Source organism: Castor canadensis, chromosome 15 (genome assembly GCF_047511655.1).
Source record: "Castor canadensis chromosome 15, mCasCan1.hap1v2, whole genome shotgun sequence".
Classification (NCBI taxonomy): Eukaryota; Metazoa; Chordata; class Mammalia; order Rodentia; family Castoridae; genus Castor; species Castor canadensis.
Window position 1 is genome coordinate 55,330,448 of NC_133400.1, and position 72,089 is coordinate 55,402,536.

A 72,089-nucleotide genomic window follows, 5' to 3' on the forward strand; every position below is an offset into this window, starting at 1 on the left:
ACTGCCCAGCTTTTGCTAAAGACATGTTGCCTTTCAACAAATTTAGGAATTTCACTTTATCATCTAAATTAAGCAATTTACTTTTACTTTGTTTTGGGGGCATGTTTTGAAATGGTAAAGGGCAGGGACACACTGAGCAGGTCACGCAGTAATTTACACTCAGCTGACATTAAAAGAGGGCTGAAAGAGCTTCTGTGCATCCACTGAGTTACATAATGTACCTGCAGGAATTTGAAGGGTTTTTTGAGAGTTTATTTTGGTTTTTATTTATTGTTTTGGATGGTCCTTGGTCTACACCTTATGTAATAAATCTATGGAAGTGGGGGCTTACCATATTTTTTGTACATGATTTTATTTCCTTGCTGTGAGAATTTATTCTTTGGGTTAATTTGTCTGATTTCTCCATCTCTCCATCTTTACTTGTGCTGTCCTTTCTGTCTTTTTACCTTTACTCTGTTGACCTCATTTATTCATAACTGGCTTACAATTTAGTTTTCATGAAGAATTCTCTGACTTCTGTGATTCTCATTGGCTTTACTCTTGTCAGTGCTTGTCTATGCAGAACATTTTCTCCCTTAATTTTACATTGCTCTACTGTTTTTTATCCCTTCTATGAGAAATAGTCTCACCTATGTATAAGTTTACTTAGGGAGGAACAATATTTGATGTGTATATTGCCTGTCCTAAAATAAATTGAAAACATTTGTGTTAGATAATACCAATAACTTCTCCTGTGAGGTATTGACATAATAAAACTGTTAATCAATATATTTGTTACATAATTAAATATAAATTCAATGCACTTAATCTAATAGGAGAGAATTATTCTATAAAATGTTCACATTTTTCTCACTTTGGAAAAAGTGAGAGCACATTATGTATGTAGTCTGAACTTACATTTATGGATTTGTACTATTTTACCAGTGGAAAACCTGGCTGCAGATTTTCTAGTGTTTCATTCCACATAACTTTCATCTCACCAGAGTTCTGTATAAAATAACACAGCATTAATATTTGGTAGTCATGAATTGATTAGGGAGCCTTGATTTCACAATAGAGTCAGTATTTTCAGGTAAGTGGCCTTAGTGTCCCTCTGATAGTCATGGCCATTATTTACTAGGTAATTCTGGAGGTACTTTTTTCACTACACCACATGTTCATTGTCTCCTGAATAATACTGAAAGAAAGTGAACTGTAAATTATTGTAAGTGGAAGAAGTAGTGGTGCTAGTGCAAGCATAAAAGTTTCATGAAATACTGAGGATGTGCACTGGGTCTCCTTTTCCCTATTGACTGCTGCTTTCAATGGTGTGAAAACTGATTTCTTGCACATTGTATAGAAGACCACTTCCACTGACCTGCCACCTGCCTAAAATATCATATTTTACTAGAACACAAAAATGGAATCAAAATACAAATGCTGATAGCAAATTTGATGTAGAGACTCCTATATGCTACATACATTTCTAAATAATTTAAATATACTCTCCAATGTAATCTTCCCAGTAGTATCTCCATTTTACAGGTGAAGAACCTCAGGCACAGAAAATTAGCTTGATGAAGATAACACAGCTATGAACAGGTGGACATGAGATTCAGATCCAGGCACTGGGTATCCTTGTTGATGTTGCCATTCAAACTATTTTGTGAAACATCTAGTTGCAATTTAACAAATCATGCTAAACTTTTTCATCATTGGTATATTGATGATAAATAGTGATGATGAAAGTTAATCCTTCATATGTAGGAGTTTTTCAAACTGTCATTGTTCATGTGGTATTTGGAATAGAAATCTATGAATTCTAACCCTGAGGGAATTTCCAGTTTTCCCCATTTTATCCGTTCAAGTATCTGATAAAATATGATTTGAAAACAAAAATAAAGTGCTTCCTCCTTGAGCAGAGGTCAGTCTATGCTTCTATAATTGGCCAAGTACTGTTATTTTAGGACCCATGGTGGTGAGATCCCTGTTGCAACAACTGTTGATGCTGAAGGACAAACACAAGAGTCCCCATAAGCAATATACAAACAAGGGACTATCACTGTGTTCCACTGAAACTTTAGCATAAAAACCGGCATTTGACAGCTTTGTACTAGATTGTTAATAAAGGTTTCTTTTCCTTTGTGTCAGTTGCAAGAAGAGAAGTACCAACCCACAGAGTACAGCTGTATAGAGTTTTGTGGAGATGGAAGGTTACTCCCAAAGGTATCATTTAAAGCAGCATAAAAGTAACCTTACTATTAATGGAGTAATTAAGCAGTATAGTGTGAAAATTATGTCAGTTATTACAGTAAGTACTTGTGTGTGAGGCCAGGGAAATACTTCATGCTATGTGCAGTGCATAATTTAAGATTGGTTATGTGGCTCTGTGATAGAATGCACGGTTTGCCTGTTCAAGGCCTTGGGTTCAATCCCCAGCACTCTAATTAGAAACACATAATTTTTACACATTATCCCTAAGTTTTACACATTGTTCACAAAGCACAGTTAAGAAATGTTAAATAATCTAAATAATCTATTTTCCAAATTTTTAAGAGTTTATTGTATTACTTTTCCAGATATTTGTTCTGAAGTTATACATTTTAAGATTTGTCTTGGTAACAGGGGTTTTCCAAAATACATTTTGGACTTAAAGATGAGTGTTCCATTTTAAAAGTTAGAATGAAAAAGCAAGCATAAGAATGAATAACTGCAGAAAAATCAGGTACCTATAAATTTGGTAATTCAGTGTCCAATTAATTTCTTGAACTTTTTCTTTCTCTCATAGTGGTATAATAGGAATATTTTAGGCAGCATGGAAAGTCTCAGTGATCAAAATATTTGTTGTACTCATTTTGAGAGTCCTTGCTAGTACTCAGGAAAATACCATTGACTTTATAGATGAACTTGCCTGAATTTATAAAATTAGTGCTTTGGGTAATAAGATTTTATCAGAGAAGTTTTTCTTGCCTAAAATGAATGTTTTATGCATATAACATTTTGATCATCTATTCACCATTGATGGACATGAAGTTGATTTCACCCCTTGGCTGTTGTGAATGATGCTGCTCTGGACAGTGCTATGCAGCTGTCTGTTTGCACTTCTGCTAATATTTTAACCAACAATTTCCAAAGATATTTAAGTGGTACTTGATTTAGTATTCTGAATCTCTCTTGTAATCTGAGCTTTTCAGTGAGTTTTGAGAATTCATTGCTCATAGTTTGTAGTCCTGCTCAAGCATGGGAACTTGTTCATAACATAAATGTTTGTTGCAAATGAATGATTTTCTCTTTGGAGTTCAGAACCAAATGGAGCCATCATTGAGTAAATAGAAATGGCTGCTTGCTTGAATGGGACCTGATAAAGGAATCTAGTGCTCTTAGCATGGCAGATTTGGAAACTGCTTTTTCCATTCACCTCTGTTCATTATCATTTGAAAGATAAAACACTCCAATCTCAGAAAAGATTGATACATGGTTAAGGATGTCATTTTATTGATGTAAGATAAAAACTATATTTGTTTTTGTCAACTGAAACAATTCCTCTTACTTATATTTGCCTTTATAGAAATCGATATGACAACATTGCACTGTGAACCCTAAATTGGAGCAATGACGTACTAATGTGTTTTTTATGTAGTATCTATATTTTCACAGTTCCATCATGCAGACACACATAACAGAGGAACGAGAACATTTGTGTTAACTGGTCTTCCTCATGGCTGAAGAACATTGGAAAAATACAATCTCAACATATAGATCAGTCCCATTTTATTATCAGATTTTTTATACACATAATATAAAAATATGTTGATAAGGGATCTTCTGTGAATGAGTAGTGCTAGGAGACATCTTTGTATACAGGTGTCATACAGAAATATATAAAGGTATAAGAATTTGAAATTTTTATTGGTACACAAAATGTATTTATAGCTCATATGAAATAATGAAGAATTTTCTGTAGATTTTCAAAGGAATCAATTAGAAATATGACAAAATCATACACCACTATGATTTCTACTCTATTGTCCAAAAATTTAATAAGAGACAGATTTCTTTTGTGGCACTGGGGTTTGAACTGAGGGCTAACACCTTGAACCACTCCACCAGCCCATTTTTGTAAAGGGTTTTTTCAAGATAGGGTCTCACAAGCTGTTTTTCTGGGCTGGCTTCTAACTGAGATCTTCCTGATCTCTGCTTTCTGAATAAAGAGACAGATTTCTTTCAGTCAATTCAGTCAGTAACCCCTCATGCAGTTAGAAGTTTCCCTATTATGGGTCACTACAGTGCAGATTATCTGGTTTTAACATACTTATGGATCAGTGACAGCTCTTGCTGACTGTACCTCTGAACTACAGCACTGACTGCAAATCAGAAAGAGACTTCAGGACAAGAGATGCAGAAGGACTTACCTTCTTTGATAAGGAAATTATTCAAAAGAAAAAAAAAGCAACCAATGGCGCACCTGTTGCTCATAGGAAAGTCTAGCGTTATAAAATAAAAATGAGACCAAGTATGCTGCTTAACATGCTAAGGGTGAGCATGCCTTCCGCCAGGTTTGGAAAAATATTATTCTCCAAGTGAAATCAACCAGAATTAATATGAAAAGTATTTTATGTTTTATTTTGGTGTATAATTTCTTGAGTTCTTTACATATTCTTGATGTGAGTCCCTTGTTGCTTCAAAATATGTCAAAGATTTTTTTTCATTCTTCTGACCATATCTTTACTCTGTTGATTGTTTTTCTGCTCTACAAAAGTTTTTTAATTTGATGCAATCACATTTTTCAAATTCTCTTATTTTGTGTGCTGTTGGAGTCCTATGAAAGGAGTTCTTGTCTATGCCTGTATCTTGCAAGAGTCCCCTGTTTTCTTCTGGTAGTTTCCATATATTAAGTTCTTTTAACCACTTGGGCTGCTTTTCTACAGGATGAGAGACAGGATTCTAGTTTCTGTCTTCTACATGTGGATATCTAGTTTTCCCAGCACCACTTGTTAATGAGGCTGTCTTTTTGCCAGTGTAAGTTTTCAGCACCTTTGTTAAGAACAAGATGTAAATATATGATCAAAGTCCAATCCCCTTGTTGTGTTTGCCCTTGGTCTAATGTCTGCATATGAGGGAGAACATATGATTTTTGGTCTTTTGGGCCAGGCTAACCTCACTCAGAGTTATGTTCTCCAGTTCCATCCATTTACTTGTGAATGATACCATTTCATTCTTCTTCATGGCTGCATAAAATTCCATTGTGTTTAAATCCCACATTTTCTTAATCCATTCATCAGTAGTGGGGCATCTTGGCTGTTTCCACAACTTGGCTATTGTGAATAGTGCTGCAATAAGCATGGGTGTACAAGTGCCTCTGGAGTGACCTGTGTCATATTCTTTTGGGCATATTCCCAAATAAAGCGAGAGCACACTTGGGAGGTATGAGGATAGGTAAGGCACCCAAAAAACTAGGTAGCATTTGTTGCCCTCAATGCAGAGAAACTAATGCAGATACTTTAAAGTGACAGAGACCAATAGGAGAAGGGAACCAAGAACTAGAGAAAAGGTTAGTTCAAGAAAAATTAATTTAGAAGGTAACACACATGCACAGGAAAGCAATGCAAGTCAACTCCCTGTATAGCTATCCTTATCTCAAGTAGCAAAAACCCTTGGTCCTTCCTATTATTGCTTATACTCTCTCTTCAACAAAATTAGGGATAAGGGAAAAATAGTTTCTGCCTGGTAGTGAGGGGTTAGGGGGAAGAGGGATGGGTTGGGGGGAGAGGGAGGTGATGGGAAGAAGGGGGGAGAAATGACCCAAACATTGTATGCACATATGAATAAAAGAGATGGAAATATATGGTGTGGCTTATTTCTAGAACTTCTATTCTACTACATTGGTCTTTGTGTCTGGTTTTATCACTATGGCTCTGTAATATAATTTAAATTCAAGATTGTGTTCCCTCTAGCATTGCTCTATTTTTGATGGCACTGGTGTTTGATCTTAGGGCCTCAGTCTTGCTAGGTAGAAACTCTACCACTTGAACCATTCATCCAGTTCTCTTTTAGATATAATTACTTTTCAGGCAGGGTCTCACAGGTTTACATGAGGCTAGACTTAGACCGCAATCCTCCTACCTATACCTTCCATGTATTTGAGATCACTGATATCAGCCATCATACCCAATTTATTGATTGAGATGGACTTTCAGTAACTTCTTTTGCAAGCTGGCTTGAACCATTATCTTCTCTATCTTTGTCTCCTTAGTAGCTGGGATTATAAGCATAGGCAACCATGCCTAGCACCAACATTGCTCTTTTTACTCTAGACTTCTTTGGATAGTTAGAGTCTTTTGTGCTTCCATATGAATTTTAACATTATTTTTCCTAATTCTGTGCAGATGTTAATTGAATTGTGATGGGGCTTTAATAGGATTTGCCTATCATTTTTGGCACCATGACTATTTTGTCAACATTTATTTGGATGACCATGCACCTGGCTCCTCTTTCCATTTTCTAGTGTCTCCTTTAGTGCTGATATTTTTTACTGTAGAAGTCTTTAACATCCTTGGTTGATTTTATGTCTATGAAGTTGTTGAGACCCTTGCAAATATGATTGCTTTCCAGACTTCTTTTTTAGTGACTTTATTGTTGACATATAAAAACTTTTCTTGAATATTGATTTTTTTTAATCTTTGAGTTTGCTAAAAGTACATATCAGATACAAGGGTTGTCCAATGGCATATTTAGGATTTTCATTATACCTGCCATCAAGAATGGTTTTACTTCTTTTATGTTTGTATCCTTTTTATTTTTTTCTTGACTTACTGGTCTGACTAGGAAAGCAAACACTGACTTGAAAAAGAATGAAGATACTACACACCCTTGATGTTCCTGATTTTATAGGTAGTGTTTCAGTTTTTCCACATTCATTATACTGTTGGCTATGAGTCTGTTCATATATAGCTTTTATCTTTTTGTTAAGATACAAATGATGTATTACTAGTTTCTTCATGGTTAATTCTTAATTGCTTTACTGGCAGGGGTATATTGTAGCATTGACAAAGGTTCTTATATTATTATATCAAATACATCATACTTGAACTCACCCCCTCCACAATTCTCCTTTATCTCCCCATTCTGCCATTGGTGAAATAGTTTCAACAAATATTTTTTTTCCACTTGTACTCATGTGTACACAGTATTTGCACCATAATCATCCCCTTACTCCAATTCTGCACTTTCTTCTGCTCTCACTGGCAACAATCACCTCCCCCCAGGCAGGACCTGCTCCTCCCTTCTGTCCTCCAAATTCACAAAAGAATATTGTCATTTGACAATATTGTTTGTTTAATTTAGCTACATAGGGAATTTCCTTGTGACACTTCCATGCATATATGTATTACCATCCAGTTTGGTTCATTTCCTCTCTTTTACTTCTTTCTACTATAGTTCCTTTCTTATTACTGTTTTCAACCAGTTTAAAATTTCTGTATTCATTCTTGCATAGAGAGTGCATTAACCATATTCACCTTAACTTCCTTCTTTTACACTCCCCTTGGTATTTCTTGTTTTTCATAATACTGCTACATTTGTGTTAGTTATAAGTTCCACATGTAAGAGAAAATATGCAGCTTTTGGCCTTCTGAATCTGGCTAATTTCACTTGAGATGTTCTCCTGTTTCATCCATTTACTTAAAACACAAAATTTCATTCTTCCTTGTGGGCTGAATGGAATCCCATTATATGTAAGTACCACATTTTCTTAATCCTTTCATTAGTATTGGGGCATCTTGGCTGTTTCCATAGCATAGATATTGTCAATAATGCTGCAATAAACATGGGTGAGCAGGTGCATTTGTTATCATGAAGTGATGCTGGATATTTTCAAGGATTTTTTCTGCACCTATTTAGATGATCGTGTCATTCTTGCTTTTGGTTCTATTCATATGCTGGTTTACATTTATTTGTTTGTATGTATTCAGAAATCTTTGACTCCCTGGCATGAACTTAACTTGAATGTGTATTTTTTTAATGTGCTGTTGAATTCTATTTGCAAGTATTTTCTTATGAGCATTTGGAACTATGTTCATTAAAGATCTTAGCCTGTAGTTTTGTTGTTGTTGTTGTTGTTGTATCCTCATCCAGTTTTGTTAACCCTGTTTTCATCAAATGAGTTTGTATTTGTTGCTTCCTTTGGTATTTTATGACATAGTTTAAGCGTTACTGTTAGTTCTTCTTTACAAGGTCTGATATAATTCAGTGGTGAATGTTTCTGGTCATGCGTTTTCCTTGAGAAGAACATAATTACCATTTCAATCTCATTGCTTGCTGTTAATCTGTTTGTGTTATTTGTATCTTCTTTGTTCAATTTTGATAGGTCATATATTTTAAGAAAGTTACCCATTTATTCCAGATTTTGAAACTTATTTGACAATACATTTTCAAAGTATTCCCTAATAATCTCCTCAATTTTAATGGTATCAGATCTAATGTTACCTTCTCGTGTCTAATTTTAATAATTCTAAGTTTTATAAACACTTAGAAAGTATACAAAGTTATAAGCATGAGACAGCACAAAGACCAAGCTATAATTCTGAGGAAGAATTACCACAATCATTCTATTGTCACAGATTAATTTATGTGTAATATGCTTCAATTCATCTCACTGCAAATTATGTTTGGATTTACATATTGTGTTTGTTTCCTCTACTTCTAGCATTTGTTTTGTAGATTTCTAAGGGATAGATGGCATCTGTTTCTCACTCAAATATTTCATTTTCCATCATCATTATAACTTAATTGATGTTTCAGAATGATGATTTTCATTAGAGAATTATTAGATATTTTAAGGACAGGTTGAAGGAAAAGTAAAATTTGGATATAGAAATGATACCATCATCTTGAATTATTCTTATGTTACATTGTTCTGAATTGAAATTTTGAATTATCTGTTATTCTGTGAATTATGCAATCACATAGGCACCAGGAAAAGGATAATTCAGAGTGGGGTAGAAGTCATTGGCAAAGCATTTATATACTGCATGTGATGGTCTGGGTTCAGACTTTACCTCCACACAAGAACAAAAAGGAAAGATTCAAAATTTTCATGATTCAGACTGAATAAGTTGGTATTGGTGATAAATATTCCAGACTGAAATATCTTATTTCATATAGTTACCATTTCTCTAGAATCAACAACTCAAACCTAAAGAAAATAAATACATATTTATTATTTCATGTATAATTATTTTTGAATATTTGTCCTTTCAACTTGCTTTAGAATCAAGTAGCGGTTAATGGACAATATTTCTTTAAGAATGCATCAGATGGAATTTATATCTAAAAAACTGGAATATATATGCTCTTACATAAAAGCTCAAGAATATTCTATTAAAATACAAATGGAAAAATATAAACAATAGTACATAGAACCAGGAGAGACTATAAAATCATTATCAAATAAGCTAAGCAAATAATTCAAAACAGAGTCATAGCAGATTATTAATCTTGTTTCTTTGTTTCTAAAGCATAATTTTTATTAAAATAGAGTAATGAGATAAGTAGTATATGAAAACTATATAATATAATTTTGGAAAATAATGTTAGGAAATTAACTTATACTTAGAATGGTAGTCCACAGAGTTTATATTTCTTCTTTTGATTTTATATAGTTAACCTAATCTAAGTTGTTTGTAAAACCTTCTAATTAAGACAGTTGTATTGTTATAAAATTGGATATCAGCATTTTTTCAAATAGAAAGTTTAACAAACATAGCTATGGTTTGGAAGCCAATCCTAGCTGAATTGTTTTCTGTGGTGGTCTGTGATAATAGCATTTGTAAATAACTGTATTTGCTAATATGTTGTACAAAACATTAAAGTTTTTCTGTTTTATTATTTTACATACAAACTGTTAGGAATTTAATTGTTAGAAAGCATGTTACATAGCCTCAAATCTTCAAATTACATAGCCCTACATTCAACATAGCTACAAGTGAGAAAGATAAGTGTTACAAATGTGCCTTTATGAATTAGGTTGCCTGGTATCTACTGAACCCTCAGCATTGCTCTATAATGCAATTGCATCTTCCTAGTTTTTGTACCTCCCACTCCAGTCCCACCTCCTTTTCTGTCCTAATTTCCTCTGTCAGAAAGAACTGTCTGACTCCCGGTTCTGCTTTAGAGGAGAGAGCTGCTGCCCTGGGTGCATGGAATACATTCCATGTGGTCCGTGTGTGCCATCCCTCTTTGCTCCAGGGAGGCTTTGCATGGTCAGTTGTCTCCTTTTTTTCTCTGTGTATATAACTCTTCAAATCTGCCGTTTTCATAGTTTCATTTACCATCTAATAATGACATCTGTTGTGTCTCTATCTCTAACCCTGACTTATCTTCTGAGATCCAGACCAAGGTGTCTTCATCTCCCAGTGGGTGACTTCCCTAGAATTCATGAAGGCATTTCACTTCCACATTTCTAATACAAAATGCATCACTTCCTCCAATAGCTGCATTTCCTTTCCTATGATTTTTTGTGGTGCTGGGGATTGAACCCTGGGGCCTTATGTACATTAGGCAAGAATGCTGCCATTGAACTACTTTCCTATGCCCCAATCCTTTACTTAAATATGGTTGTTATTCTAGGTTCCTTTCCTTCTCTCACCGTTTCTCATACAAGCACATATCAGAGGGCAGGTAGCTCCCTCTGTCATCACTTACTTGTTTGTCATTTTGTGCGTTGCATAAATTCTGACATGTTCCTTTTTTCTTTTTTGAGATAGAACCACCCTATGTAGCCCAGGTTGTCCTCAAAGTCATGCTTCTTATGGTTTTTCTCTCCAAGTGCTGGAATTACAGGAGTGCACCAACATACATGGCTGTATGTCTCCTCTTGCATGAACTTTTTCAGTAAATTGTTTCCCCATCTTCTAAGCTCCTATCTTTCCACCCATCTTGTACCTCACTATTTTTCTGCCACATATACTTAGTCATCTTTTTATCCTATCCCAGTTTCTTAACTTTTCCTAGAGTTTATAGGATAGTCTCTAATTCCTTCAGCACAGAATGCGCATAAAGCTTTGTATAACTTGGCTTCTCCAGACTGCCTGCTCTTGGTTCCTGCTGTTTCCAACACATTATTTAAGTCTTAGGAAAACTTAAGTAGTTCAAGATTATTTTTAATACTTTAAAATAACATAATTTATACTTAGGATAGAAATTTATAAAGATAAAGTAACTTAGTTCACCAATAAGTTATAACTACAAAACCTAGAAATACATCTTATCAAAGACTTTTTTCTGCAGGGAGAGAAACTATTAGACCAAGAATTCCAACTTGAGGGTGGATGAAGCACCCAGACATATGTATTAGACATAAGATTAGAATGTAGTCACAGTTACTCCTCTCAAGGAGACCTTGGCCTGGAACAGCTTCTCTTATCTTCCAGTCCATCTCCTACATGTCTTCAATTCTTGCTGAAAACCTGCCATCTCCCTGAAGCCTCTGAGTTTTCACAGAAAGATTACTGTGTCCTCATTGCACTGTGTCCAGCCTTCATTATAGAATCCATTACATCAGATTGCAATTGTGTTTTTTTACCTTTGTACTAAACTTAAAGTTCCTTGAGGCAGAAATGGTTATATTTCCTAAAATGGCACAAAAGCTGGCATATCTGCCTGAAGAAGACCCCCAGAGACATGGAGAGGAAACCATTTGGGTCCAAGGGAGTGGTCGTGTTAAGAAAGAAGGGTGGATTTTGTTGAATACAGTTTGTGTAAAATCCTTGGTGGCAAACTAAGGAATTTCCTCAAGTGCCTATTGTAGCCAAATGAATGAATGAATGCAGATAGTAATATAAGGCCCAGAAAGAGTTCTTTTGCAGGATCAGTTCACATGCAGCTAGTGACTGTCCATTAACTACAGTAGGTTGAGGAGAAAAGAGGTGGTTAGCAAATGCAGACCAGCGTAGACAACTTTTTCTAGAACTCTGGCTATGAAAATGAAACACAGATAGGATTAGGGTAGTATCTGAATAGCATCCCTCCTGTTCTTTCCTCCTAATAACTTATGTGAAATGCCATGAATAGGCAACTTCTTAGACCATTTTCTAATCATAGGAACCATCTGAGAATGGGAGCTTCTGTGTCAAGGTTGTGATTGTCAAGCTGAGGAGAATATCCAGGCAAACTCAAGGATACACTGAGAAGTGCTGCCTGAGGAGGTTGTGAGGTGCTGGACTTTGGGCATCTTTCCTTACTCCATCCCTCCCCCTACATACATGAGTAGGGTTCTGGTATCTTCCAGAGACTGTCAGGAGTGACGGGGGCAGCCAGGAGACTCTCTTACCACTTCTTCACCATCTGCTGCTTGCTGCTTTCATGACCATTCGCATCTGTGTCTCCCCATCCCCATAGTTCCTTTATTCTTAATTACTGTAAGTTCCATTTTTCCAATAGGTCTTCTTTCTGATTTGTGGTCACCTTCTGTTGCTTCCTCATTTCCCTGAAACCTGGCCCTTAATAAACACCACAAGCCAGTGACAGCCTTTCTATTTCTTGTGGGAGAGCTGACATCTGTCCTTAAGCTGTTTTTAGCACTATCCTTATTCTCTCAGCTGTTCTTTAACCCTGGAGCCTTGTTTTGCTTGCTTCTGGGCTTGGCACTCTTCCAGTGTTTCAGAAGGTTTCAGAGGGTTGTTTGGCTTGTCAAGATCTAAAGGAGAAAGATGTCACACTACTCTTAATGGTCTATAATCATGCAGCCTCAGAATATTGGAAATGTTTTGTTCCTAGTAGCTTTTACTTAGTTTGATTCTCTGAATTGTCTGATGTTTTGAAAGACTTTTCAAGGAAGTCCAGTGTTCATTACAGTACCCTGGATAGACACGTATCAGTCCTTTTATGGGACAAATAATTGTACAGTTCACTTTGTGTGGAAACCTCTCAGATGCTCCATTTATCACAGTGATGTATTGATTTCCTCAGGAGTTTCATGTGCCACCCCCTGTACTTCACAGCTTCAGAATTAAGTGCATTATTTGAATTGCTTGTAATAACAGACCATAAATTTATTACTTTAAGCCTTTTACTCAGGCTTTGAAAAGTGAATTGTTACCATTTCACACTTCTGTGATTCTCAGCTTTTGTCGTTCACTGGGTTGAAGTCACAAGTAATGTATAAGCAAAGCCATAAGCTCAAGACAGGATAATTTTTTGTATAAGTCCAATTGTGAAGTACATGACTGTGCAAGTTATTCTTAGCTTTTGTCTCTGGGAAGCCAACATTGAGCAGATGAAGCACAAGAATCCCAGAGTTTGAGACTTTAAAGCACTCTCCAGATGCAGGAGCAGCTTCTTTTGATGTAAGCCCTTGATGACGGAGGTCTTTAAAAATAAATATTCAGTTAATGTGGAATTTAATCAGCTTTTTTCTTACCAAAATAAATTTACCAAGGGAAAAATAAACTGATATAATAGTTTTCATCAAGAAAGCAAAATAGAATGCCTATAATTCTAGCTACTTGGGAGACTACAATCAGGAGGACAGTGGTTTGAGGCCAGCACAAGACCCCATTTCCAAAATAACCAAGGCAAAATGAACTGGATGTATGATTCAAGTGTTGAGTGACTGTTTACAAAGTGCAAAGCCCTGAGCTCAAACCTCAGTTCCACTCCCCTCCTAAAAAAAGCAAAAATAAGAGAGGAAAACACTGTAAGAGTTAAAAAAAAAACTCCATTGTCTTTATATTGCACATATAAGTGTCTTTCATCTGCAGGTCTATTTGATTGCTTTATATGTTTGTATATTATTATCTTACATTCCTCTTCTATTAATGTATACTTGCATGTAGAATTATTCTATGTAACTTTTAATATTGCTGCATATTATTTATTTATTGGCAGTACTGGAGATTGAACCTCAGGGTCTCGCATCTGTGAAGCAAGCACTCTACCACTTGAGTGACTCCCCAGTCCTTTTGCTTTTGGTTTGAATTTTAGGTAGGGTCTTGTGCTTTTAGTTCAGAAGGCCTCAGACATGATCCTTTTTACCCCGCCTCCCAAGTAGCTGTGATTATATGCATATGTTACCACACTTGACTCGTTTTTAAGATAGGATCTGAGTGCCGGCTTTGAGGGCCATCCTTAAGTGCCGTGCTCTTATCTTTTCTCTCCAATGAGTTGGGATTATAGGCATGGGTCGGCTGCATTTTATTTTTAGTTATTTTCTGGGAGACGGTACTGATGTTTGAACTCAGGGCCTCACACTTGTTAGGTAGGCACTCTACCTCTTGAGCCCTCTACTCTACCAGCCCTTTTTTTGTGTTAGGTTTTTGCAAGATACGGTCTCATGAACTATTTGCATAAGCTGGCTTTGACCAATGATCCTCCTGATCTATATGTCCTGAGTAGCTAGGATTACAGGTGTGAGCCTCTGGCACCTTTGCCCATTTTATTATTTTTATGACTGGCTAATGGTCCATAAAGTTGATGCAGTTTGAGTTGCCTATTTGCTATTACAGAGGATGGTTGCCTTTTTCCAACTGTAAATGTACTAGAGTATTGAACTTAATGTGTGTCTGTGTACTACCTTTTATATTTTTAATTATTTCTTTTTATATGTTGAAACTTTCCTTTACCCTAGGGTAAATATCTACCACATTAAGTTAGAGAGCAGAAACATTTTTAATGGTAGTTTTACCCAGGCTGCCACACTATTTAGAACAATTACACCAGTGCACAGAGCTATGAGTTGGTTTTGCTCAGCCATCTGCTGTGGGGTTTTTTAAGTTGGAAAGCTTTATTTTTTTCTCTCTCACTAGTTCACATTATATTGTTTGAATTTATATACTTTTACATATATAATATATAAATAAATATATAATATATGTTTTATATATAATTATACGTATATAATTTTTTGACAACTACTTAAGCTAAACCTCTTTGGTATTCTTTCTTTCTTGAGATTAGCTCAAGCTCCCTCTAAACTTGTGATGCTCCTGCCTTCAGAGTGCTGGGATTACAGGTTCAGGATTCCATATCCTGGCCTTTTCATTTTCTATTTTTGTAGAAGGGGCAGGTACTTCTGCATAATTGTTAGGTTGGGTGCTGCCTCAAGACAGCAAATAGTTAAGTGGGAGGTTTAGCAACATGTGGTCATAGGCATTTTTGAACACATTTGGTAAGGTATGAATTGAATTTTGAAACTCTGTGAAAACTGATTCAGAGAAAACAGTTAATACACCTAATAATTAGATGTTAGAGTGGTCTATTTAATATACAGAGTATTTATTACCTAATGTTTCCTGTAGAGATTCTGAAACACATACCAAATATTCATAGGCATTATTATTATTATTGGTGGTGGTGGTAATCCTGGAGATTGAACTCAGGGCCTCTGCTACTTACGGGAGACATGCCCCTCTAATCCTTTTCCTTTTATTTAATTTGTTTTTCAGATAGTGTCTCATGCTTTCGCCCAGTCTGTCTCCATCTGCTACCTTTTACCTCCACCTCCTGGGCTCACATGGCCAGCTTATTATTTTTTTTTTTGAGATAGGGTCTCTCTAATTTTTGCTCAGACTGGCCTCATAGCTGGGGCTGTGGATATGCTTCACCACAGCTATCCTTTTTATGATCTGGAAAATCAAGAAACTCATGGTACTTCTTTTGAAAGCCCTATACTGGTGCTGTCTCCCATGACACCTGGTCAATTCATGGTGTTTTTTGTATTTGTTTACCTGTCTCATAGTTACCAATTTGTTAGTGTTTCCAGTACTGTAACGACTACTGGAGATTACCACTTTATAAAGAGAAAAGATGTACTCTGTCTCACAGTTTTGGATGTTTCAGTCCATGATTACGTGGTTCCTATTGCCTTCGGTTTGTGACAGGTGGCACACGACAGTGGTAGCACTCAGTGGAACACACTATTCACCTCATTCAGGAGATGGGTAGGGAGGAGGCTCTCTCTATCTCTCTCGTCCTCCTCCACCCCACAGACCTTTCAAGTGACATAAATTCTCCCTCTAGGCACCACCTCTTAAAAAGTTCCTATCAATAGTGCCAACCTGGGGGCCAAGAATTTAATATGGAAAGTCCTGGTATTACAAGTTTTGGTTGAATGAAATTGAATATAGACCTACAGAATTACTTATAGAATTCTCAGGTTTTGTAAAAAATGTACACTTAGTTCATTTCATTTTATAGTGTTTACTGTGTAAATCATGTCCATTTGGTTTTTCTCATCTGCTATTGATTGCTAGCAAACTAATTTCATTTTCTAATCTGTTTTGTTAGGGGAGCCACATATATTTACATTAAAATTCAATAGAGCTGAAGATTAACACATTGATCTTCACTACCTTATGGACCCCTCATATTCAATGAAAGATGACCTGGAGAATGTAAAAAGTCTTGGAATTGATCTGATGAATGAAATAGGAGGATTACTTCAGACTTCTGAATTGGTATGAGCATTTGAAAAATTAATAATTTTCTTATGTATAACACTTCTCAAAGTCCTTTTGTGATTTTTTTCTTTTCTCTTTACTACATATGTATGAGATAAATAAGCCATTTTTGTGTTTTTCTGAGAGGAAACTGATATTACTATAACAGAATATACTATATATATAATATATATAATATATACTGATATATATACTATATATATACTGATATATCAGTATATATTAATATATATACTATATATACTGATATATCAGTATATATATAATAGTATATATACTAATATATCAGTATATATTTATTACTGATATATATGTACTATATATTACATATATACTAATATTATCAGTATATATATATTATATATATGTATATACGTACTAATATATATATTTTGTGACTCCTTTTTGTCTGTCAATGTGTACTGTATGTAATGTGACACAAATTTTGCCTCTAGGTAATGAAATACCTGATTGTTTTCCATTCATCCCTTAATTTATTTTATAAACTTGTCAAGTACCCCAGATTGTATTTAATTACTAATTATTATTTCATTAGTAATCACTAATTAGTATTAGACTTTCAGTTCATAGAAACTTACATGTGATAACATACTTTTTAAAAAAATGCAAGTTTGTGGGTACATTCATCTGACCATGTACATTTTTTCTTGTCAGGTTTTGGCTCATTTGTGGAAAAAACTGTGGTGTATTGTGGTGTTGTATTAATACAATACCAGCACAGCTCAGGAACCCTTGCACAAGTGAAGAGAACTCCTCCAACCCATTCAACTTCAAAAATGTGCTCAGTCTTACTGATAAAGGAGAAATATATAATGAACTTGTTAAATAGCACATGTCTGGGAACCTGGATTCTCCAGAAGGTGGATTTGATGTGATCAGGCAGGTTGCCATTTGCAGAGTAAGTGCATTTATTTCCTACAAGGGTCCAGTTTGGTTATTTTTGTGGATTTTAAGTGCAGTTTTACCAAAAGTTACTAAAAACATGACCTTAATTAAGACATCATTAGGCTGTCTCTGAGAAGTGCAGGGACTAACTGGAAGTGCTTTTTTAGGAAGAAGTTGCTGAGCAGTGATGTGGAGGAGTTTCTTTTAACAGGATCTCTGTTGATCAGCAAGATTATAAGAAGAAAAGAGAGAGATTTGGGGAAGAAAAGAGAGAGAACTGAATTAGGTAAAAGTACAATGGTCGCTTACATGAAAAGTAAAGGATTTCTGTTGAGTTATTGTGAGCAGCATTTTAAAATTGAAATCTTTTCCTTATGAAGTCATGAATTGCTGGAGGAATGTCACAGTTGCTGGTGTTTTCTACAGATGCCGGGATTCACTTTGCTGGAGATGGGAAACTTGGAGACATTGTTTTACCAAATGATGGACAGTGTCACCTGTAATACAATGTATACACAATGTACCATTATTATGTACGTCCTTACCTAGCAGATGAGTTAATGTTGAATTTCAGTGTGTAATGTTAACAGTATTGAGGGTAACTGCTTTGTGGGTTGTTCAAGGTCAAGGATTTGTTATTTGGTAAGCCTAGACCATGATCTAATGTCCAAGCAATTATTGCTGTTGGCAAAGATGTGTATTGTGTTTGCTCCTTGCACTCAGACAAGGGTGACAGGTGGATGGAGTGGTTGAGACACCATGTTACTTCTGTCTTCAACTGGCTTTCTCCTCTCTTGCATACACATTTGGTAACAAACTTGCTATTATTTCTAAACAAAGTATCTAAGGTTATACTTTTGTACTGCATTTCTGTTACTTATGCCTCCTACATAGCTGGAATTACAGATGTGCACCACCATGCATGGCTTCTTTGTTGAGGTGGGGTCTCCAACTTTTTGCCTGGGTTGGCCTCCAATTACAATCCTCCCAAAGTGGGATTACAGGCTCAAGTCAATGTAACCAGCCCTAATCTTGTTGTTTTTCTAAGGTGACAGGTAATAGACCCTTTAAAAATGAATGGTTCTTTAATTTTGTTGTCTTAACATTAATGTACAAAGACTATCTTACTATTTAAGACCATTTCAATATGGATGTTCTTATACATGCATGAAAGTAGAAGATTAGAAAACCAGATACACTCTACCCACCACAGCAATTATTTGCATTTGTTATTATTTGAAAGGAGTCTTGTCTAAGGAATCCAGTTATATATGCAAATCATTATTGTTTTCATAAGGTACTGTAAAATTCACATACTGTAATCCTAGCATTCAGAATGTGGAGGCAGGAGAATCACAAGTTCAAGACCAGCCTGGGTTATGTAGTAAGCCCCTGTCTCAATAACATAAAACCAAACAAAAGATCAGAATACATTAGAAGGATGTTTTACATATCGAATTGTATTACTTCATTTCTTAGGATTATCCTTTTATTATTCACCTTGATCAGAAGCTCAGTGATAATAATATTCAGAGGATTTTTGCAGTTAGTGAAAAATTTCAGTTCATTTGCAAGGTAAATATATGTGAGATAATTCAGATGTTTAATGATACACATTAAACATTGGATAATGATGTTTTTAAATAATCTGCAGGCAATTATAATATGGGAACTATTGTGCTTTATACACCACTATTACAGACCCTCTCTTAATTCTTTGGTTGAATTTTAGACATCTTTTACCTTATGCCATGGGATTTGAAAATGACCAAATGTTTTGGAAAGTCCCATGACAGAGAGGGATTTTGCAAAGGTTTTCATGATTCCAGTTGTTCAGCGTCTTTCCATAATTGCTCTCTGTCCTTGATAGCGGTTGCTTGTCACTGCAACCCCCTCTATTTGTCCTTAGATAGCTGATATTTTAAATAGGGGCCATTTTTGTTTTTTTGGGGGGGAAGGTATGGAAGCAGTATTGACAGACTTGAGATCTCCTGCATTCTAGGCAAGTGCCACTGTGCACCACTCCAGTCCCTTAGAATTTATCAGGTTTTTTTTCTTTCCAATACTTCAGTAGTTCTAAGCAAATTTGTTCTTCAACCTTAGAGTAGATCATTTTCTCTGCTCTCTAGAGAGCTGAAATGGGCAGGGCCAGAGGACAGCCATTGCCAGTTGGGAAGGAAACCATCTGTTCTGCAGGAAGACTTGTACTTAATGTCAGGCCTCTGCACTGCTTTAATTGAAAAATTTACAAGGAAATGTTCCTGACCATGTATATGTTATTTTGCAGATTGGACTCTTATGAATTAACCTGTTACTTTGGGTTTTCACATCACTAAGGTGTATTGGACTTCAAAATATTTTCTTGTAATATTTTATGCATTCGGGTGATGTTTTGACTTCCTTATCATGATTAGTGTCCTGTCTCTTGTATTAGCATATATTAATTGTACAAAGGGGTTTCATTGTGATAATTCCATACCTGCATTCAGTGTACCTTGATCAAATTCACCCCTCTATTACTCTTTTCTAAACAATTTTTAATAGATTGCATTATTCTATTGTCCCACATGTGTTCCCACCCCAAAACAGTTCCCATTTTACAGTTGTGTTGTGAGTCAGTCTTTCTTTTAGTCCCTTTCCTTAGAAGTCATTTTGGAAACAGAAAATTGCCAGAAGGAGTAACAGTAAATACCAATGGTACTGTAAGAATGGGGTAAATGGGACAGGACAAAAATGGATGAAAGTGTTCCAGTATCTCCATTGGAGATGAGGTATGTTGAATAAGCATTTCTGTAGAAAACAAAAAACTGTTGCTTACTTATGAGCAAATTTTAGTTTTGACAAGTTTTAGCTTTAAGAAATATTTTTTCAATAGTATGTTAAGTTCATCGAGCTTTTTTTTCTTCAGGGTTCAATTTGAAATTAGCAAACTTCAAATAATTGTTCAAATAGCAATTCTGAAACCATTAAAATTAAGCCTCTGGGCTTCATCAAAGTAGAGATTATTCTTCAGTTCATCTATGAATGTGAATGCCAAACCACAGGCATTCCTGAAAGTCCAAAGTGTCACAAAGGAAATGGAACTTTTGAGTATGGAACTTGCAGGTAAGCTGGGAGATGTAGAAGAACAACAGAGAACTGTGCTGCTTTTGAAATTTATAATCACACTGTCTGTTGAGACACCTGTAGAAAATCTCAATATGGGACAAATAAATTATGTGTTCCAACCAGTATTGCTCACCATGCAATCAATTTGAAGACCATTTCTGACTTTTTTTTAAAGAATAACAGCTTTCTAAAATGAAAGCTTTTATAGCTATGTAAGAAGTATATTCAACACTGTTAAGACACTATTTGGAGGGCTGGTGAAGTAGCTCAAGTGGTGGAGCCCCTAACTATCAAGCCTAACAAGTGTGAGGCCCTGAGTTCAAGTACTGCCAAAAAAAGAGAGTATTTGGCCTTTTCTCTCATGACAGCATTCTCAGTTTTTTAGGGCAAAATAAGCTTTTATGAAATATGTTTAGAAAAATGTTTTGGAAAAGTACATCAAGCTGGTAATGGTGATTTTTTTCTGAGAAGTAGCATTAGGATGTAAGAAAGCATGTTCATATTGCACTGCATTAATTTTATATCAATGGAAATGCTGTAGATTAATTAACTGCAAAATTAAAAAGAAGATGTTATTCTCTGAATGTAGAGTCTACTAACATTTAAGTGCTTTCACACTGTGGTTACTTTTTAAATTAAAAATTAAAATTTTTGCTGTTTTTTTGTTGTTGTTTTGTTTTTGTTTAACACTCTCCCACCTATTCTAAATAGAGCTTTCTTTTAAATGGTAGTACAGGACATTTTTAATCTAAATGTCAGCCCCAAATGACAATGCTTAGAAGGATTATTTGCCATAAGGAAAATACAAGGTGGACACTGCCTTTTTAAAGCAGCAATGTAAATATTACAGTTATTTCCATATTATAAAAACATTCTTGAAAATCTACTTTGAGAAATGTGTCATTTAACCAAAAAGATTACCTTCAAAATTCTTTTCCTTTCATCCCTTTATTTATAATATACAGAATCAGTGTATCCATAAGCATTAGGTGTTCTAAAAATATAAGGGTTTTCAGAAAGATCTGGCAGGTAGGATAAATTTATGTTAAATAATGTGTTATTAATATTTTCAGTGGATTTTTCTATGTTTTTTTCAGTTATTTGGGGTTGTTTGTACCTTTTGTATTAATGGTTGGGCTATTGCTTGAAACTTAGACGTAGTGCACTTATAACAGCAAGCTGATAGCATTTCATTTGAAAGTATATCTTAACAGTCTCCTTAAAAATAAGCTTATTTTGTTTTTACAAATTTTTGTTCACTTCGTTTTGTCAAAATGATTACTTTCTGAAGACATTTTTCCTCTAGACCTTGCATGTTCCATAAGAACTTGAATGACTCTCAGGCTTGCGTTGTTTGTCGGTGCACAGGAATACTTTTACACACATCTCTATGGCATGAGCATTCCCTGATATATTGTTAGTTGAAGAGATCGTTCAATTTTGTTTCCCTTTCATGGCTTGGTATTAAGTTATTTTAATTTTATGTGATTACAATTTGGAATCTTTTTCAGGTGCAATGAAGGACGAGTTGGGAGACATTGTCAATGTAACACAGATGAAGTTGACAGTGAAGAAATGGATGCTTACTGCAGGAAAGAAAACAGTTCAGAAATCTATAGTAATGACAGATTGTGTATCTGTGTGCAGTGTGTTTGTGGGAAGAGGGATAATACAACTGAAATTTCTTCTGGCAAATTCTGAGAGTGAGATAATTTCAACTGTGATAAATCCAATGGCTTAATTTGTGGAGGTGAGGAAAACATTGGAAGTGGTCATAGAATATGATTTCTGCTAGTTTGGTACAACATCTTAAGAGTAGTCATTGATCCAGTAGTAAAGGAACAGCATTTCAGGTCACTCCATCCTTTGTTAAACGTTTTTCTTTGTTGTTGCTTATTTTTACTTTTAAATCTATACTGTGACTTTATATTTTTTCCTAATTTTGAGAAATGATATTTTTATTTGCAGGAAATGGTGTTTGCATGTGTCATGTCTGTGATTGCTACCCCAACTACACTTGCAGTGCATGTGATTACTCCATGCATGGAGCAAACGGACAGATCTGCAATGACCAGGGCGTCTATGAGTGTGGCATCTGTAAGTGTACAGACCAGAAGTTTCAAGGGCACCCTTTGGGAAGTGTCAGACCTTCTTTGGTATCTGTGTTGAACATAAGTAAGTTTCTCCTAATTGGTTGAAATAGTATTTAGTGTCTGCTGACCTAAGTATGTATTACAGTCATCACTAGAACCAGAACACACACTAATGTATTATGCTACAAATAAAAACAAAAGCCCACTTTTTAGTTCTTAAAAATTCTTACTCATTAAGTAATGTATGTCATCTGAGACCTGTACTTTTAGTTTGATATGAAAGTGGGGATTGCTATATAATTAAATTTATGTAGTTACCTTCATTAAATTGACATTGCTATCTTTTTTGGTGTGGGATGAGGGATCTGGGAATAAACCCCAGAGCCTTGTGGACTACCACTGAGAAGTAACCCCAGCCCAATTACTGTCATTTGACTCAACAAAATTAAAGTTCTTCCTCTTATTTTTTTATTCATTTATTCACATGTGCATATAATGTTTGGGACATTTCCCCACCCCTCTTGCTTCCAGGCAGAACCTGTTCTGTCCTTATCTCTAATTTTGTTGAAGAGTAAACATAAGCAATAATAAGAAAGACAAAGCATTTTTCCTAGTTGAGATAAGGATAGCTATACAGAGAGATTCCTAGCATTGCTTCCATGTACAAAAGTTTTTCCTCTTGAATTTTGATTGTATCAGTAGTACATTTTTTAAATTATGGTTTACCTACATATTTAACATGTTGCAGGAATAGTATTATTATCTTTGTTTCTTTGAGATTTTAATTGGAACTTTAGTAAAATAATAAAATTTTGGTTGAGGAACTAGTGTATTTTTTGCCATCAAGAAATTTACTTGTTAAAAATTCTGGAAGTGTCCAGCAAAATTTATCTATAATTATTACAGATTTGCACTGCTAAAATTGGTTCACTGAAACATTTGGTTCCTGTTAATGCTTTATGCCTTTGCTTTCTTATTAAAAACTTATACATAAATGAAAGAGCAAGAACTGTCAATTCCTGATTTCTGCCCTTTTGTCCACTCTCAGTTACATACTTCAGTTCTGTTTCATCTTATTGGAGAAAAGGATCTAAGGTTCAGAACTACCAATAGTAGGAAGAAATTTCTTTTTTTTTTTGAGAATGAAATGCTTCCTATCAGACTAGATTCTTAAGCCTGTTCTCCATGTTTGCCACTTGATATCTGGCTATGTTTAGGCTGTGTGGATAGCACATGGGTTGATTTCTTTAAAAATGTAGAACAGAAATGGTCACTGGCCCCTTGCAAAGTAGCAATTGCTAGTTAAGAGCTCTACAACTTGAGCCCTTTTGCTCTGGTCATGTTGGAGATAGGGTCTTACTTTTTGCTCAGGCAGGCCTGGACCACAATCCTCCTAGGCTTCCTGCCGTTGCTGGGATGACAGGTGCATGCCAATACATCAGTTATTTTTCTGTTGAGATGGGGTCTCACCAACGTAAACTATCTGAGTTTATCGTTTAATTTGAAGTGAGGTTCACGGTTGTTTTTTGCATATAGTTCACTAATATAATAGTTCTAGCATGAGTTGTGGGAAGACTGTCCTTTTCTATTTTGGTTGAAAATAAGGTGACCTTTTTCTCCCTCTATGATCTGTCCTTTATTCTGTGTCTGTCCTTTATTCATTCGCTCAGTCATAGCTGTTCAAGTAGTCTCTTTTTTCACTTAATTTTTATTAAGAAATAAAAATTGCACATAATAATGCAGTAATGTGATGCTTTGATGCATGTATATGTTTTATAATGTTTAAATTAAGTTAAACATAGCTACTCACACATTTATCATTTCTTTCAACAAACTATTCCAAAGGTTTGATTTGGTTTTGAGGTGCTGGGAATTGAACCCAGGGCCCCAGTTTTTGTTTTGTGCTTTTTTGTGATACTGGGGTTTGAACTTGGAGCCCTGTGATTTCTCTAGCAGGCTCTCTATCACTTGACCTCAGTCTGGTTTTTGCTTTCATGTGTGGATAACATCTAGTATTTTTACACAAGACCTGCCTAAGAGTATTCTCTTCCTGTCTATGCCTCCAGGTAGCTGAGACCATAGGCACTCACCATCATGTAGAGCTTGTAGGTTGAGATGAGTGTTGGTAACTTTTTTCCTGGATTGGCCTTGAACCATGATCTTTCCAGTCTCCATCTCTCCTGTTGTTGAGATCACAGGCAGACACAACCCTGTCCAGATGAACCCAGGGCCTTGAATATACTAGCTAAGTGCTTTACCACTGAGCTGCTTCCCCAAGCCTTCTGAAAGCTATTTAAATGGTACAACTCATTATGGCTATCTATAGTTGCCCTACTGTGCAATAACACACAGGTTTCCACTTACCTCATTGTAACTTAGTTGATCAACCATTGCCCTTCACCTCTTCTCCTTTATTCCTCTCCCCCCATCCTCTGGTAACCACTATTCTACTTCAACTTCTGTGGTAGCAACTTTTTTATATTCTGCTTGCATGAGCTCATGTGGTACTTGTCTTTCTGTACCTGGCTTATTTCACTTAACCTAATGAGCACTAGCTCTATCCATACTGTTGCAAATGACAGGATTTCAGTCTTTTTGTCTGTTGCAAATGACAGGATTTCAGTCTTTTTGTCTGACTAGTGTATATGAATCACATGGTCTACCCATTCATCAGTTCCTGGATACTTGGGCTGCTTCCATTTCTCAGCTATTGTGAAGAGTGCAGATGTCTCTTTAACAGACCAATTTCCTTTCCTTTGGATGTATATTAAGCCCATATTGTCCATGAATTTATTACATTTGGTTTTGAACAAGTATAAAAAAAACCCATAAAAATCTAAAGATATTTTCAAAAGAAAAATTTTTAATTTTCTTGCTTGCATTACATACCTCTGCCGATACAGACAAGCTCTGTCAGTCCTGCATTAGTGTCAGTTGTGTTTAAATTTTGTGATCTGTTGAGTGTTTCCCTGCCCTTAATTTTGTTAAAATGCATTTCCCACAAAGCAGATGGTACCCAAAAAAGCAACCTAAAAGTTTATGCTTTAAATTTAACTGATGAAATAATTTTAGACTTGTGGAAAGCAGCATGTCTTTAGCAGAAGTTGGGATGCATTATGGGGAAAATGACTCGAGCATCTGCAGTGCAGCACTGAACTCCATGTAGGTATCAAGTGTCTGTTCTCTATGCAAGGATTACTGGATCATATGGTGGTTGTGCTCTAAATTTTCTGACAATCATGCTTTCCAAAATAGCCATACTTATTTACTTTATCTCCAAAAGCATGTACAGGTTCTCTTTTCTCCACACCCTTGGTGGCACTTATCTTTTGTGTTTTTGATGATAGCCATTTTGACTGTGGTGAGGTGGTATCTCATTGTTATTTTAATTTTCATTCCTCTGATGCTAATTGATGTTAAACATGTTTTCATATATCAATGGATATTGAGCATTGACCATTTGTCTTCTTTTGAGAAATACCTGTTTAGGTCTCTTGCCCATTTTTAATTTGGTTGCTTTTACTGTTTTCTTTGCTTTTGAGTGTTTTCAATTATTTAAATATTCTAGATATTAGTCCCTGGTGAACATAAGATTAGAAAATGTTTTGTCCTATCCTATAGACTGTTTCTTATCTCTGGAGATTGCTTCCTTTGTTGTGCGGAAACTTTTTAAAGTGCTCCTATTTGTCTAATTTTACTTTTATTTTTCCTGTGCTTTTGTAGTGTTTCCTAAAAAGTCTTTTCCTATTCTTGTGTCCTGAAGCATGCTTCCTATGTTTTCTTTCATTTATGCTTTCATTCACTTTGAGTTAATTTTTATATCTGGTAAGAGATATGTAGTTCCATTCTTCTGCATGTTGATATACCCTGCTTTCCCAGCACTGTTTATTGAAAAGACTGTCCTTTCTCCAGTGTGTGTTCTTAGCACCATTTTTAAAAACCTCTGGGATGTAGCTCTGAGGGTTTATTTCTAGACTTTGCATTCTGTTCTGTAAGTCTTTCTGTTTCTAGGCCGGTTATCATCTATTTCTCTGCAAAAGTCCTGCCAGGATTTTGATTGAGTTTATTGATCAAACTGATGGGAACTGTCATTCTGAGAATATTGTCCTCTAATTCTGAACATGGGATATTTCTCCACTTTTTAAAATCTTTTTTTGATTTCCTTTAGCATTGTTTATAATTTTTTTTTCAGTACTGGGGATTGAACTCAGGGCCTTCACCTTGAGCCTTTAAACCAGCCCCACTTTTTTTTTTTTTTTTTGTGAAGGAGTTCTTGAGCTAGGGTCTCCTGAACTATTTGCCCAGGCTAGCTTTAGACTGCAATCCTCCTGATCTCTACTTCCTGAGTAGCTAGGATTACAGGCATGAGCTACCAGTGCTTGGTGGAAAATCTTTTTCATGAAAAGTCGTGTATGTATTTTCTTAACAATATACATAAGGTTTTGCCTGATTGTGTTTTATTTAAACTTGCAATCTAGAAATAAATGTATGACTGTGTTGGGAAATACCTGACTTTTTATTGATCATGTATCCTACAACCTTTGTAAACTCACTTGTTAGTTCTAGTAGCTTTTTAATAGTGTCTTTGGAATAGTGTACATTGACTTATCTTGAGTATTAAGTGCTGTTAATTTTATAAGATTTTGTGGCTGTGATATTGAACCTTGTGCCTGTTAGATTGTTTTTGCTTGTTATTAATCTTCCTGTTTTCTAGTTGTCCACTCGTGCAGACCTCACTCCAATTGTGCTGGTGTAGTTGGTGGACTTGTGCTAATTTACCTTGCATTATTGCTGATTTGGAAACTTTTAATGGTAATTCATGACAGGTGGGAATTTGCTAAATTTGAAAAGGAGAAAATGAATGCCAAGTGGGACACGGTAAGTTGCAAAACATCTAAGAAGTAAGGCAGCTCATAAAGTACTTGCAACTCTTGTTTATTAATGGTAACGCTGATTATTGATCGTTAAATGTCTCTTTAAACATTTCACTCCCCAAATATTAAGTATTCAAAGAATTTGCATTTCAAGTATATCCACTGAAATAAAACATTTTAAGAATGTATGCTCTGTTGGCGGTGGCCATTGTGTTCAGTTCTCTAGTAAGTTTCATCGTAAATGTAGTATTCTTCCCTTTTGTCTATTGTAAAATAGAAGTTAAAATACAATCACCTTTCTCTCTTTGCATTTATATGGCCTTCTAGAAAAGGCACAAGCATAGGGGCAGGAATCAGAACAGTGTTTGCTAGGGCTGGAGTGGAGGAGGGGGTTGTCCAGAAAGGTCTGTGAGGGATATTATGTATCATTTATTACAACTTCCACACCACCAGAGACATTCAAACCTTAACGGTGCCAGACAACATTGTGTACATTGACTTTGGGAACATGGAGTCAAAGGTTCTGAGCAGATGCAGTTAGCTTGTCAATCTGGCTAAGAAAACACTCCCCAAGATGATTATCATGGTTCTTGTTTGTTCTCTAAACCTTGAGAGTTACAAAATTTTCAGGTGGCTGTCCTGAAGAATAAAAATTTGGGGGCACTGGTTGCTCCCAGAACATATGAATACTTGCCTTCTGAGTGTGCTCATACATTTATATAAAGTACGGATATTTGCTATGATTGCTTACCTTTTAAAGTTCAGATTTCTTTTTTTTTATTCTTTTATTTACATGTGCATACATTGAATACATCCTCTCCCCTCATCCTCCCTCAGTTCCAGGCAGGTCCTGTTCTGCCTTTATCACTAGTTTTGTTGAAGAAAAGAGACAGCCTAATAAGGAAGACAAAACGTTTTTGCTAGTTGAGTTGAGGATAGCTATCCAGAAATATTCCTAGCATTGCTTTCGTGTACATGTGTTATGACCCATGTTGATTCATCTCTAACTGATCTTTACCCTGGTTACTGATCCCCTTCTCATGATAACTTCTGTTGCTTTAAGGTTTCTGTATTAGTTCCTCTGGAGTGGAGACATCAAATGCTTTCAATGTTTTGGGTTTTCTACCTATTACTATATCTCCTATATGTGCTCTCCCCTTGTCATGTGGTCCCAGTCCAACCACATTGCTGCATTTTGCCCTAGATTCAAAGTCAGCATATGAGGGAGAACATACGATTTTTGGTCTTCTGAGCTTGGCTAACCTCACTCAGAATGATGTTCTCCAGTTCCATCCATTTGTCTGCAAATGATAAGATTTCATTTTTCTTCATGGCTGAGTAAAATTCCATTGTGTACAAGTACCACATTTTCTTGATCCATTCATCACTAGTGGGGCATCTTGGCTGTTTCCATAACTTGGCTATTGTGAATAGTGCTGCAATAAACATGGGTGTACAGGTGCCTCTGGAGTAACCTGTGTTGCATTCCTTTGGGTATATCCTCAGGAGCAGGATTGCTGGATCATATAGCAGGTTCTCTTTATATTTTTAAGAAGCCTCCCAATTTTTTTCCAGAGTAGTTGCACCAGCTTGCATTCCCACCCCAGTGGTGTATGAAGGTTCCTTTTTCTCTACATCCTCGCCAACACATATTGTTTGTGGTGTTTTTGGTGATGGCTATTTTAACAGAGGTGAGGTGGAATCTTAGAGTGGGTTTGATTTGCATTTCCTTTATGGCTAGAGATGGTGAGCATTTTTTCATGTGTTTTTTGGCCATTTGAATTTCTTCTTTTAAGAAAGTTCTGTTTAGTTCATTTGCCCATTTCTTACTTATTTCATTGATTTTAGGAGAGTTTAATTTCTTAAGTTCCCTGTATATTTTGGTTTATCCATCCTTTGTCTGATGTATAGCTGGCAAATATTTTCTCCCATTCTGGGGGTAGTCTCTTCAGTTTAGATTACATTTCTTTTGTTGTGCAGAACTGTTTAATTTTATGAAGTCCCATTTGTCCATCATTTCTCTTAGTTGCTGAGCTGCTGGGGTTCTACTAAGTCCTTGCCTATACCTATTAGTTCCAGAGTGTTTCTTGCTCCTTCCTGTAGTAACTTCAGAGTTTCAGGTCTGATATTAAGGTCCTTGATCCATTTTGAGTTGATACTAGTACAGGGCGATAGACATAGACCTAGTTTCAGTTTCTTACAGAGAGATAACTACTTCTCCCAGCAACATTTGTTGAAGTGGCTGTCTTATCTCCATTGTATATTTTTGGCACCTTTGTCAAAAATGAGGTGGGCATAGCTGTGTGGATTTGTATCTGGATCCTCTATTCTGTTCCACTAGTCATCATGTCTGTTTTTGTGCCATCACCATGCTGTTTTTACTGCTTTTGCTTTGCAATATAGTTTGAAGTCAGGTATTGTGATACCTCCAGCATTGCTCTTTTTGCTGAGTATTGCCTTGGCTATTCTCTGTCTCTTGTGTTTCCAAATGAACTTTAGGGTAGATTTTTCAATCTCTGTGATGAATCTCATTGGGATTTTGATGGGAAAATCCCATCCAGTTGATGGGAACTGCACTAAACATATAGATTGCTTTTGGTAGTATAGCCATTTTTACTATGTTGATTCTACCAATCCATGAGCATGGGAGATCTTTCCCTCTTCTGTAGTCTTCCTTGATCTCTTTCTTCAGGAGTTTGTAATTCTCCTTGTAAAGGTCATTCACATCCTTTGTTAAGTTTACTTCTAGGTATCTGATTTTTTTTGAGGCTATTGTAAATGGAATTGTTTCCATATATTCCTTCTCAGTTTGTTTGTTGTTGTTGTATAGAAAAGCTAATGATTTTTGTAAGTTGATTTTGTATCCTGCTACCTTGCTATAGCTGTTTATGGTGTCTAAGAGTTTTTGGGTCAAGTTTTTTGGGTCTTTAAGGTTTAGTATCATATTGTCTGCAAATAGTGATATTTAGACAGTTTCTTTACCTATTTGTAATCCTTTTATTTCTTCTTCTTGCCTAATTGCTCTTGCTAGAAATTCCAGTACTATGTTGAATAGGAGTGGAGATAGTGGGAACCTTGTCTCATTCCTGATTTTAGGGGAAATGTTTTCAGTTTTTCTCCATTAAGTATGATGTTGGCTATCGGTTTGTCATATAAAGCCTTTAAAATGTTGAGGTACATGCCTTCTATTAGTTTTCTTGAAGAGAAAACACAAGAGGTAATAAGAAAGACATAAGGTTGTTGCTAGTTTGAAATGAAGATAGCCATACAGAGAGATTCCTAGCATTGCTTCCACGCACATGTGCATTACAACCCGCACTGATTCATCTCTACAAGATCTCTTCACTACTTCCAAGTCACCTTCCCATAGTGGTCTCTGTTAGTTACTTTATTCACTCCTCTACAGTGGGCATATCAAACACTTCAAGTTTTTTGTTTCCTTCCCTTTGTCTAGTCCTGCTATATGTGTTATCCCCATAGTGTGTAACCCATGTCCAATAATATTACTGTATTTGTTTTAAGTCTATAATTTGCATATGAGGGAAAACATATGATTTTTGGCCTTATGAGCCTGGCTAACTTCGCTTAAGATGATATTCTCCAGTTACATCCATTTATTTGCAAATGAAAAATTTCATTCTTCTTTGTGGCTGAGTAAAATTCCATTGTGTATAAATACCACATTTAAAAAATCAATTTGTCAATAGTGGGGCATCTTGGCTGTTTCCATAACTTGGCTATTGTGAATAGTGCTGCAATAAACATGGGTGTGCAGGTACCCAAAGGAATGCAACTAAGGTTATTCCAAAGTTAAACTTCTTGAAAGAGAAATATCATCAAATTCATATATTGGTAGATTTATTCACTTTTATATTCATTTGAAAGTTCTGATTCTCACCTTGTACTTTGCAGAAAGTCATATTTGGAGGAAAACTGATTAGCTACAAAAATCAGTGGGAATTTTTCTTTGTAGATGAGAAGCAATCAAATAGTGACAGTGTTGTGTAATTATTTCTCACATGAGAAAAAACTTCACTTGTTTTACCCTTTCTGTATGTTCCATTGTGTCTTTGAAGGAAATCATCAATAAATAATTATTATTTTACCTGATGTTTATATTGTTGATGTGAATTTTGGCTAAAATGTTCCTTCTTAAGCCAAAGTAATCATTTCTTATAATTCAAGAACCAAATATCTGGTAAAAATGCCTTTCTGGACTGGTAAAGTTCATACAAATTCTAAGAGATGTTTTCTCAAAAAATTAATAGATATTAATGGTTGAAAAATTCAAACAAGTCATGGCTAATAAAGCACTTTTCTGGTAATGAGACCAAAGTTTGCTAGTTAATTATGTCCTTAGCAACACTGTCATTATTTTGGCATAGAAAACTACCAAGTAGGTACACTGGAAAAATTAGCCTATCCTCCCTATACATTGCAAGATAAAATGTGGCTCCCAGATCTCCCATAGTTTGCATTAGATACCTAAGCTTTTACATTACAGAAATGGTTATACAGTCACCACTGTCAGCCAACCCAGAGTGAGGCTGACCATCTTCAGAGGACAGAGTCTCACCTCAGAATATAACTCTGCTTGCTAGGCTTAAATAAGCTTTGGGTTTTTGTGGAGTGTGGTTGCACTCTGAGGATGGAGACTAATCTGAATTACTGTAGTTTATCTCCAATTAAACTGCTGCCTAATACAGATAGTTTAATTTTACTTCTAGCCTTTTATGTTAAACTTTGGATGGTTTGAAATAATAAATGAAAGTATTTGTATGTATGGCAAAATAAACTTCTTCAAAGGTAACTTATTCTATATAAATTATACAATGTACAATTCTTCCTTTATATTTTGCTTTCTGTTTTTGTCCCTCCCATATAATTCTTATGTACTGAATATTCAATTTACCCAATATGTTTTCTCAAAAGAAAATTGTACTTTATTATCCCAACCTATTTAGAAGAGTGGGCAGTACTAACTTCATGTGCAGAGAGGAGGATGAAAAAAAATGTGCCTTCTGACTTTCTCAGAAGATAGTTGCTAGGATGTGTTTTTTTGAGTCTCCTTTTGAAATTTCTGTACAATAATAATGTAACTCTAGTTCAGCTTACAACTTAGAATTTGGGATTCTGATGATTTTTTCATCCAGATGGTATGATGTTTGAATAAGGAACCCTGACTTCCTTCGTGCTCAGAAATAACTGATTAAACTGGATGTTGGGGAGGGTGAGGGTTATGGTGTATTCTCTGGTCCAACTGGTATTCACACAGCTGCTGGGCAGAAAACACACTTGAGCATTTGGTGCCACACGGCACCCAGGCTTTAGCCTCTCTTCTTTCCCTTAGAGATAAATTAGCAGTGCTTTCCTTTTTTGTCTCTTCTTCCTCCTTGACACCTCAAAACACACCCCCACACACTTACCTAAAACCTTGTGAATTATATATTTTTATAGAATGTGCTGTTCTTTTCCCTGTACCTTAATTTTGTGTATATTCATATACTTTTTGCTAATAAATCTGACATCAATTTCACAGTGAAAGTATTCCTAATTTTCTTCAAGATACTGTCTTTTTCTTATTACTGTTCCTATATAATTCTGCTCCCTACTCTATCAGAATGCCTTATTTTCATGTCTGTTATCCACCAAACTATGCCTTCTAGGCAGAAATATGGTTGTATGTTATTTTTCTGTTTAAACATGACTGTCAGTGCATTTTTTGATCTTGAAAGATCTCTGCTTCCTCAAATTTGGCAATGTGACTTGGTGGAGACACAGTACTTTCAGTGGCACTACCCAGAAATCTAAATTAGTACCAGTCCAGGGGCTTACCTCCTCCATATGAGCAAATCCAAGTATTCCCACTTTGGTTTTCAACTACTTCTGTGCCTAGGAGGGGATCTGAGTCAGGCAGTTAGTTAATGCTTCCTTAGCAGGCACTAAAACTGATTCAAAAGAGAATCTCTCATGGTTACATCCTTATCTCTGCTCTGGAGAACACGCTTAAAGCTCTCCTCCAGTGGAGGAAGGGCTCATCTCAACCTGTGCTAGATGACAGGGTTAGTATTACATGTACAGAGCTGTCATTTTCATCTTCGTGTGAGTCATTATTAATGCCATCTAAAAATTGTAATAGCTGGGTAGTTAATATGGAAATAAATGATTTCTTAAATTGTCTGCAACTTTTACTTTGTGTATGTTATAATACCACATGATTTTAATGGAGTGATAATTTTTCTTACTTTTTTGTTGTTTTTTTAGGGTAAAAACCCTATTTACAAGAGTGCTGTGATAACAGTGTTCAATCAAAAGTATGAGGGAAAATGAGTCCTATGTGCAAATTCCACAACACTGAATACAAAATAGCAATTTTCATAGTCACAGTACAGTCATGTTAGGACACTATTGCCATGGTTTTATTCAGAAGCTGGTTTTGAAATGTGTAATACATATTATTTTTAATTTTTGTATTATTTTGAAAAAAATGTTATCATTTATGCAAGGTACTGAAAAAAAGACTTGAGACAGGATTGTTATCCTTCTCAGCTAAGGTCACAGTGTGCCTTTTTTTCACCTTTTCTTCTTGAAATTAGCTCTCATTGGGTTACCTGTCACTTCTAGAGTGATTGAAAGGACAATAATTGAAGTTATGAGCATCATGAGAGTTTCTGCCAATCCTGTATTAAAATTGGTTTTCAGATGTCAGTTTTCAGTTACACAGAATCCAAAGTACAAGTCCAGTTTGCTAGTTTTGTATTTTTTTAATAAGCCATTTGCTTATTAGTCGTATCTGAAGACATACCTGGAAGACAAGTATGTTGAGGGTTCCTGGTGTAAAATAGTTTGAATCAGTTCATGCACAAAGGTCATGGGAAGAATTCAGAGAGTTAGGAAGGAAAAGCAGATACTTCAAAAACCTGTGTGCCATTTCCAGAGTTGCTTAATCTTGGTAACTTTTATGCCTTCTCTTTATGAATTCAGCCTTGGATAAAAGTAGTGGGAACTTTTTCTGCTACAGAGTTCTTGATTTATCAATATTGTAAGTACCATAACTTAGGTAGCATTTATTGAATGGGGATTTTTGGATTGAGTTTTTTTTATTATTTTTATTTTGTTTGATTCTGGTGCTTCTTATAACCTCTCCCTGACCTTTTACAAAGTGTTTCCTATTCCTTTGCTAAGATTATTTTATATTACTTTATAAGTTCTCTTGACACAGAAGCCCAAATAAGACCTTGAGCCACATGGACAGTTCATAATACTACTTTAAAACTTGAATTTTTGAACTTTTAATTTTAAGCCAGAATTGGCATTTCCCCCTCTGTTGCCTAATAGACTTTGAGAGGCAGTTTTCAGTAGAGGTAATTTTCTTGTAGTTCACTGCCTGTTTTGAGAAGGCTTAGATATTTCCAATGAGGATGGTAAAAGAATTTCAAAGACATCTTTACAGGACTCCTTTTGAGCCTATAAAGCTGCTTCATTGCCTCTGTAGAATCTCATGCCACAGGATTCTTCTGAGAACTCTGGGATATGTAGAAGTGACTTCTGAGTGAACAGTGTTCAAGCTGGATTAGATCAGGATTGAATATCCCATCACTTGCACCACATGAGGGTGATACGTCATCTATAGTAGAACCTCTGCAGTCCAGAAATGCTTGGAAGAAGTGTGAGTCAAAAATGACTCAGTGTGCTATGTGTTCATTTTCTTCTACCATCTCTCTGAGTGTTCAATGGATCTTTACTATATTAAGGCCTTACATGAATATTTTAGGGGTGTAGTTTTCATAAAAAGTCAGGGATTTTCTATTTAATTCCAGGTTTACTGACATATTAAAAAGGAATCCCTATGTGAAACAATGTTCAGAAGATTAAAAACCAATAATTTAATCCGTTGCTTTATTGGAAGTTTACAGAAGACACTGCTGTGTTCAATTTCATCTGTCAAAGTTGATATATAGGAGTTTTTACCCATTCATATTTGTATTAATGTTGTTTACTGACAGAATTATAAGTTAATTTAATTAAGCTAAGAGATAAGTTAGTTTTCAGGTCTCCTGCAACACCCAACTGGCATCTTAGCAGCCATTTGAAAGGTAATTGGATCATATTTTCTAACACTCCCATTGCAGTCTGACATTCAGATTCCCAAGCCTTCCACATATTCTTTGTATTTCATCTTTCTGTTTTGTCCTCAGAGTTGAGAGCTTCATGAAAATAGGAACCTGTGAGTTTGGATTAATCTCTGACCTTAGAACAAAATTTGTCACAGGGTAGGTAGCTTACCATAAGCATCCACTGAATGGATGGATTAGCTTACATAATTTCCTCCCACTATTACCTACCTATCAGAATCTCCAATGATACCCTCTGCCTTCCCACCTTCTCCCACTGTGCACTCTGCTTCCTAGGCCAGACGTTCCACTGGTTCCTTGCAAAAATGCCATTCTTTCAAAGAGAAGCAGCTCTGCCTTTCCTGCATCATCAGCTTTCCCTCTCTGGATCACTCCTGACAGTCAGAAGCATGTTGGAATTACCATCTCTGATTTTTTCTTCCATTTTGCAACTCAAAGATGTTACCTGAACCATACATGTTTGGCCAAATGAGTTTTGACAAAGGTGGCAACTCTCTTCAATGGGGAAAGGAAGGTCTCTTCAGCAGATAGTGCTGGAATTTCTACATATAAAAGAATGAAACTTAATTCCTTCCTGTCATCATAATACAAAAATCAACTCAAAAGAGAGTAATTGCCTAAATATAAGAGCCAAAACCATATGATTTTTCATGAAGCGTGAAGAATCATGAGTTATGTCTTCACGCTTTGGATGTGGCAAAGTGTTTGCACACATGACAAAAAACCAGCAACAAAGAAAATAAAAGCAGATAAATCAGACTTTATCAAAATTTTAAGTTTATGTATTAGGCTTTAAGTTTGCATGACCCCATCTCAACCAATAGCTCTATGCACAGTGGCATGTGACTCATCCCTGACAGATACAAAGCCTAAAATAAGATCATGGTTCATGCTAGCCCAGGTAAAAAATTGGAGATGCTATCTTAAAAATAATGAAAGCAGAAAGGGCTAGTGTATGGCTCAAGTGGTAGAGCACCTAAATAGTAAATGGAGGACCATGAGTTCAACCCAACTCCCATCCAAAAAAAGAAAGCAAAAACTCAAATCAATGTTCCTGTCAGTATTCATTGCAGGATTATCCACAATTGCCAAACAATTCAAGTGTCCATTGGCAAGTAAATACGTAAGTAAAAAGTAATATGTGCAATGTAATGTTATTTAGTCATAAAAAGAATGAAGATCAGAGACATGCTACCACATGGATGGCCTTTGAAGTTCTAAGACCCCAAGTCAAAAAATTTAAATTTGGCAAAAGACTTGAACATACTTTACCATAAAGGAAATGCAAACCAAACTACACTAAGATTCTAACTTGACCCAGTCACATTTGCAATTATCATAAAAACAAAAAGAAATGCTGACAAAGATAGGGAGAGAAAAAGCAAACCTCATATATTGTTGGTGGGAATGTAAACTTTTTCAACCACTATGGAAGTAACCATGGAGGTTCCTCAAAAAATAAAAATGTATCTGCCTATGACTCCATCATACCACTCCTGGATATGCACCCAAAGGAGTGTAAATCAATATATAAGAGCGATTCCTACAAACCCATGCTAATTGCAGCTCTTTCACCATAACTGATTGGGTTATGAACACAATTGGACTGGGGCGCCCCAATTGATGAATGGATAAAATATGAATAAATGTATACTGTGGAATATTACTCAGCCATAAAGAAAATGAAATTATGTCATTTGCAGGAAAATTGATGAAACTTGACATAATCAATTTGAGAGATAAGCCAAACTCAAAAAGTAATGGTGAGATCTTAGGATCAGGATCACCATGGCAACCTCTTCAACACAGGGCCTTGAGAGGACTCCTTTCAGAGGAAAACAGTGTTTACTCCTGAGCTAACGTCATCTGTCATAGTAACAGATGAGAATAGGATCTGTTCAAGACCATACAACCAGTCAGTGACAAAGCCACACTAAATCAATTTACTTGGTTCCCAGACTAGTTCTTCACTCTGAAGTCAAATCTGTTCACATAGATGGATGGAGACCATGAAGAGAAAAAGGAAATTGAACAGAAAGGAGTGACAATTTCTTAGAAGGGACCAGATTTCGCTCCTTCCGTCTACAGTCATAATAGTGAGCTTTTTCCATTCTGAAATATGAAATGAGGGCCTAAAAGTAGACATTATCTGAAGTCAGAGTGGATCTCCTCTGCTCAGTCCATGGCTATGCATCTTATCCTCAGCTGGTTGTATTTGTAGCATGATTTGTAATATCAAATGATTGGAAACACTATAAATGTTTAGTCATAATTAACTCACTATATCCTTAACTTCAATTTTCCAATTTTCTGGGTTAGGCAGAAAACAATCTACCAGAACCTCTGGGGTGTAGCAAAAGCAGAACTGAGCACCTACATAAAAAACACAGGACTCATAAATAGCATAGTGATGCACATCAAGATCTAATAAAAATAAGAGTAAGAAAACCCCAAACAAGCTGATAGAAATAATAAAAAATAGTCCAGAAAATCATGAAATAGAGACAAAAAGTTATAGAAACAATCAATGAAATAAAAAGTTGGTTCTTTGGAAAGGTAAATAAGATTGATAAACCCTCAATAAATCAGACTAGAATGAGGAGGAAGAAGATCCTAAATAATAAAATTTGAGCTGAAAAATGGAATATCAGAACCAATATCAATGAAATCCAAAGAATCATGAGGGAATATTTTGAAAACATATATAAATAAATAGAAAATTTAAAGGAAATGGATAAATTCCTAGATGCATTGGAACTACTAAAATTGAACCAAGAGAATGTAAAGCACCTAAATAAATCTATGAGATCTATTGAGCAATGGGATTAAAGCAATAATAGTCTCCCAAAAAAGAAAAGCACAGGACTGGATAGATTTACTACCAAATTCTATGAAATCTTTGAAGAAGAACTAATACTAATACTCCTCAAACTTCTTCATGAACTAGAAAAGGAAGGAAAACTATCAAACACATTCTATGATGCCATATTATACTGATTCCAAAACCAGACAAGGAGATAACAAAAAAAAAGTTATAGACCAATCCCTTTGATGAACTTGCAAACTGAATTAAATAACACATACAAAAATCATATACCATCATCAAGTTGGTTTTATTACAGGGATTCAAAAACTGCTCAGCACATACAAATCAATAAATGTAATACTGCATATAAACAGAATCCTGCATGAAGATCAGATGATCATCTCAGAAGATGCAAAAATAGGCTTTGACAAAATTCAACATCCTTTTATAATGTTCATTCTGAAGAAACTAGGAATAGAAGGAATGTACTTCAACATACAAGAGACTACATATGACAAACTTATAAGCAACATTATACTAAATGGGGGAAAACAGATCACTTCCTCTAAAGTCAGGAACAAGACAAGGATGTCTCTACTCTTCCCAGTCTTATTCAGAATAATAGTGGAATTATTAGCCAGCATAATAAAACAAGAGAAAGAATAAAAGGTATTCAAATAGGGAAGAAGTCAAATTATCTCTATTTGCAGGTGATATGATATCAAACATAAGAGACCTTAAAAATTCCACTAACAAACTCTTAGCTCTCATAAACACCTTTTACAAAGTAGCAGGATATAGAGTCAAAATGTAAAAATAATTAGCTTTTCAATACATTAACAATGAACAGACTGAGAAAGAAATCAGGAAAACAATTCATTCACAATAACCTCAAAAATAATAAAATACTCAGGTGTTGTTGGCTCATGCTTATAATCAGAAGGCAGAGATCAGGAGAATCTCAGCCAGGGCTAATAGTTCTCAAGACCCTATCTCAAAAATACTCATCAAGAAATAGGTCTTGGAGAGTGTTTGAAGTGGCAGAGTGCCTGCCAAACAAGCATGAGACCCTGAGTTCTAACTCCAAAAGTACCAAATAAATAATAAAATAAAATAGCCAGGAACAAATTTAACAAAGGAAGCAAAATGAAAACTATAAATCACTAAAGAAAGTAATTTGAAAAAGACATTAGAAGATGGGAAGGTATCCTATGCTCACAGATAGGCAGAATCAATATCATGACTAGCATTATAGTACCAAAAGATATCCTCACCAAATTTCAAATGACATTCTTCACAAAGATAGAAAAATCAATCCTAAAGTTCATATGGAAGCACAAAAGACATCAAATAGCCAAAGGAATCTTGAGCAAAAACAGAAATGCTGGAGCTATCACAATACTCGATTTCAAATGATACTACAGAGTCATAGCTGTAAAAATAGCTTGGTATTGGCACATGAACAGACAGAAAGACTGATGGAACAGAATAGAATATCTAGAAATAAATCCACACATCTACAGCCATCTGATTTTTCACAAAGGAGCCCAAAACATACATTGGAGAAAAAACAGCCTCTTCAACAAATGGTACTTGGAAAACTGGATATTGACATGCAGAATACTGAAATGAGATCTCTCTCTTTCATTCTTTATCCATCAATTCACAATGGATCAAAGACCTTAATGTAAGACCTGAAGATTTGAACCTACTACTGGAAAAAAATAAGGAAAACACTGGAACATATAGGCCTAGTAACTTCCTGAATAGACCTCCAATAGCTCAGCAAATAAAAGAAAGAATTGACAAATGGTTCTGCAGAAAACTAAAAAGCTTCTGCACAGCAAAGGAAACATTTACTAGACTAAAGAGACAGACTTTGGAGTGGGGGGAAAATTTTGCCTCCTACACATTGAACAAGGAATTAATAACCAGGATATATAGGGAGCTCAACAAGCTAAACTCCCCATGTATCAATAACCCAATGAGAAAATTTATAAATGAGCTGAACAGATGATTCTCAAAAAGAGTATAAATAGCTAATAAATACACAGAGAAAGGCTCATTATCCCTGGCTGTAAAGGACATGCAAATAAAATCAAAATGACATTGATATTTTACCTTACTTGAGTTAAAATGGCTATTTTCAAGAACACAGTAACAAATGTTGGCAAGGATATGGGGGAAAGGAACCTTTATAAACTGTTGGGTGGATGTAAATTAGTACAGCCACTATGGAAAACAGTATAGATGTCCCTCAAAAAAAAACCGAAACTGCCATGTAATCCAAGTTTCCTGCTGAAACTTTTAAGAATGAGGGTATGGAATAGGAGAATGATAGAGGGGGTAAATCTAACCAAGGTCCATTGTCAGCATACATATGAATGTTACCATAAAAAAACTCCTATACAACTAATATGTGCTAATAAAATGTCCTCAAAAAGAGACAGAACATATCAATTTATATTGTTTCATTGAGCCCTGGCTTGAAATTATATAATAAACTAGATCTTGCAGGCACTAATAAGAATCCTTAAAGAAATGATAGATAATTGCCCCAGGACCTTGGAAAAGAATTTAGCTAATTATCACATCTTCTAACCAAAAAAAATACTACTGAATATTTGCATGGAACTTATTGTAATGTTTGGGTTGAATATGTGCTTATTTTGTATGGCCAAATTAATTTTCTCTCTTAGCTGAATAAGAAGGACAAAGGGGTGGTCTGATAAATTGGAAGATTTGATGTGCAAGTTCTAAGGACTGCTGAGTAATCCTAAGAATCTAAAAATATTTTTAGAAAGCTACTTTAATGACACTTACAGCAAACAGTATTCACACAAAATGGTAAAATATGTCAGGATCTGTATTTTATCTGCCAAGGAAGTAATTAAATTACTTTTACCTCATATATGTTGCTATAATTTACTCAGTCTGTTCAGGTTGTATTAAACTGAGGAATTTAGGTAAATAATTTAAAATTATAAAAATAAGTGATATAAGTAAAAATAATGTGACAAAATGAATGATATTGAACAATATATGATTTTTTTCTTTATTCATATATTCATATGTGCATACATTGTTTGGGTCACAATATGTGGTTTTCGATAAACTATAAAGAGAAAATCATTACATGATTTCTTCTTGGGTGGCAAAATTTTGGATGACTTATCCTTTTTTTATTGCCTAGCTATTACATAATTATTCTATCACATTTTTAAAGAAGGAATTGACAAAAAGATGAATAAAGACCTGTTATACTAAAAGATATTATAGAAATAAACCATGTCATATCTCCTCACTTGTTAATCTTAACAAAATAATGTAATAAGACAAAGAAATTTTAAATGATGAGGAAGAAGAAATTTCATAAACAGTTTTGCACAGAAGAAAACAAATATTAGATATTAATGAGTGTAGCAAGAAGATGGCTGAGTATTTTCTAAAAAAGAAGTTAACAATGAGATATTTGAAATTATATCCTTGATGCTTGAGTTACTCAGTGGAAGATATGACTAAGAATACTGATAACATTTTTTAAGAACACACGAGAAGTAGAAATAATTTCCTTATTCAAAATTATTTTATAGTACTGGTACCATGATTAAGACAAGATAATATTACCACAGAAATAGACAAATATACCAGTGGAACAGAATAAAAAACACAAACACGGGTCTATATGGAAATAAATGTGGTAAAAGCATTTCAAAAACCATTAGGAACATTAGTTTCACATGACCTGGCTAAATAGAATATGCGTTTATCCTAGGACAGAAGTTTTCTAGTCTGTGGTGATGACATTATTGTAAATGTGCACCAGAAGACAGAAGCACTGAAAAAAAACCTGTGAAATATAAAGAAACATCTACTGACCGTAGATTGGATAATTGAGCTGTGATATGTTAATTCAACAGAAAATTATACAATAGCAAAAGTGAATGAAGTTCAACTATAACACAACACTATGGATGAATCTCCAACATAAAGTTGAGCACAAAGATCAGGTCATAGTAGATTGATATGTGTGATTCTATCTAGAACCAGGTGAATCAGGTGATACATTGTTTCAATATATGCATTTTAAATGGTGAAATTATAAAGAAAGGCAAGGGAATGATTAACTTAAAACAAAGGGTAGTAGCATAGGTAAAATGATGGACTAGACAGTTTAAGTTCTTGTCTCTCATAGAAACATCAAAAGCAGGAAAAGTTAGAACCACTTTATCAGAACTTTGGAAAACAGTCAACGGCTTAAAACAACCCAGCCATTAAAAGTTTACTAACCAAAACATGAAAGTGTTTGATGTCCCCACTACAGAAGAACTAATACAGAAACCTTAAAGTGACAGAGGTCAATATGGGAAGGAGATCAGGAACTAGTGACAAGGTCAGATACAGATGAATCAACTTGGGTTGTAACACATTTATACATGGAAGCAATGCTAGGAATCTCTCTGTATAGCTATCCTTATCTCAACTAGCAAAAACGCTTTGTCTTTCTTATTATTGCTTATGTCTTCTCTTCAACAAAATTAGTGATTAGGGCAGAATAGGTTCTGCCTGGAAGCGAGGTGGAGGTGGGAAGAGAGGGAGGGGGTGCAGGGGGGAGAAATGGCCCAAACAATGTCTGCACATGTGAATAAATGAATAAAAAAACTTTTAAAGTTTACTGCAGACCAGTTCCAGCCCAGTTTATTTAGGGGATTGAAACTGATAAGCCCTTCACCTTAACTGCCTGACAAAGGAAAGAAAAAGCATTCATTAAAATCCCAAACTAAAACATTACTCCTCCTTTTCCTATGCTCTTTTAAGTTATTATGTTTGAAATACAATAAAAATTTAAAACGTATGAAAATCAAGAAAAATAAGACCTATGGTCAACAGACAAAAAAATAGTAAACAACAAATACCTTGATAACCAGACATTGTAATTATAAGATGGAATGTTTTTGAAATTTGTTATTGATAAAAGAATTGTCAGCAAAGAGCAAATAGAACAGATAAAGAGTGTGCCTGGGATAATAAGATATATAGATAAACATAAATCAATATATGATAGATAGATGCTATAGCATCTATAAATATAAATCTATAAATAGACAGATAGCTTAAAAGGAGCCAAAAGCTAATCCCAGATGCAAAAATTGTAATATTTGAAAGAAAAAAATTCCTCAGATGGTGCCTAGGCAACCAGAAAGTATGGAACGGATTGAACTTAAAGGTAAGGTAGAATATGTTTCCCAACTAAAGCACAGGTATCTCCAGTACAGCACAAAACCTTTCTGACAAGACTTATCTTACTTGAGCCATATGCCAAGAGGTACTCGTCATCATTACTCCATGTACACTAGCAACACTGAAGATGAGTGTGGCTGTCAAAATTGGCCCTCTATGTTCCCATCAAAATATGTTCACTAGGCTCAAATGGAGAGCAGATTCTCAACACCTTCCTGATAGTAGGTGACATTCCATTTCCTCTATCAGAGTGCTGTTGAAGGAGCCATGCAAAAACAAAAACTATTGCATTTTAGCCTTGTGTGGTAGTAGCTATTGAAGTGCAGTGGGAAATAAATCACACTTTAACATGACATGGAGTACATACCTCAAATCAACATGCAAGCCCATTATTAAAAACTTGAACAGGGTAAGCGTTATTAAAAGTAGACTCAAGACATAGATATGCCTTTGTTAAATTTATAACTGGGATTGAAATTAGCTGTAGAACTCAGTACAATACTGTCAAGATTCCTAAGAGGATCATTTTAATCATTTTAATTAAAATATATGTGGACCCAAAAAACAAATATTACTCCTTTCAATGGAGAGCAGTAAGTCTTCCTGTTCAGGTTTCACTACTGTTTTTTTCTCCATTTTCAATGGTAAATCTATAGATTTATTCCAAAGTAGAAACAGCCTTCTGAGCAGTAAGTGTAACTGTAAGGATTGTTTTGGCCTTTGTTCCCAATGCACATGTGCTAAAATATTGGAACCTCCAATTTATCCGAAGACTGCAAAGGAATTGTTCATGGAGGTCCGTGTTCCATCAGTATTTTTGTATATTGGGTAAAATCTATTAAAATTCTGTTAAAGGATCATTCATATATTAAATTAAGAATTGATAAATTTTTTCTAATTGCTTATATATTTGACTAGAATTAGATTTCTTTTATCAAGCACGAAATATTGCCATGGAAATGTATGGTCTTTCTGTGGTCTTTATTTACAATTATGAGCAAAATAGACAATCAGCATATATAATATAAAACTAAGACATTTTAGATGTGTCCTTTAGTTTGTAATTTTATGAAGTCATTATTTAATACATTGGTCTGTTTTTAGTGCCACATAAATGTAATTCAATAAAACTGAAAGAAAGTGCTGTGAACATACTGCATGATCATTACACAAGAACTGAAAAATAATCAGATAAGGAGATAGCTCATTCCTGATTATGTAACTTAGCTATGATGCCTTTGAAAGAAGGGTCTGTACTCATGGACTCAAACTTATTTTCCATTCTTGTGTGTGTGTGTGTGTTGCCAAAGATCAAGCCTAGGGCCTTGACCATGATAGGAAAGCACTTTGCCACGGTTCTACACCCTAGCTCCATACACTCCTGAACTCACTCCTGTAACTCTCATTCCCACCATGCCATCAGCACGTAAGAATTTCATCTTCGTGCTTTAACTTTCCTTCTCTAGTATACCATGTATTCTGCCTGTCGGTGTTGTTTATTATTTATTAGAAAACCCTCTCATAAGTAGGGTTTTCTAATTTGCAGTCAAATACCAAATTTTTGACTAATGGTTTATGCTGCTAAGGTGATAAAATCATACATTCGAAAACTTTAGAAAACAGGATAATATAAATGTTTGCTTCAATACTAGCTATATTTAAATAAATGTGATCTATCTGCAAGCCAAAAGTTACCAAAAACCCCTGAAACATATATATTTTTAGCAACTTCCTCTGCTTATCTTTATTCTGAAGATAACATGGTTTAGGACTAAGTTAGTTTCCCAGTCCTATGCTATTTGCAGGTTTGGTAGACTGAAAATGACTAAAAAACAAAGTATATGAGAATGTTGTACCCAACCTCAGCTATGGCTTATTTCAGGTGAGTTTTAAATTGTTCTCCATTACAATTACCCTTGCTTGATCAACATTTTCTCATGCTTTTCCACTTAAGACAGTTCTGAATGTACAGATATATCACCTCTATCACATTCATTATTCAATTCTGGTTGTGAAGACACTCTCTGAAAATGGGATATTAAAAGACTAATTTTAAGGATTGACTTTCAGATATATTTTATGTCTGGTACATGTTTTCAGTATCACTTTACAATTGAGTAATCAAAGTGTATTTACACAGAAAAGTTAGAAAAATATTAAAATTTAACTGTCAAACTTTTTAATATCTGTTCAGATTTTCCCCAATCATGGAACTGTAAGAAGTGAAAGGTAATTTATTTTAGCCTAAAATAATAGCAAAACATGAGCCAGGAAACCTAGCTTTTCATTGTTTCTTTGGACCAAACTTTCTTTCTAACATGTTAAATATAGGAAAATGAATTAGATGTTTTTAATATTAAAAAGAATTCACCACATTAAAAGGACTTTATCTCACCAAACCTTAAATAGTGACCATTTACACTGCATTTAATTCTTTTTTCTAAACCTCAACAACTGGACAGTAGGCAAATCAATAAAACCAAGTAGTTAATATATGATAATAAATTTAAATTCTGTACAGATAGTGTTATGTATCTATAGGAATTATCTACATTAAGTCCAGTTCTAATATATTCTAATATCCACTAAAAGTAGTAGATGCAAAATTTTTGCTAAGATTTACCAATATTCTAAATGGAAAGGAAATGAGTTTGAAAGTTATTTTTTTTTTACCCTAACACAAAAAGTTCCTTTTTGGAAGATCTCAATCTCTTATATAGTAGGGAATGGGAATGATTTTATGACTATATTCTTTCCCTCAATATGAGCACTGAACTCAATTATTGACCACAAGGCAGAATTAAACCTTTAACATTGGCATTACTAAATGGTAATATGAAACCACAACTGTTGAGCCAAAAAGAATGATGCAATTGTAAATATCCTAACAATGAAGAGTCTAGAAAAGGTTAATTTTGGAGAAAATGTTGAGGACACTCATGTAACCAAGGAACAAATTCAAGAAGTCAACATCAAAGACAAAGTTTTTAATCTAGAGCCAATAAATCCAAAAATGGAGAAAAAGCATCATAGAAACGTGCTTTCTAAGACAATGACAAAGAACAAGATAAAAAAGCAAAAGATCCAACTGATGAGGTTAGAATCCCTGATACAGAAACTGGAGCACATTGCTTAATTAAACATAACATACCTAGTACACCACATTTGCAAAGTATAAAAAAGAAGATACAACTTGACAAAAAAATTCTGGATTTAAAGATTTAAAGTTTTTAACACCAGTAAGATGTTGCAGACATTTTCAGAAGAAGACTTCTAAACTGACTGGTATGTTAAAAGACCACTGCCCTTGTATGTCTTCACTAGAACAGTTACCACAGTTAGGAGGTAAAAAGGATGCTTTTGTATGGGACCTTAATTCAGCACTGTGCTCTATGTTCTCTGAGACAGATACAATGGAAGAGATGATGAAACCCTGAGGAAAGAGAGTTTTCATTATTCCTGGGGTGGTTTACAGCTTTGTTTTGCCCTTAGGTCTGGAGTTGGCCAAGTACCTAAGTATTCATGGCAGGGAGCTTCTTTATCAATATTCATGATCTAGGAGGAGATGCCCTTCTATGTCAGAAAGCTATCCTACTTTGTCAGTCTTAACAGGCTGAGTTTGTCTTTAATATAAGTGAATTTTGTCAGTTTGTTTACTGTGTTTCTTAAGTATGTTAGCTTGTTCATTTTACTAAATATAAGTATAGTATTTACATCTTTAGAAAATTAGGCATCCTAAATAAATGTTTAATTTTAACATTGTCTTGTTTAAAAAACTTGATACTCCTCTCTGTCGTTAAAGAGAATACTGACAACTTTTTACCTATCTTTGCTTAGTATGAAAGTCAAAAATTGGGGCTGGGAATAAAGCTCAGAGGTGAAGTACATGAGGCTTATCCTATCTCAGGTCCTGGGTTGATTTCCTAACACTAAAAAAAAGTCAAACACTGTAATGTGTAGAGTAACTCCCTTCAAGTATTAAGACATAAAATGTTTAGCTTATTTTTCCACCAAACTTAGACTGCTATGCTCTGTTGCATCCTTGACCTGCCTATGGATCTTCACTGTCAATTTTCATACATGATTGTGAATCTGAATCTGTGGTCCTTGGCCTCTATCTTTGTACCATAACTGAGGTCCCAAAGAAGGACAGTTAACTAAATACCCCATTTCTAAGAGAAGATATTTTAGGTAAGAAAGCCAATGTGCTAAAATTTATAATCAGTTCCTTTTGTAGCTTGACGGTGTTAAGGTTAAATTTTTGACAACCAGAGCTTCATTTTATAGTTTACAAACTATATTAGAGTGGCATTTGGAAAGGAATATATAAGTAATAAATGTCATTCTTGTTTATGTAGCATTTATAAAACAACTAATACTTAAACTTGCTTTTTTTCTTCATATGATAAACGTGTCACTGTTAAATAATGTTCCCTGAGATATGACAATTATATACAGTAAAAAGTTTTCTGTTGCACACACATAAAAATCATTAATAAAATTGTTTTATAAGGTCCTGTTCTAATACTTAAATGCTACCATCTTCTATCAACTCTACAGTTTCAAATAAGTGGAGTGAAAAATGAGATTAATAACTATGTATTATGAATATGATAATCACATAGTCTGTGTGCTCATTCCATTTGTGTAATAATTTTGTTGTCCTCTTTTGTCAAAGAAAGCAAGTTTTTTATGTTGAAACTTTTCACCCAATATGTATACATTAAAAATATCTATATGATGAAAAAAACACCCCCCCAAATAAAAGAATAATCATCCTTTACTGTGAATATAACTCAGTGGCCATCACTGTTACATTGTTCATAATTTCAACTGCCAAGTAATAACTCTCAAATTTGGTTTTTACTTTATCTTGCAAAAGGGTTTCACAAGGAAAAAAACAAAAAAAATATTTAGAAAAAGTTGCCTCAATTCTTTTTTATTTATTTATTTGTTTTCTTTATTTTATTCACATGTGCATACAATGTTTGGGTCATTTCTCCCCCCTTCCCAATACCCCCTCCCTTTCCATCAGCCCCCTCCCTCTCCCCCCCATCCTCTCACTTCCAGGCAGGAACTGTTTTGCCCTTATCTCTAATTTTGTTGAAGAGAGAGTATAAACATTAGTAAGGAGGACCAAGGGTTTTTGCTAATTGAGATAAGGACAGCTATACATGGAGAATCCTCGCATTGCTTTCATGTACATATGTGTTACATTCTAAGTTGATTCTTGAACTAACCTTTTCTCTAGTTCCTGGTTCCCTTCTCCTATTGGCCTCTGTCACTTTAAAGTTTCTGCATTAATTCCTTTGCATTGAGGACATCAAATTCTATCTTGGTTTTATGGGTTTCTTACCTATCCTCATACCTCCCTTGTGTGCTCTCGCCTTATCATGTGACCAAAGTCCAATACCCTTGATCTAAAGTCTACATATGAGGGAGAACATACAATCTCTGGTCTTTTGATCCAGGCTACCCTTGCTCAGGATTATGTTCTCCATTTCCATCCATTTACTTGCAAATGATAAGACTTCATTCTTCATGGCTGAATAGAATTCCATTGTGTATAAATACCACATTTTCTTAATCCATTCATCAGTAGTGGGGCATCTTGGCTGTTTCCATAACTTGGCTATTGTGAATAATGATGCAATAAACATGGGTGTGCAGGTGCCTCTGGAGTAACCTGTGGCACATTCTTTTGGGTATATCCCCAGGAGTGGGATTGCTGGATCATATGGCAGATCTCTCCCTAGATTTTTAAGAACTCTCCAAATTTTTTTCAGAGTGGTTGCACTAGTTTGCATTCCCACCAACAGTATATGAGGGTTCCTTTTCCCCCACATCCTTGCCAACATCTGTTGGTGGTGGTGTTTCTAATGATGGCTATTCTAACAGGTGGAATCTTAGTGTGGTTTTGATTTGTGTTTCCTTTATGGATAGAGATGGTGAGCATTTTTTCATGCGTTTTTTTGTCATTTGTATTTCTTCTTTTCAGAATGTTCTGTTTATTTCTCTTGTCAATTTTTTTATTTGTTCATTAATTTTGGGAGAGTTTAGTTTTTTGAGTTCCCTGTATATTCCAGTTATCAGTCCTTTGTCTGATGTGTAGCTGGCAAATATTTTCTCCCACCCTTAGGGTGGTCTCTTCATTTTAGAGAGCATTACTTTTCTTGAGCAGAAGCTTTTTAGTTTTATGTTGTCCCATTTGTCTGTACTTTCTCTTAGTTGCTGAGCTGCTGGGGTTCCATTGAGGAAGTCCTTGCCTATACCTATTAGTTCCAAAGTATTTTCTACTCTTTCCTGTATCAACTTTAGAGTTTGGGGTCTGATATTAAGGCCCTATATCCATTTTGAGTTAATACTAGTACAGGGTGATAAACATGGATCTAGTTTCAGTTTTTTGGTGACTACTAACCAGTTTTCCCAACAGTTTTTGTTGAAGAGGCTGTCATTTCTACATTGTATATTTTTAGTGCCTTCATCAAAAATAAGTTGGGTATAGTTGTGTTGGTTCATATCCGGGTCCTCTATTCTGTCCCACTGGTCTTCATGTCTGTTTTTGTGCCAGTATCATGCTGCTTTTATTACTATTGCTTTGTAATATTGGTTGAAGTTGGGTATTGTGATACCTCCAGCATAGTTCTTTTTGCTGAGTATTGCCTTGGCTATTTGCAGTCTCTTATGTTTCCAAATGAATTTTAGGAGTTTTGGGGTAGAGTTGTTTGGGTTCTTTAAGATATAGGATCATGTCATCTGCAAACAGGGATATATTGACAGTTTCTTTACCTATTTGTATTTCTTTTATTCCTCCTTCTTGCCTAATTTCTCTGGCTAGGAATTCCAGTACTATGTTGAATAGGAGTGGAGATAGTGGGCATCCTTGTCTCACTCCTAATTTTAGAGGGAATGGTTTCAGTTTTTCACCATTAAGTACAATGTTGGCTGTAGGGTTGTCATACATAGCTTTTATAATGTTGAGGTACTTTCCTTCTATTCCTAGTTTTCTTAGAGCTTTTATCATGAAATGGTGTTGGATCTTATCGACGGCTTTTTCTGCATCTATTGAGATTATCAAGTGGTTTTTGTCTTTGCTTCTATTGATGTGCTGTATTATATTTACTGATTTGCATATGTCGAACCACCCCTGCTTCCGAGGATGAAGCAAACTTGGTTGTGGTGAGTGATCTTTTTGATATGTTCTTGAATTCGGTTTGCAATTATTTTATTGAGTATTTTTGCATCAATTTTCGTTAAGGAGATTAGCCTATGGTTCTCCTTTTCGAGGTGTCTTTGCCTGGTTTTGGGATGAGTATAATACTGGCTTCATAAAATGTGTTAGGCAGTTTCCCTTCCCTTTCTGTTTCCTGGAACAGTTTAAGGAGGGTTGGTATCAGCTCTTCTTTAAAGATCTGATAAAATTCAGCAGACAATCCATCAGGTCCTGGACTTTTATTTTTTGGGAGACTTTTTATTGCTGCTTCGATTTCATTTTGTGTTATAGATCTATTCAGGTGATTAATTTCCTCTTGGTTCAGTTTGTATGATATTAAGTATCTAGAAATCTGTCCATTTCTTCAAGATTGTCAAATTTATTAGAATATAGGTTCCGAAAGTAGTCTCATGATTTACTGGATTTCCATGGTGTTTGTTTTTATCTCCCATTTTGCATTCCTGATTTTACTGATTTGGGTTTTTTTCTCTCCTCATTTTAGTCAGGTTTGCTAGGCTTCTGTCAATCTTGTTTATTTTTTCAAAGAACCAACTTTTTGTTTTATTAATTCTTTGTATGCTTCTTTTTTGTTGTTTCTATTTCATTGATTTCAGCTCTTATTTATTTTTATTATTTCTGTCCTTCTGTTTGTTTTGGAATTTGCTTGTTCTTCTTTTTCTAGGAGTTTGAGATGTAATGTTAGGTTATTGATTTGAGATCTTTCAGTCTTTTTAATATATGTATTCATGGCTATAAACTTTCCTCTCAGGACTGCCTTTGCTGTGCCCCATAGGTTCTGGTAGGTTGTGTTTTCATTTTCATTAACTTCCAGGAACCTTTTTATTTCCTCTTTTATTTCATCGATGACCCATTGATCATTGAGCAATGTGTTGTTCAGTTTCCAGCTGGTTGCATGTTTTTTGTTATTACTTTTGTTCTTGAGTTCTAGTTTTAATGCATTATGATGAGATAGAAATCATAGTATAATGTCTTATATTTGCTGAGGCTTGCTTTGTGCCCTGGGATATGATCTATTTTGGAGAAGATTCCGTGGACTGTTGAGAAGAATGTATATTGTGTAGAAGTTGGATAAAATGTTCTGAGGACATTAGCTAGGTCTATTTGCTCTTTGGTATGATTTAGAGTTAGGATTTCTTTATTGATTTTTTGTTTGGATGACCTATCTATTGGTAATAGGGGGTATTAAGGTCTCCCACTACCACTGTGTTGGAGTTAATATATGTTTTTAGGTCATTCAGAGTATTTTTGATGAAATTGGGTGTGTTGATATTGGGTGCATATAGGGTGATAATTGTTATTTCCTTTTAATATTTCCATAGAGAAATCTGCTGTGGTTTTGATGGGTTTACCTTTGTATATTATTTATTTTTTCTCTCTTACAACTTTCAATATTCTTTCTATATACTCTGTGCTTGTTGATTTAATGTCATGGGGTAGTTCTACTTTGGTCAAGTCTGCTTGGTGTTCTGGAGGCTTCCTGTACCTGAATGGACATAGTTTTCTCTCGATTTGGGAAATTTTCTGTTATTATTTTGTTGAAAATATTATGAATTCATTTTGCTGGCACCTTTTCTCCTTCTTCAATCCCCAAGATTCTCAGGTTTGGTTTTCTGATGGAATCGTTGAATTTTTCCATATTTCTTTCACAGGTCTTGAGTTTTCTAACTAGTAGTTCTTCAGTTTTTCCTTTAATTACTATTTCATCTTTGAGTTCTGAGATTCTGTCTTCTGCTTGTTCTAGTCTTCTGGATTGGTGTTCCATTTAGTTTTGCATTTCTGTGTCATTTTTTTTGAGGCTTTCCATATCATGAGTCACTTTCTCTTTAATATTGTCAATTTTCATGCTGGGTTCATTTATCTCTCCATTTATGGTATTCCTTATTGCATTTTGGTGTTTATACAGGGCTTCTATGGTTTCTTTTATTTGTTCTTGTGTTTTCTCATATTCTTTATTTTTGTTGTCTTGGAATTTCTTCAGTTTTTCCTGTACATTTTGCTTGACCATATTCAGTATCATCTCTATGAAATTCTCATTGATTATTTGCAGGATTTCTTCTTTCAGTTTGTTCTTGTGGGCTTTGTTGGGTTCCTTGGCAGAGTTTCTCTTTGTTTTCTTGGAGTCTGGATCTGGGCATCTGTCTTCTTCATTTCCCTCTGTTTCCACTAATTTATTATTGGGGGGAAAATGGTTTCCATCTTTTTTCTGTCTTCCTATCATTCCACTTTGTGCTGTTACTGTCACTGTACTGTGTGTAATTTAGTACTATCTAGCTTGTCATAGTAAAAATAATGATATGTAGAATGGAAGGGTAAGAGGAGAAAGAAAGCAAAGAAGGTAAAGAAAAAAGAAAAAAAAATAGATCACCAAAGAAATAAGCAGGGAGAGATAGTATACTAATCAACAGTGAGCTAAAAAGGCATTAGAGCGACAGAGAAAGAAAAAAAGAAGACTAGAGAAAAGGAAAAAGAAAATGAAAGAAAAAATATCTCAGGTTCAAATGCAATAAAGTTTCAGTCTTCATAGTTCTGGTGTTACTCCTTCAGCATTCCATCCTGTTGGCTGGTGTTTGAGTAATAGTTCTGTCATCTCATCAAAGGGAAAAATAATAATAAAAAGAAAAGAAAAAAAAATTAAAAATAGAAAAGGTATATAAAACTGTAAAAGAATAAAAGTCCAGAAACCATGCCATTTCAGTCTCAGGAGTTGTGGTGTTGCTCCTTCAGCATCCAGTCCAGGTGTTGGTATTTAATCAGTAGCACTGTGGTTGTCTCACCAGGTGGTTGGGTGAGGACACAGTTTTGTGAACTCTTTCTGCTCTGTTTCAGGCTGCTGCTCACCTGCCACCTTCTGTCAGTCAGCTGCTGCTGCAGGCTTTATTTATTGCAGTTCACTGGTGTGAGCTGTCACACTCACCTAGTCCAGCAGGCTTTGTTTATTTCGAGTTCTCCTGGTCTCCTGCCCCTCCCCCTTTCTCCAGTGTATAGTACTACCAGCCTGTTACAGTTGCAGGCCGTTTATTTAGAGTTTGAGTGGGGAGGTGCCCTTCCCATACTCTCCAGTGGAGCATCCCACAAGTCAGCCACTGTTACAATTCTGCCCCACTCCAAGTTTGCTGGGGGGAGCCTCCAAACCCTCCTTCTCTGGCAAGCATCTTTATTTACAGTTCTCGTGGGGAAGTGCCCCTCCCCTTTTCTCCAGAACTCAAGGTGCCCTGCCCTCTGTGTCCTGAGTTGCTTGTTTATTATTTAGGGTTTTTTTTTGTGGGGTGGGGGTCAGTCTATCAGGGGGCTATGCTGCTTTATCCCAGGGGTGGCTGTGGGAGTACTGAGTGCCTCTTATTTGCTCACCTGTTTGTCTGCATCTCCCAAGCAGGTTAGGCGCCAGAGGCTGGCAGTGCGGGAACCCTCCTGGGTTCTCTGTTTATTGTGGCATGGGGAAGCTATGTGTGGGCTGGGCGTTTGGGTGTATCAGAGTTTTGCCTCTTTTTGGTGGTTTTTCCTGGCAGGTGTGCTTCCAGTTCCTCAGCAAGATTTTTAGTTTAAGGAGCACATGCTATCTGCTTCCTACCTCTAGTCACCATCTTGGAAGCTCCTGCCTCAATTCTAAGGATAAAGTTTAGGTATAATTTACTATAAAATACAGGAATGTTTTAAGTTTAAGAGCTGGTAAGATGGTGGAGGAATAAAAGCTTTCTCCTCAGGCTCTGTCAATAAGAGTTTGGATAGAAATAAGAGAATACATACATAAGAGCCAAAGAGAGGAGAGCAGAGGGAAACACAACAAGGTGACAGGACATCTGAGAAATATGGCAAATCAAAAAGATGACAGAAACAACTTGCAGCATCAGACAACACTCCCCTTTGGAGGAAGGGAAGCCAAAGCTTCCACATCAAGGTAAATTAGGCAGCTGCTGAGTCAGACTGCCAGAACCAGCTCTGGGACAATACACCACCCACAAATCCTAACCAAACTGTGCAGATATAAGGAGAGAGCAACTTTCACCTGCATGACAGGCTAGCAGCAAAACAATACAATCTCTCATTCCCCATAACTCATAGATCTGTGGCAAGGCAAAAATAGGAGAGGGCTTCTTGATTGAGTCTAGCATCTAGAGACACTTGACCACAGATTGTCTTTGATTTGCAGTGAGCTGAGAAGCTGAAGGGACCTGGTGTAGGAAACTGTGACCCTACTTAACTGCCCAAGGAAAATATCCAAAAAAAAGCACCTGGCTTTCCCCTGGCAGACAGCCAGGTATCCAAAACTCCTACAGGCAGGAGGGCTTGAAGACAGAGCAATTCAGGAGATTTGAGGAATTGCAGCCCAGAGAGTTCATAGTGTTTGCATGAGAGCCTGCCACCAGAGGTAAACGTGGTGAGGGAGGGGTTTGGAGATGATAGTCTGAGTGTCCCTGGCAAGAAACTAGCAAAAAGTCCAGAGGTTGGTAGCCCTGCCCAATCCTGCCACAACAGCCCCATTGAATGAGGTCAATTTAAAAACCAAAACACCCTTCACCTAATGATAGAGAATTCAAGTTAGTGCAGCTACTTAATTGCAAATGATGATAAGTAGCAACTTCAAACTCAGCACATTTGAAGATTTAAAAGGTGTCAGCCTGGGAAGTTTCAGGTCTCTGAACCTGATTGCTAGCAGAGGTAGACATAGAGAGGGTAAGGTTTTGACTGGGGCAATCTCAAAAGCAGCAAAAGTCCCAGAGGTTGATGATCCCATCATCTCAAGCTACCTGTGCCCTACTCACAGAACAAGTGGACTCACCCATGCGGAGATCTCTGCGTTTCAACAGTAAGTCTAACTTCCTTGTCTATGGTGACCACCCAGACCCAAAACAACTCAGGTGGCAAAGCTCTACAAGAGAATTGGCCAGGAACATACCAATCACACTGTCTTAGGTGCAGTTGCCTGAGGCCCAGGCTATACCCTAAGCTACAAGTGCAATACCGCCCTCCTCTCCCAACCAGGGCAAAAAAGACCAACTTGGATAAACAAATTTCTATCCAAGAAGATATATAAGCATTTTTGTTTGCTTGTTTGTTTTGTTTACTTGTTTGGGTTTTTGTTTTATTTATTTATTTTTGTTTTTTAAAAAGCTGACAAGTTGATTTAAAAAAATTATTGTTGTGCTGGGGGTACATTGTGACAGATACAAAAGTTCTTACAAGGTATCACATATATCATAGTTGAATTCACCACCTTCATCATTCTCCTTTATCCCCTTCCCCTCATTCCTGGAATAGTTCCAACAAGTCTCATTTTTTCCATTTATATACATGTTTACACAGTATTTATGCCATATTCAACCTCCTACACAGTTTCCCCACATCTTGGTACCAATCCTTTCTAGCTACCTCCTACTGGTACTAATCCCTTAGAACGGATCTGTTCTGACCTCCTGGTCTTCAATTTTAAAATAACAAACTTTTTGTTTAAGATAGCTATACAAGGAATTTTCTTGTGACATTTCAATTTGCTTTATTATTCATGTCTTCTGTTTAAGTTCTGTTTTGTTTATTTGTCAGTTTGTTTCTCTTTGTTCAATTTGTTCTTCTTTGGTTATTTCTTGCTTTTTTTCTTCTTTTTTTAAAACTTGTTTTCTAATTGCTGAAATCTTTTTTTCTTTTATTTCTTTTTATACCTCAAACCATTATCTATTTCCCAATTGTAATTGTATAGAGCACTCTAATACACCTTCCTCCCACAACAACCTCTCCTTTTTTTCCTTGTCCCATTCCCCTCTCTTCTCCAAATCCAAATCCCATAATACTCAATGTCTGATCTTTATACCTTTCAACAAGTGTTAATCTCCCAACTCATCCCCTTAGAAACCACAGGTTATTGTTATGCATTGGTTGAAATGTCAGAGAAAGATCTCAAAAGGCTGCTGTAAAAAATGATCAGAGGATTCAAATAAACAGATAAGTGAAATTATGAAATTGATCCAAGATCAGACAAAAAAGTCAGCAACATGGAAGAGTAATTCAGCAAGGAAGTGAAAATTATGAAAATAACTAAGTAGAGATGTTAGAAATGAAAAACTTCAATAAATCAGATACAAGCCACTGTGGATAGTTTTGTCAACAGACAAGATCAAACAGAATGAAGATTATCAGAGATAAAGGTCAAGATCTAGGGCATAATGAATGCTGACAATCACAAAGGAAAAAATGACTACACATGAATGTAAAATTTAAGACTTCTGGGACACAGCCAAAGGACCAACCTTAGTATTCATGGGGTAGAAGAAGGAACTCAAATACAAACTAAAGGCATAAGAAAACTATTCAAAGAAATCATAGCTATAAGTTTCCCAAATCTATTTAATGATATAAATACCCATACCCAGGAAGTATTTTGAACTCCAAAAACACATGATCATCATATTTTAAATCTATAATTAAAATTCCATGTCACATCATAATTAAAATTCCATAATTAGAAATAATGAAAAGTCTGAAAGCAACAAGAGACAAACAACAGCTTCCATACAATTATTAAACACAAAACCATCATATCAGACCTCTTACCACAAACTAAAATCCAAGAAAGCCTGGTACATAAAATTCATGTTCTGAAAGAGCATAAATGCCAACCACAAATACTTTATTCAGCAAAGCTCTCCTTTGATATCAATAGAGAAATAAGGCCCCTCCAAGACAAGGATAAAGTAAAGCAATTCATGTCCACCAACCCTGCATTACAAAGGATAATCAAGGGAATAATTCAGATAGAACAGAATGAAAAATAATCAAATATGAGAGGCAAGAAGGAATAAAACTCAAAAGGGAAACTGTTAAGAATACCATAGCTAGGAAAGTAGCAAGTAGGATCAAATCATTCAACGAGCAAAATCTAAAGGTGAACAAAGACAAAAGTAAAGAATAGTCAATAGCAGGGGTACCCTCTACTGGGACTTACCCCTACTCTTAGGGCTTTACTCTTCAATCTCAATAAACTCTTCCACTTTACACTTAAAAAAAGAACAATCAATGGGAGCCTCAGTATGGATAAAAAGGAATGGAAACACAGGAATCAGTAAATACCTCTCAACCATCATCCTAAATGTAAATGGTCTTAACTCTCCAATCAAAAGACATAGATTATCTGATTGGATCAAAAAGTAATATACAACAATCAGTTATCTACAAGTAACACATCTCACAACCAAAGACACATACAAATAGAAAGTGAAACATTGGAAAAAAGATACCTGGCATGCAGAAACCAAAATAACACAGGCGTACTTATTCTTCTATAAGACAAAGCAGATTTTGCACAAAAAAATCAGTCAGAAGAGATGCAAAGGCCACTACATACTAATAAAAGGAATAACCCAGCAAGAAGACATAACTATTCTTTATATATATATATATATAACTTCATAAAACAAACACTTCCGAGATAGAACCAGACACAGAATTAGGGAAGGACTTCAACATCCAACTCTCTTCAATACATAAAACATCAGACAAAAATTAACCAGGATATCCTAGAGCTAAACAGTAGTGTAGACAATATAGATGCTGGAATAGTATTTCATCCTATGGGAGATTACACATTTTTCTCAGCACCCCATGGGACTGTCTCCAAAATAGATCACATCCTAGATCATAAAGCAAACCTAAACAAATACAAAAAGTTGAAATAATCCTCTGAATACTAACAGACTATAATGGAATAAAATTGGAAATCAATAGCTAGGAAAACCACAAAACCATTCAAAGTCATACAGATTGAAAAACATACTTTTGAGAAATCAATGAGTCATGGAAGAAATTATGTAAGAAATTCCTAGATACAAATGAAAATGAGGACTCAAGTTAGTCCAACCTATGGGACATGGAAAACACATTCTTAAGAGAATTTATAGCCATGAATAGCCATATCAAAAAATTAGAGAGATCTCAGATGAACAATCTGATGAAACACCTCAATCTTTTAGGAAACAAAAGTAAACCAATGCAAAACTTAATACATGGAAGGGAATTATAAAAATCAGGGCAGAAGTCAATGAATTGGAGAATAAAATAAGGATACTACAAATCAATGAAATGGAAAGTTGTTCCTTTGAAAAAATAAGCAAGATCGAGGAAACTTTAGCCAAATCAAATAAATGATGAAAGAAGAAGATACAAGTTAATAAATATAGAGATGAAAAGGGGGATATTATAACAGACACCAATGAAATACAAAAGATCATATGTGAATAATTCAAACATGTATACTGTAGCAAACTGGTAAATGAAGAAGAAATGCATTTCTTGAATATATGACCCACCATAACTAAACCAAAAGGACATTAAGCACTTGAGCAGAACTTTATAAACAAGAGAGAATACAGAATTTTTTAAACTGTTAAATTGCCATAGAAAAGGCATTATGTGGAAAGAGGAAAAATAGAGAGGATGTACCAATTTGGGTTATAATACATATATACGAGGAAATGTTACAAGGAAACCAATGTACAACAATCTTAAACAAACAAAAATGTCTTTTTTTCAAAACAAAGAACTGGAAGGTAAAACAGGTGCTGTCTGGTGGTTAGCACCATTGGTTGGGGAGGATTGGAAAGATGTAGGAATGTGAATATTATGGAAATATTACATAATAATGGGTTAAAATGGAAAAATGATACCTAATGAAACTGTCAGGAATAGGGGCAGGGGAAATGAAGGAGAATGATGGAGGATTGAATTCAACTATGATATAGTACAAGAACTTTGGTAAATGTTATAATGCACTCCCAGTACTACAATGAAAAAAATTTATTGAAAAATCTTGAACAGAGCTATAATAAGCAATGAGAATGAGACTCTTTCAAAGAACCTCCAAACAAAGAAAAGTCCACATCATCATGATCTCACTGCTAAATTCTACCAGATCATTAAAGAAGAACTAACACAAATGTTTCTCAAACTATTTCATAAAGTACAAAAGGAAGGAATACTATCAAACTCATTCTACAAAGTCAACATTACCTGACCAACCAGGTAAAGACACATCAAAAAAAGAAAGTTATAGGCCATTATCCCTGATGCACATAGATAAAAACATCCTCAATAAAATATTTGCCAACAGGGTCTTACAACACATAAAAATATCATACACCATGATCAAGTAATTTTCCCCCTAGGGATCTAAGGATTGTACAAAACAGGCAAACCAATACATGCAATACAACACATAAACAAAATCAAGGACAAAAAATACATCATCTCAATAGATTCAGAAAAAGACTTTGACAAAATTCAACATCCTTTCATGACAAAAGCTCTGAAGAAACTAGGAATAGAAGGCTCATTCCTCAGCATTATTAAGGCTATATGTAGCAAACCTATAACTGACATCTTACTAAATGGGGAAAAACAGAGACCATTTCCGCCAAACTCAGGAATGAGACAAGGATATCAACTCTTGTGACTCTTATTCAACATAGTATAGGAATTTCCAGCCAGAGCAATAAAACAGGAGAAATAAATAAAAGGGACTCAAAGGGAAAGGAATAAGGCAAATTGTCAATATATGTGGATGATATGATCTTATACCTGAAAGACCTTAAAAACTCAACTGAAAAACTGTTATATCTCATAACACATTTAGAAAATTATCAGAATACAAAATCAACACATCAAAATCAACAGCATTTCTACACACAAACAGTGAAGATTCTGAGAATGTAATTAGGAAAACAATACCAATCACAGAAGCCTCAAGGAAATTTAAAAACCTAGGGATAAATTTAATTAAGGAAGTGAAAGACCTATACAAGGAAAATTACAAATCAATGAAGACATTAGAAGATGGATGGGCATCCCATGGTCATGGATTGGTAGAATCAATATTATGAAAATGATTATGCTACCAAAAGCAATTTGTTTGTTCAACACAATCCCTACAAAAATTTCAATGACGTCTTTCACTGAGATAAAAATATCAATCCTAAAGCTTATATGGAATCACAAAAGACCTCAAGTAGCCAAAACAATCCTGAGTCAAAAGAGCAACACTGGCAGTATTATTCTATATGTTCTCTGTATGTATTCTATATAAAATAGAAGAACCTAACACAAACCCTTACATCTACAGGCATCTGATTTTCAACAAAGGAGCCCAAAAGATACATTGGAGAAAAGACAGCTTGTTCAACTAATTGTGCTGGGAAAACTGGACTTCCACCTGCAGAAGACTGAAACTTGATCCCAATCTGTCACCTTGTAGTGGTATCAATTCAAAGTTGATCGAAGATCTTAATGTAAGGTCTGAAATGTGAAATTACACCAGGAAAAATTAGGGAACACACTGGACCATATACGCATAGGTAATAACTTTATGAATAGAGCCCCAGTAGGTAGTTTGGTAGTAAATTTTGCAATTAGGAACTTTGACTCTAATTGCTGTTTTGAGACTGCTTTGACTTCATTCCGTTTCTACATAAATAAAAATACTGGTTTGTCAGTTTTGTCAAAAAGCCATTTGGAATTTTGAATGAGTTGAACATGTAGAAAAATTGGAGATTGTTGCCATTTAAACAAAATTAAGCCTTCAAGTCCCATTTTGTGTGTTGTTTTCATTTATCTAAAAAACATTTCTTTAAAAAATGTTTTTTAGTTTCTATGCAAAAGCATATCATTTTATCAGATTTTTCCCCTAAGTATCTCATTCTTCTCTATGCTAATTTATTTTCTGAAATTTCACTGTTGGGAATGGTTGTTGCTAATATATGTATGTGTGTGCAACTTCATCTGAGTTTTAAAAATTTGGAAATTGTATTCTGCCACTTCACTGAACTCATTTTCCAAGTGGATTTTGAGTGTATATCCCTTAGTATTTCCTGTACATAAGAGCATATCATATGTGAGTAGTAGAAGCAACTTAATTTCTGTTTAATTCTAGATGTATTTTTGTCCCCTTGCCTAATCACCATGAGTAGAACCTGTGTTACTATATTAAATATACCTGGCAATAGTTGATAACTTTTTCTTGTTCCTGGTAATAGGGATTAAACATTCCTTGATACATTGTTTCTTTTGTGACATCATCTGTGGGTACTTTGTAAATATTCTTTATCAGGTTGAGAGTAATGCCTTTCTATTCATAGTATGCTGAGAAATTTTTCTTTCTTGAATTTTTTCTTTGTTTTTTGTGCTGTTAATTGAACCCATGGATTCCCTCCAATACTAAACACATTCTCTACCACTGAGTATACATGAGATCCTGTTTCTCTTTCATCTGTTGAGATGATCCTGTGATATTCATTGCTTATTTTAGTTAGGACATATTACATTCATTCAAAATTTGGTGTTACATCTATCCTGCAATCCTTGGAAAATCCTTATCAGTTATGGTATATAACTCTGTTTATGTGTTGCTATATTCAACTTGCCAGTATTTTGTTGAGGGTTTTTGTTTTCTATAGTCAAAGTCATATTGGGCATAGTTTTCTTGTAATAACTTTGGTTTTGTTATTTGGGGAATTCCAATTTCATAGTGTGAATTACCAAGCAAATGCACTCGTAGTTTTTGGGAAAGTTTCCACAGAATTGGTGTTAATTTTTTAAAATGTTTGGGATAAATCATCTTTGGAAGAATACCTCTATACCTCAACTCTTAGGCATGGCTTTTTAATTTATGTGACAGAGGACACTGGGTTGCTCATGGTTTTTATAAATATAGGTCTCAGACATTGCTGTCAGGCCCAGAGCTCTACAGGGCAGAGGGCTTAACCTCATCCAGTCCCTGAGTTTATGCAGGTCAGAAGATGCTGGAGTGTTCTGGTTTTCTGCAGTATGTAGTCTGGAGTCTGTCATGAGCTGTGAGCCTGCAGGGAACCTGTTGTTCCTGTCTCTCCACATGGGTGTCTGCTGGGAAGAGACAATTGACTCTTCCCAGTCCCCAGGTGTCTGCAGGGCAGAGGGCACAATTTGTTTCTGGCCCCTGGATTATTGCAGGCCAGAGGCAACAGGGTATCTCCAACTCCTGGATTCTAAAGAATATAGGACAAAGTTTTCTCCCTTGTTCCAAGTACTTGTACACAGGCTGGGACCAATTTCCAGCCCGTGGTGTGTTCATAGAAGAGGCTGCAGGGTAGTTCCAGGTGTCTTCAGATGGGTTGTCATGGTCAATCCACAGACCCAGATCCCAATATTTGAATGGCACAGTATACAACCTGTTCCCAGCCCCTGTGTGTCTGAAGGGTAGAGGCTCTGGCTTATATCTATACTAGTAACTGGATTCTGCATGGCAAAAGGCTGAAAACTGCACCTGTCTCAAGTATCTGGGGCACAGAGCCTGCATCTGCTCTCATTCAATGGGTGTCTTCAGAGGATAGGCCACATGGTGTCTTCTGGGCAGAATCTATGGCCTATCAGTTCATGGGTGTATGCACAGTAGAGACTATGGCTTGTCCACAGCACATGGATTCTGAAGGGCATTTGCTGTGGATTACCTAGCACTGGGTGTCAGAAGCACAAAGGTGGAGCCTGTTCACAACTCTGCATTTCTGCAAGACTGAGGCAATGATAGGGCTCTCAGTGTCTACAAATGGAGGGCAGTTGATTGACTCTGGCCTGGATAGGTACTGTGGCTTGTCTTCAGCTCTAGCCACTTTTATCTTCAGGGAATAGGCTGAAGCCACTCCCAGGCCCTGGGTCATTTCCAGGCCTCTTGGTGTCTTTAGGACAGATTGTACTGGAGGTTTCCTGGTATCTACAATATAGAGACCATGTCTTGTTCAACAGCCCCATTTGTCTGAAAGTTAGAGGTTGCTGAAGGTCTCCAGCTATTTATAGGGAAGTGCCCTATAAACCCATGTTCTGACCCATGTGTCAGAACAGAGGCTGTGGCCTGCTCTAAGTGTCCTGGTGTCTGCAGGAAAAAGATTTCTCAGGTGTGAATGGCTTAGAGTGTGGGCTATCCCTGGCCTCTGGGTTATCTGCATGGCAGAGGTTCTATGCTGTGCTCAGCCCCTAGTGTGCCAAACACAGAACATGTTCTGACTAATTGCAGGTGTCTCATTTTTAGAGACTGCATCCTGTTTGACCATCTTCTTTGATCCTTTAAGTGTTTCAGTGTCTTGTCTATTTTTTTAATGTGTCCTGCTGGGATTCACTGGGTTGTTTTTGTATGTCCTCTTTATGTTCCATCTTAACCTTGTTAAACATTCTTATCTTCATTCTTCTAACCTCAGCATCTGAGGATTCATTCCCTTCATTGTCCACTAAAACCTCTATTTTGTGATTGTTACCCTTTTGAGGAATCATATTTCCCTGCCATCTTTTATTCCCTATATTTCCGTTTTGAGATTGGCACATGTGGTGTTGATTAGTTGGTTGGGGGTTTTAATTTCATATCATCTATTCCTTGTCTTAATTTCTTTCTATGCTCTGGCTAGCTTAGTTGTTCTTTAGATTAATGTTAACTTTCTATTCAGTGAACAGGAGATACAAGTGAACAATAATGAATTAATGGATTCAATGGTGAACCAGTTTGAAAGGGATAAGAAGGATGAGAGTAATGTGTACTGTTGGTATAATACACTACTTGGTCAGTGGTTAGTGTGGATGAGATAGGGACAGTGGAGGAAAAGGGAGGCTAGGCAGGAAGATAAGGAGAGGGACTGAAATAAAAATGGAAGGGAAAAAAGTCAAGGGAGACAATAGTGGAACAAGTGATTGCTAAGCAAATGTAAATTGCAACAGAACGGAAAAAAGAGATAAGTTGCAAAAAATTAAAATACTTATTGTGTAAGTTTTTTCCTTGTTATAGAGAGGAGAGGGTTTCCTCTGAGTTTAGTGACTGCATAGGGGGCTGCCCTCTGATGTATAATTGGTCTCTCTCTCTTATTAGGGTTGATATACTGAAATGTGTGTCTATTTTCAGGGTCCCACTCTACTGGACAGGTTTGGAGGGATCCACTCAAATGTTTTTGACCACGTACTTCTTGAGGGATGGTCAGCCAGAAGCAGATTATTTAAGTGAGTAGATTCTCCAAGGTGATCTATCAAGGAGATAGGCACACAGTAGGACCCTTTCCACCTGGAGAGCAAATTTGGAATTGAGCTGTTTGGCCAAAAGCTATTTTCTGTGGATCAGATGGGCACATTATAGAACAAGTCATGTATACAGGACAACCCAGGTGCTTTCAGAATTTACTCTGCAGTTCTCTGTACAAATTCATTGAATTTTTGCTCTTCAAAGAGAGGAGTAAACAAAAACAAACAAACAAAATGGAGAAACAACTGTGATGGATCAGCAGGGCAGCTGCAACAGCCAGGTTTCTGGGGTGTCATGTGCTATGAAGACTAATTTGAGGGCTGTACACCAGTTTCAACATGAATTTCCAGTGTCTTATTTGGTGAAGAAGCCAGGTTACCTAACCTTTGCTACCACAAATCTCAACTGTTCTTTCAGGTTCGTGAGTGATCTGAATTCCAGAGTCTATGAGCTCTCTGCCGTCTTCATTTCCCCATAATGACTCTTCTCAATGATTATTTTGAAAGTTGATTTCTACCCATTGAATTTTCTGTTTGGTTGTAGCCTGTCAGCATGTAACCTGATGTTGATATCCTTAAGTGTCAAATTTCACCAGATTTAAAAATGAACAATGGAACAGAACCTACATTTCTTTAAAAAAATTCAAATGACCAATAAGCTCATGAAATATGTTGAAAATCATGCATGATTAAGATGGCAAAAGTCACACATCATGAGAAATCACCTCATTCCCACCTAAATTACCTCCATAAACAAAAGAAAGAAGGGGAACCTCTCCTGGGAGCACCCCACCTACTCTGGGCACATTATACTTTTCTATAAACTGTCCTACTTTACTGTTTTCTATCTCAAGAAAATCCCCCACATCACTTGCCAAAAAACATACCCCAGAAAATAATAACTGTCACAATTTAGAAATATTTGAACCTAAGAGCACTGATGTGGAGAATATAAAGTGATGCAACCATTATGGAAGTTCTTAAAATGTAGTAGTAAAGTTGCTATGTGACACAGCAGCTCCAATTCTGGAGTTTAGACATGCAGAGAATCCTTGCTAATATTGCACACTCCATAACCAACAATGGCAACCAAGGAGCAATGACATGGGGAAGAAGGAAGATTAAAGACAAGGGGCGTTCATTTTCCTTATGTATTTTTATATTGCTTGCATTTAGTACAGTGAATATGTTGCCTTTAAAATGAAAACTGGTGTTTTATATATAAAAATTTATATTCTTGAAATACTAGAGAAAAAATATGAGCCAACAAAGAATTTTCCCTATGTCAACAGTAAACATCTCATAAGAGTATTTCAGTAGAAAGTAAATAAAAAATGTTAAATAATATAAAAGTACATGTTTTGACAATTTCCTGTCAACAGACAAAATGAACAGACACTAATATTGCCTATAAAAATAAAATAAAATTAATCTAAAACTCTTACTGCTAAATGACATAAAATTAATTGTCAAAAATCAAGGCTATGTTGATTTTGTGAGAAATGAACTACAGAAGAGGGCTGAAAAAATTCAAAAGGGGTATATTTAACAGGTAAACACAAGAAAACAGTAGTAGGAATATTTCTGTGAGAAAGGTAACACTCAACACAAATTCATAAAATAAAACAGTTTATTAGGAATATAGAATAGTCATAACCAATCATGAAATAGAGACACACAGAGAGTGAGGGAAGGAGAGGGGACTGAGTCTGGATAAATGGAGAACAAAGATGATAAATAAGGAAAATTTGACAGTAACCAAGTCCTTGGCAATTTGAAAGTAACTTAGGAAACTAACATTGGCAAAAAATATGAATAGATAAACCAAATAAACAATATTATGAATTAATTTGGACATATACATTTCAGGGAAAAAAAAACTTTGAAACTTTCAGTGAACTATGTAGTTTCAGGGAAATGAGTTGAAGAATTACCTGCAGGCCATGGTTAGTCTATGATAGAAGGGCCTGGCTTCCAGCCAACAAGATCCTGGTGTCTCCTAAGAGACAAGTGATTCCTTTCTTCTTCCTCCGAGAGGTTTGAGCTGGCACTGTTCTTGATAATTGTTTGCTTTTTGAATATCTGCTTAGTAGTAGGAACTAATAGGTGGCCTTCATACTCATGGTATAGAATATGAAGAGCTTCAGTTCTGGTGTGAGAAAGGAAAAGGAGTCATTAGGGTCACACACATATACTGTAACACCCCTACCTCTTGGGACCATCTCTATGACAGATCTATGCCATGGTTCTGAGATTCCCTCAAATCCAGAAATGAAACTACTGAGAACTCACCACTGTGCCTAAGGCTGGGGAAAGACAGTGCTGAGGCCCTGATCACACCTAGGGACTGTTACTCAGAAATGTGCTTGGATTACTGCATGTCCCAGCTCAGCTGTAGCTGGAAAAGGGTCTTCCCATGTTCCTCCTCTGCTGTTTTTGCTGGTGGGGAGCACCAGAAACAACAAACCCATGCATGTCTGAGAAGGCCCATTATTGAACCCACAACATTATGCCTTCCGAGACGGTGGTCCAAAAGCTGTGCATTGCAGGTCCTGCTTGTTCTTGGCTCAGTGACAGACTTGGTATGTCCACATGCTGACACCAGGACCCGAATAATACTCACAGCCTCTGTGTTTCTGCCCCAGGACTCTCACCCTCAGTTTCTGCCTTATTGGTCTCCAGGTCCCAGGAGAAACTGGACATGGCACTTCCTGTCCACATGAGGCACGGTTGGCTGAAGGTGCACTATAAGCAGCCTTAGGCAGGCAATGTCAAGGGGCTGGTGGAAGTCCTCTGGGTACACATTGAGCCAGGTCATAAGGATTGAGTAGACAGCCCTGGAGACAGATAATCTTCGAAATAAGAAGCCTGATTTTCCTTTCCCTTCCCTGCCACAGTAGACATTTGGGTGCTAGGCTCATGTCCTTGCCCCTGTCAATACAGAGATCATCACAATCCAGAAGAAGCCCTTTGTCTGTCCAGGCAGTGGCAGAAAATTTAAACAGGCAGGAGCTGCAGGAAACTTCCATGGGAGGAAGCTCAAGCTAAATTGTTTGAGTACGACTTGATTATTTAGAGACTCTCCATGCTGTTCTGTATGTCTCTGGGAACATCTTTCTTCCAGAATTTCAAATTCACCCAGGTACATCCTCATTCCTGGAAATCACAGGATGCTGGTGGCCCTCACATATTATTTCCTGCTGCCTCATCTCTGTGAGCAACTTGTGGGATGTCACCCATGACAATTCTCACTTTATAGTCACAGCAGGCATTCTGAGAACTCATTGGGACTCTGGGGACCAGGTAATTTCTGTGAGAAACAATTCCCTCACACCTTCTGTGTTGGATTGAGGAGCAACAGGTATAGGCTTTGTGCTGAGGATGATGAGTTCTCACAGGGGCCAGCATCCCTAGCAGCCCCTCTCATCCTTAAGTCCCCAGGATGCTACAGGTAGTTATCTAGACTTCCTTCTCATTCAGGGAAAGCCCTAGACCTCAGCCCTCTAATTGAAATCAAAAGAGTTTTGGGACCTACAGTGTGCCCATTCTTACCCAAAAATGCCCCGAATGTCCTCTCTCATCAGACTGGGGCTCACCCACTTTAAGTAACATCTGCTCACCTTTTGAGTTGCTCCTGAGTTGAGCGATTTCTGTTGGAGTCATACCTAGAAGAATCCAAGAATGTGTTACATCCACAGAACCTGCTAGAACACATCATGTTACCGATTGCCATGACAAGGGAATGATACCCAGGACATCAGGATTGTTCTGCTCTTTTATGGAATTATGCAAAGTGCCAGGAATCCTGCTACCACATAGTAGGAGACTCCTATATTTGTTTAAAGAAAGAAACCCACTGAGAACCTTTCCAGAATTCTCACTGTGTTTGGGTTCCTCAGTAACCACAGGACTTCCTGGTCTGCTACATCCATATCAGGAATGGACCCATGGAATGATGAAGCTTATTTGCAAATTGCCATAAGTCTTTGCTCAGGTCAAGGAAAGTGAGGACCAAGGCAGAGATCTTCTCCAAGTTCCAATGGGGACAGGCAGATGAGGGCAGAGCATGGTGCTGCCTACTCTCTGGGCTCAGGCACAAACAAGCACCTCTATGGCTCACTCACACTCCATCTGGCACCAATTCATAAGGGTGTTCCTATGAACACCCCAGTCTTCAGTTTGAAACTTAGAGCGGGGAAGGGCACTGCCAAATCCAGCTAGGAGGTAGGGATCATTATGAGTATTGAAGTGGTGCTCACCATGAAAACAATATTTGCAGTGCCTGCTGAATCATATTTACTCTTCCGTAGGTGCCTTGCAATCCAGTGGGCACAAAGAGCAAATCTCCAAATGGCACAGGAGGCAGCTGTTGCTCCTCCAATATCTCTGGAATGGCTGCCTCTGGGATGTCCTCAGTGCAGTTCTCATCCAGGATGGATGCTGACTCATTTTCACTCTGCATGGGGATCAACAAGGTTCAGATCAAAATGGAAACACTAGCAAACAGGAAAAAGACTTTGCCAGAAAATGAAGTGAGGTTCCTTCTGTTGGGGTTCAGATTGCTTCTGGTGGTCTCATCACATGTCCTGAAGATCTCTCTGTTAACTTTGGTGACCTCTGGGAAATCCAGAGCCATCTTAAGCATGGACTGACCCATTCTTTCCACATATGGACATGGGCTCCATTGTGGGCTCATCTGGGGCATGCTTGTATACAAACTACAAAACAAGAGAACATGCTTGTCTCTATAGGGTTTCCAGAGAAAGGAGCTGCTGTTGTTGCTCTGGACTGTGGGTACATGCAAACCTAGTTGTACATGTTCTGGGGTCCTTAATGCAGGAAGTGAAATCATCTATTTATGTTCATCATGTGAGCCTCTTCCTCAGACATGACATCCCTCCCTGAGATTCACTGCAATGGTACCCCCACTACTTGCCAAGTCTATGCGGAAAAGCAGATACAAACATAGCCACACCCCTCATCCCACTGTCCCTAGGCCACACTGGCTCTGACAGTGCCACAACTTCGTTGAGATAGAGCTGGCTTCACACCTGACCAAACCTTCCTACCATGTGTGTGACAATGACCAGCTCATTGTGCCTCTCCTACCTCCCCACTCCCCCTATTTGCACACTGGGTATCATTGCAGTATCAGAACCCTAGGAAGACCTCACTTCTGCACCTATACACCAATAATTCCTGGACTCTAAACTCTTTGTTGTACTCATTTAAGGTAGTAAATTCAGCCACCTCAGGTTGCAACCAAAGGTCTGTGTTTCTGGCCCAAGAGAAATATGAGGGCCTGGCTACTGCACCTCTATACTGTGCTTAAATTGATATAGTAACTGGAGGTTGCCCATATCTCCTGTCCAAAGAGAATTGAGGTTTCTAGTTATGAAAATGCTCATGGTTATTGTGTACCTGAGATTTCAATCTCAAAAATGTCTCTGGTTTGGGGAAGTTCTGGCTTTGGGAGAAAAAAGGGGATTCCTGACATCACCCTTCCCTGCAGAGCAACTCACAGTATCTGTTGGCATGACTTGCTTGGGTACCAAATCCTGAAGGATATCCAAGAGGGGATTCTTCTCAATTTGCCCATTCTCTGTGTCCACAGGTGAAGGCTCTGTGGGCTCTTTTGATGGTCCAGGCATCATTTCATTCTTCAGTTCTGGAGGCTCATTGAGAGTTGCCTTGACCTCCATAGGTTCTGAATTAGCTGAATCAAGTTCTGCACTTGCTGAAGTAACTGGCTCAGGTTCTGCATTTGGTTCTAGAAGAACACCTTGATCTGTTGATAAATCTACAGGATGAGACAAGAACCTCTATTTCTTCTTTGCCCTTGATCTTTCCAAAGGAAGAAACAACAGCCTTACTGAGAAGACTGGCCTAGCCAAGTCTGCATTATTAGGTCTTGGCCTCATACTTCCAGGGATGATCTCACTAGAATTACTAACCTAGGGTGGTAAACTTTGCTGCTCTGTATACAAGCAAACTGGTCCCTGAAAGCACAGCTCTATCCTAAGGCACAGCTAGGAGGTGACATGTGCTCTGGGCTTGGAGGTGGTGCTTACCATTTAAACTACCGGTTCTGTCCATGTTAAGTTGTCCTGGGTCATTGGTTGTTACATAGGAAGGTGGGGATGAAGAAGTGGTCCCAGAACAGCAGGGGAGGCAGCAGGTCATCAACCATTTTCTCCAGAATGATTGCGTTGAGGATGTCCTCCTTGATGTGCTCACCTGGGATGTGGGCTGACTCATTTTCACCCTGGTTTGTGGCCAAGGTAGGTTAGGTAAAATATGGAAAAAGGAGCACACTAGAAAAAGACTTTGCCCTACAGTAAGTCAAAACAGCAATATTGAATTTTCCTATGAACACTCATACAAAAACAACCCTTGTATGTGTATATACACACACACACATGCACACACACACACAGACCCCTGAGGATGTGGTCTGTTGGGACCACAATTGATTGTGTGGGACCCTTCATCTACCATTTAAGGACATCTTTCACCTTTGTTGTCCTCTGGGAAAATCTCCACAAGGGGTGTGGGTGAGTCCTGAAGCAGTTTCTCCAGACCTGAGTCGTTTTGCACTATGCAGTCTCCTGGAGCCTGAGCCCCAACACCACTGGAGACAGCAAGAGAACATCTTTCTCTATACAGAGTTAGTAGAGATATGAGTTGAAAGTGGTTGCTCAGGAATTTAGTTGCCTGGCCACCAGGGTTCTAAATTCTTTTTTATCCTTATCCAGGAAGTGAGGTCATCTTTGAAGGTTTCAACTGACACTCTGCCTCAGACGAGGCCTTCCTTAGATCTACCATTATGCTGATGGTTTTCTGGTCCAAACCATGTGAACAACTAGACACAGTCAGTCCCATACCCTCCACACCAGTGTCTCTGGCTGGTATGAAACACTACCCTGATGTTTAGGATCCTGACATGGGTTCAGTCCTTGCTCCTTTTCCCAAAGAGGGATTTGACCCTGGACAGATTACTGTGCCTCTAATACCTTTCCCAGTTCCACTAGTTGTTTTGTTGCAATCATCCTATTATCTGCCTCATAGACAGACCTCATGTAGATATGCCCATATCCCTTTACCAGTCCTAGTCTGGAAGTTTCACAGACCACTGACACTTGTCCCTAGAGATGAGACTATTCCAAGAAGGGAGAAATTACATACAAATTGCAGACTGGGTATAGTTGTGCCAATGTGCAATCCCTACACTGAGGAGGCTATGAGAATAGCA

General features: G+C 36.3%; 1 pseudogene; it reads left to right on the plus strand.

Annotated features, from left to right (window-relative positions):
* Positions 1-16,268: 16,268 nt before the first annotated feature.
* LOC109678277 (integrin beta-1-like) lies at positions 16,269-53,815 on the plus strand (annotated as a pseudogene).
* Positions 53,816-72,089: the final 18,274 nt, after the last annotated feature.